Raw genomic sequence first — 71,668 nt, 5'->3', positions numbered from 1 at the left:
CACTTTCCTAAAACCTTGCTCCCAAATTAATATCAAATGATCAAAATGTGATTAATGTTATTGTACATTTACACTTAGATTTATTCATTTAGTCAACACTGATCGAAAGTGACTTCCAAGACAGGCTGAACACAAACCAAGCATGTAGCCACTACAGAGGTGTCTGTGACATTTATGCCACAGCTAATTTCAGTATTGGACCAGATGAAAGTGCAAGGAAAGCTGAAGGAGGTAAGAGAGTGAACTACAGACAAATACAGGTAGAGTTTTCGTATGCATCATAAAGTATGTTTTACCAAGGAAATGATCAAACCTCACCATTAAGCCCTACGTTAAATGAATGGACTTCAGTGTATAACACAGAGCTTTTCAAATTTGGATTTGTGTTTTGGATGTCAAATTGTATTTTTTCACTGGTCGAAGTTTCCAGAATGAAAGAATCTGGAAAGCTGAGGGTAATCCTCACAGAGTATGATGAGGCTGAGAGCCTGATGTTGCATTGGGAATTCCAGAGAGCATTACTGGCCTTAGATCAATAAATTCATAAAGCTTTTGGAATTCTAAATCATTTTCATTTGCTGTAGGACACAAATATAAAATGGCAAACTATACGATGAAGATTTTTCTTTGTGTTTGTATATGGTGAGTGTCATTTGGTTTGGTTTCTCCGGTGGAAAAACCTAGACTATTCAACACTGGAATTCCATTCTGTGCCGCTAAATCTCCTGGTTGTCATAAAAATTGACATTTACTTTTCTGTTAGTTGGGTGTTTTCTGTCATTTAGGTACATATGTACCTACCTGAATTATTTTTTAGGATACAAATGATGGAAATATTGTACAATTTGACACTTCTGAGATGTGACAAAGTTGGCTCAGCTTTCTGTGTTGATAGTGGAGACACTGTGAATATTGTTGTAAAAACGTGAGATTATTTAAAAAAAATAGACGTTGGTTGAAGACCTAATGTTAATAAAGATATTAAAGATATATATTTAGAGAGACTGAATAATTAGGTGATTTCAATAAAGATTAAGTTCTGCAACCAAGACGACCAGTGTTATACCACACTGGCATCAGTAACAAAATGGTTTAGAGACCGGTTGCAACTTCCATTGCCAACGAAATCTTTCCATGTTATATGAGGATAATTCAGTTGAGCATTGGAAAATCTGATTAGAGTGTGTGTGATATGATCCAAAATAATGACCTAATTACAATTTCAGTCCCTGGAGTAATTTTTATAGATGTTTAGTTTTGAAATGGCACTTAATAATGCTGATGATTTGGTGTTTCAGTAATTTAAAGTTAAAATACGGTCTTATCCACTACTATTGCAAAATAAAGTCAGTGGTGTAACTAGGTATTAAATAATTAATATTTCTGCATTGTTTAAAGATTTTTTTCATACAATGTGCAAATAAAATAACTAGTCAGTTTTTAGATTTATCTCTCTTTTGTCGCACGACTGCTACTGCCAGGCGCAACAGAACATTTTACCGTACGTTATACCGTCATTACGGGAGAGTGTGTCATAAGAACGAAATATTACATGTTAATAACAAAATAGATTACTTTCAGAAAGTATATCGTTCCTATGACATGACAAAATGATTCACTTACAGATATGTTAGTATGTTTCCTTTGCGATATAATAGAACATGTCCATGAAAGTTACCACATCGTTTTGTTCTTTCTACAACATAGTGTAGTGGAGAGCATGATAACAAAACAGGTGCAATATATATTAACATTTTATCTACTTTTGCGAACGCAGTGATAAAGTTTAGGTAATGATATAATATTCACTGTGACGCCATCTGTTCATAGAACACACTATGCAGAAGATATTTTTTCTACTTATTGGCGGGAAACATGTTTTAACACAGTAAATTTCTTTACATGAGATGGTTTTCGATTACATTTGTATTGGTGTGTTTCTGTGTAAATACAATCATGCATAATTTTTTTTTACTTTTCTAGTGACGGTCGGGTAGCAGCATCATTGTTTTCAGTTCTTGCAGTACTTCACACTGACTACGAACCAGTAAGTCATGTGTCAACAGTGGCGAAATTATTTACTGAAAAACAGCACCTTATTCCGACTTGATATTCGCAGAATTAGAAACAGGAAGGGAGCAGAAAAGGGAGTGGTCAGGAACCTACATGACACTGAAGTCAGGTGTGTGAGGTGGAGTGTTACCGGAGCAATGACTGTTGTACAGCCATCCTCTGCTTGCACTGGAACTGAATTCGTTCATGTCGGAAAACTGGATCTGAGTCTCGTTCGTAGCATATGCAAATTAACAACAATGCTGTCTAAAGTACTCTTCCTGGTGAACTGTGTGTGTGTGTGTGTGTGTGTTTGTGTGCGCGCGCGATACAAGGGAGGGAGTCAATGGGAGTTGAGGAGAGTGTATCAGTTTATTTTTGTGCAGAGTCATTGAAACGGATATTTGGACGCTCTGACAGGAATTAAATCTGGTTTAGAGTTGGGAAGGCGAAGTCTAGTCTATGACTGATTTCTCAGTTGGCCAAATTACTTGGGCCAAAAATGATCCAATGAGAGAACAGCTATGAACACTCCTGTCTGTAAGACTTTCCCCAGATATCATTCTTCTTGGAAACCCCCCAAGGCATATACGAAATGATACTTTGCCCCACTCTCTCTACATCACACATCAGTGCCTGTTCTTACGTTTTTACATTTTACGGATGTATGTTCTGCGCAGAAGATGCTATATATGATGGATAATTTGTGATGGAAGAGTATAGCCTACTGCTTGAACATGTAAACATAAAACATCATTAACAAATTAATATTTCAATAGGTTATGAACGCTGAGTCCAAACACGTTAGTGCTTTTCTCACAGTTTATGTGGTAGATAGTTATGTACTGTGAAAAATATCATTTTCGCTTTTTTGCGTTTGTTGATCGCGTATGTCGCCCTCCGATATCCCATGATTCTTTCGAATTAATTTAAGACACCAGAAGAACCCGCACACATCGTCATTTCCGCTCGTTTTCAAAATGGATCCCAGCGGCTTCAAACTCGGTTTCTGGGAGAATGGACCAAAACCTGGTCAGTTTTATTCGTTTCCAGGGAACAGCAGTAGTACAAATCCTGGATGTGGACCCATCAAACACACACTGTAAGTTATGCCTAGTGTTTTTTTTATTGTTTGATTTGTGGATAGATTTTTTCAAGCCACAACCTACAGTTTCGATTTCCTTTGGCTATGCTGTATCATCATGGTGGAACAGTTAGCAGTTAGCAATTTAGCCAACTACCAGGCAAACAAAATATGCTGGCTAACATATAAATGACATCTATAGCGGTTTAAGCTGTTATATACGATTAAAGAGTGTTTGTAGACCTTAAGACGTGGTGTTAACATGATATATTTATGACACTTTAACATCCAGTATTGTTAATTTGTGTTGGGGGAATGATGAAACACTATTGTGGGCCACCTTTAAGCTTTAAACTGCACACTCAGTAAACAACTTCACAAGCAGTCCATCAATCTTTAGCACGATTTGTTTCGAAAAGAAAAATAAACTGAAAAAAAGGTAAACACGTAAAATTGTACTTCAGGGGTTTCCACGCAGTTAAATAATGCTTATAAATATGCAAGTCATCTGTCCAAGCGAGATACCTAGCCAAGTTACCGTTGTCAACCAACCTGTTTTCAGTACGTATAGCTATCATCCGTTTGTGATCAAAGAAATTTGCTCTTTGCATTGATTTTTTTTTAATGGTTGATGAACACTCGGTTTATCAGATTTACGTATTGTTGACTGGCAATCTACTGTTATTAATTGTAGTGCCCTCTGTCCAGAACTTTGACACATAACAACGGATCTTACTGTCAGCGCTTTGATTGCCACTGTGATCGTATTATGACGATAGTTAACACTGTCGACCTATTGTAAATAGTAATGTGTTATTTAAAAATAATTTAACCCAAGTAAATTACCATTTGTTTGGCGCCAGTCTATCACCCACTCCTCCATTGCTAACTCCATGGTTTGCATTGATAAATACTTATTCCTTTTACTGTCTGATCAGATTTAACCGTTCTCTACTCCATCGTTTCCTCTGTCAGTAACCCTATGGTGACGGGTACGTCAGTGTTGGGTGTAAAATTCACCGGTGGCGTGATCATCGCTGCCGACATGCTCGGTTCTTACGGCTCCCTGGCACGCTTCCGAAACATCTCCCGTCTCATGAAAGTCAACAACAACACGATTCTGGGCGCCTCTGGAGACTACGCAGACTACCAGTACCTCAAACAGATCATAGAACAGATGGTGTAAGTGAAGTTTACATTTTAATCATCTGGCGATATGTTATCATTAACTCTCGTGAGCCGCTTCAGTTGACCAGGCAGCTACTGCTTTATACCAAACACCAGTATGACAGTCCTTTAATATGACCCTTAGACCAGCTTCAGTTTTATCAGCCCAGAACCTGGCAGATTGTCAGGTGTTTTAGAAGGTGTACCACTGATGATGGCTGTTCACCGTCTATGATGGATCTTTATTGTTTGCTATGTTGATGATGGAGGGTGTTGATTGTTGTTGATGTCTGTGGCATTTGTGCAGGATCGATGAGGAGCTTCTGGGGGACGGCCACAGTTACAGCCCTAAAGCCATCCACTCCTGGCTCACCCGAGTCATGTACAACCGCAGGAGCAAGATGAACCCTCTGTGGAACACCGTGGTCATTGGCGGATTCTACAAGGGCGAAAGGTTTGTATTAAGACTGTTCAGACTGAAAGACTGTATTAAGAATGTAGGAATTACTTTTTGAACATTGTGCAGTTTCTCATAGGAGCTTGTTGTTAATATTTCCTTCCTGTATTTCAGTTAAGCTCATAATTCCCTGGAGACACTGCATTGTTATTTTTTTTTTTTCCTCTTGGAAGTCCTCCTGTTCTCATATTCACTAGTTTGTTTGACTTGTCCTGCTTCCAGTTTCCTCGGCTATGTCGATAAGTTAGGAGTGGCATATGAGGCCCCTACAGTGGCCACAGGATTTGGTGCCTACTTGGCTCAGGTGAGTTGACCTCATGTCAGCCTACACTTCTTCAAACCCAGACGTACTGAGGACGTTTAAATGAAAACTCCTAGCCCAGGGTGTTTTGCCTTAGACAGTGTCATTCTATAGTAAACTATGTAGCACATTTGTCTAAAGATTACCAAGGTTGGTCAAAACTCACGCTTTAGCAAGTGTTATCTTCCTGTTGAGATTAGATACCAGTTTACTTTTTCTGATCGTTATTAAGGCTAAAATTCAGCAGTTGTTAAATTCAAAGTGAGCAGTCTTCTGACGGTAATTGTCGTTGATCTGTGTGTTTGGTATGTTGCGTTAACGCTTGTGTTTGTGTGTGTGTATGCACCTGTAGCCTCTGATGAGGGAGGTGATAGAGAACAAAGTAGAGATCACGAAGGCCGAGGCACGAGAACTGATTGAGCGCTGCCTCAAAGTGCTGTACTACCGTGACGCTCGCTCCTACAACAGGGTAAGCAAAGGTTCCAGCTGTCTGATTCAGCTGAAAGCATGCCTGTTATTACATAGACAGTACAGGACTTAATGCATGCCTGTTATTACACAGACAGTACAGGGCTTAACCTGTAGTCTATTTAGTGTCTTATTGTGATTTAAAAACTTTTTATCTTCAGCATGAGATCGCCATAGTGACAGAAGAAGGTGTAGAGATTATCGGACCCCTGTCATCTGAGACTAACTGGGAAATTGCCCACCTGGTCAGGTAGGTTATTATCGCATAATGTGGTGTGTACCTCTGAGGCAGGAAGTTTCTGGAATTTTTTTTTAATTCTCTCATGTTCAGAACTTAAGGAACTGTATGTATCATAACTGGTGCTTAGGTTTTGACCGTAAAGATTAATTTACTGGTGCTGTCTTTTATGTTGTATGTTAAAAATGCACTTTTATTTTTTTTTGTTGCAGTGGTTTTGAATGAAGCCTTTGTCGTGTGACAGCTGGACGTTCAGCTACCCGTGTTATTAGCCTCTAAAATATTACCCCTTTGTCAAGATTTCTCTGCAACTGATTTCCTTTTTTCAGCCTCTTTTGTAAAACAAGTAATAAAATCAGCTTGTAAAATGTACTGGTGTGAACATTTGTATTCCACTGCGGAATGTCTGTGCAAATCTTGCATAACATCTAATATAAAATACTAATTTCAATGCCATTGATTGCTTTATAGTAACCAAAAAAATACTGACCTATATATACACCATGTCATATGTGACATAAGGCAGTGGGTCTTTACAAGACCATAAGGAAACTTCATTTTTAAAAATTGGGACAGTAAAAATTGTCATGAAGCTATAGCCAAGTTGTGTAGCTATAAAAGTGCATATCAATAACTGCCCGTGACTTTTATATACAAGTAGAAAAGACCAGTGGGGAGATACTGCCCTGCTGTATCATGAGGGAACACACACCTTTGAATGAAAGGAATTTAAAAAAGAAAAACACAAAACTTTTATATTTATTAAGTGATCAAGCCCTTTAGACAGCAATGCTAAATACATTCCAGTGACTTTACATTGTTCATAAACGTTCATGCGATAAACAGAATGCAGCCAGGACAAACCCAGCGATAATCCCACAACTCTTTAAACACAATCATGATGCTGCGGTAAACCTCTTCATGACACTGCAACTGCAGAAAGGAAACAGGATGGACAAAAACTTCTTAAGGTTTCATACTTCAATCCAGCTGTCTGAGAGAAGCCCTGTGTACTTTTAAGGCAGAAGAAAAAACACACACAGACATACAAACAATTAAAATGACAAACAGACGGAAGACAGAACAGTACTTGACTACCAAGTGGGTGCACACTCTATGTGAGTCTACATTAGCATTGGGACAAGCTACAAACTAAACTGTGCTCCAAACTGTACTCAGACCAGTAGCTCTACTTCCCCTCAGAAAAACCAAAGGCCACGTAAAGGATGTGCTTTAGCATGACGTAACATGCTGGTTGCACTTAACATTCGCTGAGTCACCTACACAAGCCTTCGTCCGTAATACTGAAGCCGTCGGGAAAGCCCCAACAGCAGTAGTTTTTCCACCTATCTTAGCAGTCCATTATTTCAGACTCCTCAAATCCATGGAATGATTCCAGATCACTTTCCCGCTCAAAGATCTTCCTCAGTTCCTGATTGCTGGCAGAGGCAGAAGGTAAGGAATGCGTCGAGCCAATGTCTGAGGGCGTCCCTCTCCCCTCTGCCTCTGATTGGTCCAGTTCTTGTTCCTGCAGCTTGGTCACGATGAGAGCTTCTGTCAGGCTCCTGACCAGGTCTGTGGAGCTCAACAATGACCCGCGAGACGAGGGGTTCACAGCCTGGAAGGAGTGATGGAGCAACTCCGGCCGGGTCACCAGCACGTCCAGGACCTCGGCCAGCCAGCCGGCCAGCAGGAGGGCCAGTTTGGCAGGCTGCGCTCCGGCTAGGTTCTCGGGAGCCCCGGCGACGTGCTGGCTCCAACGTGCCTGCAGGAACTCCCGTAGCACGGGTCCGACGCAGGCCTCCAGGGGCTGCAGGCGGGAGGAGCAGCTGCGGGGTATCACCGCCGGCAACGTGTTAGCGCTGTTGAGCGCCGCCAGGAAGTCGTCGTCCATGTGACCTCTGTAAGTGTCCATGAGCAGCATCCCCTTCCCGCCGGAGCCGGGGTCGACCTGCAGGCGCCAGACCTTGGCCAGCCAAAGCTGGAGCCGCTCCTCGTCCGAAAAGCCGTCCTGGCGCCCCTCCAGGATAATCGAGCCTGGCAGCTGGAAAACGTCCCTGGAGGGCAGCTCCCCCTTGAGGAAAATCATAGCGGGTAACACGGTGCCGTCAGCCAGGACTGAGATCATCACGTCCATCAGCGGGGCCTCGGTGCCCGTCAGCCTGAATGCCGACATCATGGAGTAGGAGTCGGCCGTGTCTTCGTTCAGCTGCTCCAGGTCCACGAAGATGGTCAGCTCGTCCATGGCGCCAATGGCCGAGAGGCCGAATCCCTGATGGGCGACTTGCTTTTGCAGGAAGCGGGTGAAGGAGCGGATGTTCTCCTGGGCGTTGCGAGGCAGCGGGCGGACGGTGGAGGCGACGGCCTGCAAGCCAAGGTCGTGGCTGAGCATGAAGTCCACGGCCCAGCTGTGAGAGATGCTCTGCCTGTCGTTTTTGCCCGTGAACTCGGAGGCCTTGCGGAACAGGCTGGCCTCGTCGATGGGCAGCTGCTGCTCTCGCTGGCTCAGCACCCATTCCACCAGCCGCTCGGCTAGCGTGCCGCCGGTACCGCCAGGCCGGCGTTTGACCTGTCTCTCCAGCAGCCACGACTGGACCTGCTCGGGGGCGGTGTCGAAATGATTGGCGGCCTGAGGGACGCCGAAGCACAGGGCGTAAAGCACCACCTTCAGCTGCGTCACGGTGAGAGCGTCCTCCTCACCGTCGCTTTGTCCTGGTTTAGCCCCGCCCCCGTTCTGCTGTTCTGGCCCCGCCCCTTCGCTCTCGTCAGGTAGGGCACTCTGATCAGCGGGCTGAGCTGGAACAGGGAGCGACGGGCCGTGGGCGGAGCCAGCAGGGAGAGACGTGTTTGTTTTAGGCTGCAGGAGAGGTAAAGTGGAGAAGGGGATCATGCCCTTGCCAACTTGCATCACTTGGAGTGGAACCATTCCGGTCCTGAGACCCCGGCCTTCCCGAATGAGGTCCGTTGGTATGAAGACAAACCTGAAAGTGAGATGATAAGAACGTATTCAAATCTAAAGCATTGTTATGTTTGTGTAAGTCATCATTCTGTGCAGTGTAGAGCACCTCAACATTGAAAACCAAATCAGTGTGAAGTGTCAACTGAAAACAGTGTTAAAGCTGACTAATGTTAATGGTCAAGGGAGGTGAGTGAATCTCTTTCTAGTGTCAATGAGCGTCTGTTTTGGGCAGCCAACTGGATTCCCTCACAAACAAGTAACTATACTGCACACTGCTAATGTTAATGAGACAAAAAAAAACCAGGAGTACCTTTTATATCCTTTAGAAAATCCATCTGTTAAAAAAACAAACAAAAACAGGGAAGAATTGTAATACTCGAAACGCCACTGTTGCCACAGAAAAAATCTCTCACACAAACACACACATAGACATATATATATTTTTGTGCTGAAGACACCAGTCGGTCAAGTTCAACAAGCAGGTTTTTCCCCCCATTCTTCCGTTATGCAGGTCTTCAGCTGTGCAGTTGTACGTGGTCTTTGTTGCCATGTTTTGCACCACAGGTTCTCAGTAGGAGACAGGTCAGGACTGTATGCAGGCCAATCGACCACCAGTACTCTCTGTTTACGCAGCCATAAACTTGTAATCCGGGCAAAAGGCGGTTTGGCGTCCTGTTGGAAAATGCAGGGACATCCCGGGAAAGGACGGAGTCTGGATGGCAGCATATGTTCCTCTAAAATGTGTTCATATCTTTCTGCATTAATGGTGCCCTCACAGATGTGCAAGTTAGCCATGCCATGGGTACTGACACAACCCCATACCATGAGAGACGCTGGCTTTTGGACTTGATGCTGATAACAGCTTGAATGATCCTTTTCCTCTTCAGCCCAGAGAACACGACGGCTGCTTTCTCCAAAAACTATTTGAAATGTTGACTCGTCAGACCACAAAACACGCTTCCACTGTGCTACTGTCCATCTCAGATGAGGCCGAGCCCAGAGAAGTCGGATTCAGGAGTGGTTTTCGGCCTTGCCCCTTACACACCAAGATTTGACTGCTGTCCTTGAATTTTTTAATTATATTATGCACTGTAGAGAGTGAAACACCCAAAATCCTACCGATTTGTCTTTGGGGAACGTTATTCTTAAAGTACTGGATTATTTGCCGATGCATCTGTTGGCAAATTGGACGAGCCTTGACCCATCCTTGCTCTAGAACAGGGGTGGGCAAATCCGGTCCTGGAGGGCCATGGTCCTGCTGTTTTTCTTGTCGACCAACTAAATACAGTCTCTGATTAGCTGAAGAGCATGCACACCTGTTTTCAAAGTGAAAATCAACAGGTAGCTAAGAGGTGAAAACAAAAACCGGCAGGACACCGGCCCTCCAGGACTGGATTTGCCCACCCCTGCTCTAGAAGGACTAGGCCGCTCTTGGGAGCTACTTATATTAGTATAACATGATTGTCTCACCTGTGACACATCACCTTGTAATTTCAACTTGTCACATCATTATTAGTCGTAAATTGAACCTGTCCCAACTTTTTTGAAACGTGTTGCAGGCCAGAATTTCAGAATACACGTATATCTTCAAAAAACAATGAGGATGATTAGGTAAAACATGAAATACACTGTCTTCATAGTGTTCCTCTTTGAACAGAAGTCAAAGTAAATTTACAATGTACTGCTGTCTGTTTTTATTTGCATTTCATTTACCCTCCTTACTTTTTTGGAATTGCAGTTATATATATATTAGAGAGAGAGAGAGAGAGAGAGAGCGATCTACATTTCTGCTCCTGACAGAAGAGGCAGAGTTGTGTTCCTCACCGTTGGCTTTGAGGCGGCTGGCGTAGTGGTCTGGGTGTTTGGCCAGGTGTTTGGCCATCAGGTCTCCCACCTCAGTACTGTAATCACAGGAGGCACAGCTCAGCTTGCTCGACCTGCAGAGACAACACAACCCGACAGCCAATGACTGACAGAACCAGACAAAACGAGAGGAAAAGTCAGAGACAGCGAGACTGACAGTGCATCATAACGGAGGAGGGAAAGAGGGCGTCTTACTTTGGACAGGGCTTGAACAAAGCCAGGTACCTGGAGGTGTTTTTGCGTGGAATGTGATTGCTGCCAAGAGAAAACACTGATTAGAAATACTGATAAACTGGCCATGCCACAGCACAATAAAACCAGTGTTGCATGATAAACCGGTACTGAAAAAGTATCACGATACTGATAAAAACGCACATACAACTGGATTAAGCGTATGGCCAGGATTACCACATACAAAGGATGACTGACCCAGGGTCAGCTTCTCAGTCTCTGAGAGGCTCCTCTTCATTACACTTAACCAGTTTCTGATTGTTATACTCAAGTTTGTATGAATTTCTGAATTTTCCCTGAAATCCTTGAATCTAACGAATGTCCACTCACGTGATCATGTGATTAGCGTAGGCGCGGGAGCAGCATGTGTTGTAGCGACACAGGGAGCAGTGGACCAAGGTGGGGAAGTGGTTGGAAAAATCCGGAATCTGATATTTGCATTCCAAGCAGTTCTGTTTGACCAGTTCACCACTACGGGTTTACAGCAGAGGAAAAAAAAAGAAATTTAGCTTTTTAATTAGACAATTCGAAAGACAAATCATGAGAAACAGGTGGTCTCATTAATTCTGAAACCACTGAATTGTTTATTACAAACAATGATGAAAAAAAAAAAACATACAATCAAACAAGAACTAATCTGTTTATAAATAATAAAATGTTACTCTATCAGCTGGTAGGCTGAGTTACAGGTAGGGGACGACCATAACACAAAGGCAAGCGCCAGAACTTCAGAACATTCTCTCCCAGGTGCAAAGACACGCACCGCTGTTTCTGAAACTTAGTAAGCAGCTCCACCATGCTCTCCACGGGCTTGTTTTTGGTAGGCGTGATTTTTCTCCCGGTGTTTTGGGGCACGGGAGCAGGTGGACTATCCACGGTGTTAGAAGGCACGGCATTCTTGCTGGTGGTAGTGGTGCTACCGTCACCGACAAGTTTATTCACAGAATAGGCCCTGATGGTTACCTGGTAAAACACAAACCCACCAATCATCTACGCAGGCAATGTTTTCAGCTTGTACTCAGAGCCAATACAGCTGGCAGAGAAATACACAACACACAGCAACATTCCGCTTAAGTTTCTAATACTGACCACGACACAATGGCTTTCAGGTCTAACACTTTTCCAAAAAAAAATAAGTGGACTAACTTTGGTGCCTGGTTTAAGGCCCTCCAGTTGCTTCGGCCTCAGATGGGTCTTATGGTGCGCCAGCCGGTGGTCCGAGCGGTCTTTGGTGAACAGGAACTGAAGACGACACTTGTCACAATGCACCACTGACTTTTTCTAGAAATACACACACACAGAGGGATTCAAATCTGTTGTCCTACTTATGGTTGTGGTCCTGGCAGTTTTTTGGCTAGGTTAACACTAGACACTTATGATTTCTAATAAAACTAAACTGTGTGTTCAGGTTGTCTGAATCTCTGCTTTGTTATCACCATCTTACTGGCCTAGTTATGCTCAGAACTGTGTTAGTTACAGGCTTTATCTTATTTTACACTGAACACTGAAGTCCTTGCATCTTGCATAGGAGATGTAACCCTGAGGCGACCAATGAAAATAGAAAGAGATCAGTAAGCAGCCTCTGGAATGTGCTAGAAAAAAAAACAGTAAAAATGAGAGCAGCTTACGTTAACGCTTTGCATTTACATGTTTACATTATAAGCATTTGGCTGACGCTTTTATCCAAAGCGACGCACACGTGGGAACAATTCAAGCGCCAGGATAGTCCCAGAGAGACTTGAGAGTAGGCACTAAGTGCAAGCAGTGAGTAGTAAGTGAGAGTTTCCTTCAAGACAGAGAGAGAAGAGTAGGTATAGAGGAGCTGTGTGTGGGGGGGGGGGGTTATGGGGGGGGTTCAGTGGCCTGTAATGTGTGCAGGACTGCCAGGCCCGCATGGTCAGATACTTTACCTGATGTTTGCTGTAATGCAGCTGGTAGCTGTTGCTGGCCTTGAACACTTTGAGACAGTAGGGACACAGCAGGTTGTTTGTGTCCTTGTGCATTTCTCTGAAGTGGGACACCACGTCCTGGTAGAAGGAGGAGCGGAAGTTACAAACCTGCAAAACGTCAAAAAAGAAAAGAAAAGAAAAGAAAAGAAACGTTCTCATGTCAGATGTGCACGGAGTACAACTGGAATTTAAAAAAATATATATATTTTTTTGGCTTATCGACATTTCGTTGTGATGAATCAGTCTACTCTCATTTTATTGTTTTATGTCAACAACAGCGTATCTGTCAGAAATAGCCAGTTATACATCATAGGCTTTACAGGAGAGGACAGAAACCGAGCTGCTCTCAGCTGGACCGGAGAGAGGAATGATGGAACGGTATTTCAGGACGTTCAGTTCGAGACATTGTTACCTGGCAGACGTATGGCATCTCGCCAGGTTTGTGGGTGTTTTTCATGTGTTGCAAAAAGAGGGGCTCATTTTCGTAGGCCCACTCACAAATCTTACACTTTGCTGTGAGATAGAAAATCGGAGAGAGAGAGAGAGAGAGAGGGAGAGAGAGAGAGAGAGAGAGAGAGAGAGAGAAAGAAATGACCTAAGATTAGTTTATAAGCAACTGAAGTCAGAAAAGTAAACCTGTCCTATAGACATTAGTAAAGTGCTATCTCTGTGTTATTGACTGATTACTAATAATAGAATATGTGAACACAGTAACATATTGTATTGGTGAAATGCATATGTGGTAGGAGGGTGAGGGTTTTCTTGGTGGCGGTGAGGAGGGACTCACTGCTGGACTCGACCTGGCTGTGGACAGACTCCAGATGGCACTGGAGGGAGAAGGGCGTGGGGAAGTGACGGAAACAGTGCTGGCACGAGGTGTGAGTGTCAACCTCGCCCCTCTGCTGCTCCATCTCCATATGGTGCCTCATGTGATTCATCATCCTACAGAGAGAGAGAGACACAGAGAGAGAGAGAGAGAGAGAGAGACAGACAGACAAAAAGGAGAGAGACACAGTGAGAGAGAGAGAGACAGACAGACAAAAAGGAGAGAGACACAGTGAGAGAGAGAGAGACAGAAAGAGAGAGAAATGAATGAAACGGGTGACTGAGTACAGCTATTCAAAGAAACCCTGGCTAGGACTGCCTTTGATATATTTGCTTCCTTACAGGGACTGCAGTGGTAATGAAAAAATCACACTGTTATAGTGATATGTCACACACCACTGGTTTCTAAATTTATGAACTCATTAACACAGTGCAGCGCTTCGTAGAGGCCTTGTTAGAGTGGAAAGAAAAAAGAAAAAAAAAAAAAACAGCTTTTCCCGAAAGCTCACTTGATGTTGTTCTTCAGTTTCTTAGCACAGAGGAAGCACTTAATCGTGATGGGGGCAGGGTGGATGCTGGTTTCCACGCTGTTGCTGGCTTCTCCTGGATCTTGCCCATAGTAGAAATCGTCCACCAGCATGATGAGCCTGCCTTGCATGTCCAGGTCTCCGGTGCCCGGGCTTGGGGCGCCCACTGGGATCTCTGTGGTTCTCAAGTGCGGGGAGCCCGCATGGTGTCTGGAGGAAGCGGCCGGTCTGAACGAAGAGGGCCTGGGGCGCAACGGGTCGCTGGTGCGCTTGGGCCGTGGTTTGGGTTTGGGGGACAAAGCCTGAATGCTCTGAGCCAGGTCTGGGTTACAGAGCTAGAGGAGGGAGCACAGAATGAGGACAGAGAGAATGAAACGTGTATGACAGCTTTGAGAACCAATCAGAATCCTGAAACGTGTCTGACAGCTTTTACAGCCAATCAGAAACCACTGGCCTGTCACTCCCATTCACCTCAGGATTCAAACTAAGCTGACTGTTTCATAATAAGATAAATTCCTCTGTTACGTTGTGATGAGACAGTAACTTAAGCATGCACAAAAATACAAAATTTATGTCTGTTTCATTACTGGATAGCCCACTGGGAGATGCTGCATTGATCTGAAACATTAAATGAAAGGCCAGGTCTGAGAAGAAACAGGCTGGGGTCACATGGTGTGTAGTACTTTTTTTTTGTTATCATCGTTGCCATATACATTTCCACGTTAAACAGATGGCTAAGGGCTGAGATATCAGAACAGCCGAGATTGATAAAGCCTGACTGCTAACGGAGAGGAACAGAACAGAGCAGCAGTCTGAGTCTAGCATTACATTACCCGAGTCTACAGTGTGTACACTAGTGTGTGCGGTGATGTCATTACAGTGGGACGAACAGAAAACTGGCAAAGGGAATTATTAGCCCTTTGCAGACATAAAACCCAGAATACCGCTGGATTAACGTTTCCAGGAACACTGGCATTTTCCCAGCTTAATTTAATTATGTTGAATTAAGACACAATCTGTTCGTTTTAAGGCTCTATACTTGCAACATCTATGATCAGGGACAGACTAAAATTTGACACTTTAACCTTTGTTTTATAGCATCTAATATCGCCACGGCAATATCCACGAAGTTTACCACACATGGCAATTTTTTTCCCCCCATATCTTGCAGCCCTGAAACAGGCCCAAGACAAAACAATACACAATTTCTGCCCATTTTACTGTAGCATGACTTCCTGTTTGACCTGGTTCATTTATTTTGGTCAAAATACAGTTCCCAGACCTTTTGCAGACGAGTAAAACAATTTCAAACCAGGACTTTGCCAGACAGAGTCAGTCTTGCTCTCGTACACTTACACACATATATCCGCGGAGGGACGGCACCGCTCTGTACTGGGATCCACAGCGTGGGCATGATTTTGGTGGGCTGGAAACACCCTGGAACACTGCAATACAAGAAGCCTCATTGAGTTCATGGCCATTTCACAGTTATAAACTAATTCTTATGCTGATTGTAAAGCAATATGCAACAACATTAACGGAGCCTGCTTTATTCTGTATATCTCATTGAAGCCCCAACTTCACCACTGACCAATAAGCAAAGACTTGGGAAAAAGGGAAGCTGGAAAAAAAAGTACAGGATCAGACAACCAATATGGTGGTATAACAAAGCTACCTGTTACATCCAAACAATAAAACATTGAAAGTAAAAGGAAAAGGAAATAAAAGGGAATAGAAACTTCCCAAAATAAGTACACATCTAAACTCATTATAATCATGTGAACTATCAGTGATGAGAGGGTGATTTGATTGGTTGCTCACCTTTGGTTTTTATGATGGGGGCGGGGACAGAACTCTGAGTGTTGCTAGGCACCATGGTGTTGCCCTGGGAGACCTTTGCATGTTCTGCTGGTAGACTCACTGCTGGATTCACAGCTTGGGCCCCTGTTGCAGTCAGCTGACCGGTAAACTTTGCTGAAGCACCAGGAAGAAGAAAAATAATTAAATGTTAAACAACTTAGAGAAATACAGTAATCTGATATGGGGTGCATAGACTTCAAAATCCAGATTTGGAGAAGCTACATTAAGACAAATATGACTGAGAAATGTTTTTCAATGGTATCTCTCTTGTCAAGTCAATGCCCAGCTTGTCAGGCCTTTGTATTTATGCCACAAAATGGGCACCCGGTTTCTCCTTCACCACACGCTCTTCATCACCACGGTAACAGTGTCTGCAAATGTCTCTGAACACTGGGTACCAGAGCTGACACTCTGAACATCACTCCACATAAAGACTCTGGTCATATAGCGTTTAAAGAGAGCAGGACACCGGCCAGAGGACCTCACCAGGGACCGAGGCGGTGATGCTGGGCTGGACTCTACAGGGAGACAGGCCTGTTTGGGCTGTCGATACCGAGGTCACCGCACTGATGGTCGGCATGCCAGCCGAACCACTGACGGTCAGTGAGACCGGGACCGGGACCGAGCCAAAGCTGCTGGGGATGACCAGAGACGGCTGGACCGGCGCCGGTAAAAGCTTAGGAGCGATGAGTTGGGTCCCAGGGGCTGCAGCACAGGGGTCATAATTTACAGTTTCCCGACATTTCAGTTTATGAAAGGTCATTTAGATTGATATTCACAACACAAAGCTTTACAATGCATGGGGGGGTGTTTAGTGGCTGGGATTCAGCCAATATACATGTCATATCAATTAGCGCTGCTGTATTGGGTTATTAATTCATTTATAAAGACATTTAAATGCGTGTGGACAGAAGATACACAACAGAAAGATCCTGTCGTCTGTCCCTTACCTGCAGACAGCAGAGTGACGGGCTGACCATTCAGGATGTAACCCACTGGGTTTAACAGGTTCTGTGTGGGAATGGCAGTCTGAATTGGAATGGTCTGCGGCAAAAACACAGACAGTGAGGGGGCGACTCTAACCTGACCCTGTGCATTCAACACGCTTTTCACTGACGAAACGACAAGTGTACGTGAACACTTTCAAGCTGCTGAACTCAACCGATGTCTAAAAAGTTTTAGCACGGATATTTTGGAGTCATAAAAACCCGAATGATCACAAGGCAAACGTGCAGAAAGGCCTGTATGTGCACAACCAGCGCACATATTTGTACTTTAAAATGGTACTTTTTAATTGCAATTACATCCGATACAAATTTGATTGGATCTAACCACTGGAAGATGCATGCTTAAGAGTTCACGTAGAGAAGTGGGTATGGGTCATATTACGGGCGGGTGTGATGCACCTGTGAAGTGATGAAGATGGGCTGACCAGAGGTGCTGGCAGGGGCCACCTGAAAAGACTGCAGCACTTGGGGCAACAGCGCCTTGGCAACGGGAGGAGCTGAAGAGGAGAACTGAATTCAGTTATATTGAAAGCTTAATCCGAAACACAGAAGAGCATATTCACTCTAGTAGTCTATGTTAATCTAAAGACTCGGTTATTTCTTACAGACAGACTAAAATGAGCATTTTCGTTCTTGCCATTGACTAGCCATATTTAATGCTTTTAAATTCCATTTTACAATCGTTCCACTGTCCTATTACTGCCATGTTTGATTAAACAACACCACTTCAATAAGGTACATTGATAAATCAGGAATAACGATATGTTGGTTTTTTTTTTTATCTCTGTAAACAGACATAAAATAAATTCTCTCACGTGTGACCACAGGCATAGCTGGGCTCCTCATGGCGCCTGTAGCTGGTACATGAACAGAGGGTGTTGCAGGAGGCTCCGTTGGGGTCCCATCTGGAGGGGTTGGTGAAGGGACCATATGGTTACGGTCATTCCTGGCTGCAGAGGATGTAAATATACTACATGAATTTCGATTCGGTTTCACCTGTTAACCCAAGGTTTGATCTAAAAGACCTGGGAGACAAAAGAACCCTGCAAGCTTCTGTCTCAATGACAAAACCATGCTTGTTGAATTTGACAACACAACCATCCTGAAGTTTTGTAAGGACAGACTAGAAACAACAGTGCCAATATACTGACATTATATCTGCTATTAAGAATTCTGATGGCTGGATAACAAGTTAATGCTAAACAAAAGAACATGAAATTAAAAGTAATTCATTCAAGTCGGTGCGGTGCTTTGTCTCATTCATTCATTTGCATTCTCTATCTGGTCCTTACTTTTACCATTTATATTTTCCTCTTGTATTATCACTGTCTCCACATTCTCAAGAGCATGTTGCCATGGCGCCAGGTCCTCTTCCTCACATTGCATAATAAGATCAGAGTCCGCCATATTAATCCAAATCTGTAAATAAAGTGAAAAACTATTGCATCAAACCAGAGACTGAATATTAATGAATACCATACAGGTGTTAATTTTTAAAATAATACTGGAAAATCTAAACAGGGAGACAATGGGCTGCTACTGCAGACTTGTATGACTGAATGAGAGAGAAGTCCAGATTAACAGAGAGACAGCCAATATTCCTGTCAGGAGCAGACTGCGCACAAGGCGGTGGGTGTGTCAGCAACAGACAACTGTCCATATCACTGGATGAAAAAAAAAAATGCCACGAAATGTAGATTTTCTACAGAGGCTGGTATAACGGTAAACTAGTCAGCAATGCAGGTAGCGAGCGTATTTGAATATCAATATTTACACATGACTAGTAGAAAAAAAATCACTGAGGATTTAAAATGGTAATGACAAATTTCTTAAAAACTTTTTTAAAATAAATTCTGCAGAAAAGGAGAGACATTTGTCATTCAAAAACATGAGTCTATGCTAGACTGAGAGTCAGTTTAAAACACCTGACATCCACTAACAACGACTGCACGTTAACACTGCCCAACCTGGGATCAACGTGTATAACTAACCTAGCTTAGCAACACTGACTGCATGCATCCAGGACCGCCTCACTGGAAAACCACGGGAGCTAGCTTTGCACACAGGCTAAATGAGTTCAACATTTACCACAGAAAAACTAACTCAATTGCAAACAACGAGACAAGCCATGAAAACTCACCTGGTTCAAACTAATACAACGGTGAAGTTGGACAAATTGTTGCAACACGTAAAATACTGAAATAGTTCGCGGGTTTTTCCATGAAGTGAAAAACAATGATCCCTGCACTGTGAGCGTTTTTCCCTCTTGGCTCGTGGTGGTAGGTTAAACACAGCCATGACGTAACTTCCCTATCTGTATCTGGTATGCTGATTGGATACGATCTTTCAAATGGGGCAGGGTTACCCCCCCCCCAAAAAACAATACAACAGATAGTAAGAAAAAAACCCCATTCCTAACTATATCAACTTAACTTTGTTTCCACAAGATCAGTTACACAAGAAACACAGTAAACGTCTTCTGTGTCAGTTTTCGTATTGATTTAAGCATTAATTTATAATACAGCGATTCAGCCATCAGGTGCACTTATGTAACATATTTCGATCCCATAGGATGATCAAGTTGTCCATTATTACAAGTTGAGCTATAATTTTGATTGTCTTGGTCTGTTTATTTGAAAATGCAGGTGCATTTGGTAATTTCTGAGATAAACCTTTATCATGAAAGTAAAGTGTCAACGCTATCTATCTTGTCCAAGCAGTTACTAAAGCTAAGTGGCTACCTACCATGAAGTTCAAGATAGCTAACAAGCTACCCTTTCATGCTAACTGGGGTTCTCATAGATGCAGTCTAATAAGGCACTATTCCGTTGTGATTGAATAGAAAATGGTAGTTTTAACATTTGTGTTTTAAACGAGTGCGTCGAGGGAGGGGGATTAGTGAACAATGTTATTCTGTTCTGCCTGCGAAACGGCAGTCTTTTTAGCAAATCAAATCTAATTTATTTTGCATTTCTAAAATGGCGACCACTGATTTGTCTCAACTTGTTTCGCTCGCCGCACACGAACTTAGCCAAATTAACTAGTATGTGTTAGCTTGTGACTCTGCTACTGGACGAAAATGTACTATTCTGGCGCTCTCGTGTCAGTATCAGCAAATTACGAAAACCGATACTGTGTCACGTTTGTAGTTATTATAAACGTAGCCTTTTAACAAAACCCATTAGAAGTTGCAATCAAGATCAGCACAGTCTTGATCGAGCACACAGAATAAAAGGAAGTTGGAGAATCCCTGTACAACAAGCTAGTTAGCATTAACCTGAGGCGGAATGCTATGTGGGTTGCCCTACCTCGCAAGACACAACCCTAGTTTAATGTTGACTCTTAGTAACTTAACAAACTTAAAGTTTACACATTTTGGTCCTATCATTATAATGTTGAATGATGCCATAGAAAGCTGAACGACAACTTTGTCACCGTTAGCAATGTCGCATTAAACACATCGTTAAATGGGGCTTTAACACGTTAGTTTAATTAGCTAACAAAATGCAAATTTTCGCCTAGACAATTGAGTGTCTACTTCAGTTAAATTGTTGAATTTCTGACATTTCTACGACTGAGTGAGTAGAGCATATATCTAAAGATGTACAGACACAGTTTATTATTTGTTTATGTAATTTCCCTAATCCAATCCACGCGGGTATCGCAGAAAATGCAGTTCTGAATGTTTCTACAATTTCGGACTATTAAAAGAGTCATCATACCAGTGCGTACATCTTTATATTTGGAGCGTGTTTCAGATCAGACCCTCGTGTTGCCATCGAACACAGACGAGACAAGACTGGAGTGTTTTTCATGTTCATTCGGAAATATCGTTGATATCGTCATCACATGATCGAATTGTACATTTGTGGCACCCTCCTCAAACTATTCTTCCAAACAAGTTGTGGTAATTTGAAGGTCCCCTCGCCCTCAGTGGCGACACTACTGTACATTTGCGAGACCATTTGTAGGTCATAATTACAAATCGGCACACGACCTATTTTTAAATTCAAGATTCTAGGTTTAGATTCAAATAACAACCATCATGTCTAAATTTCAGTATGTTTCAGCTTAGTAAAAACAAACAAACAATGACTTAAATACCAGAACACCAAAAATTGCAAGAATTACCTCAGTGATAGTTAAAGGATAATTTGACTGAATTACAGCTTGCGGAGAAACCATTGTGTTTTCATGTTTGTGAAAGTCATGAAAATTTGAAAACTCTCAGATTGTGGGAGCAGAAACAGTCACAATTAAAGTGACATAATCTGGAAGGTTTGCCACCACGGGGAAACCTGCTGAATTCTGATAAAATGTCTAAGATGGCTCAACCACACGACATGCACTGTGGCTAAAGAGATTTCAGAACAGTGTGGTGATGTTTTCCTACATGCAGGGAAGTAACTAGTGCATTACTTATTTCTTATGCTCAGTTACTGCTTGAGACCTGACAGATTGTAGTTCTAGAGATTCCGAATCCTTTCATTACATCATAAGAGATGACCTCACAGCAATTCTGAGATCTAAAGAACAAAATTATTTTTGTTAGCTTTTAGTTGGTATTCAATATAATTACTGCCATTATCTTTCTTTTGAGGCTGATCTGGGTTGAATATATAATTGTTTGTCAGAGCTAAATGTTTTTCATGGTACAGCATCGTTTTAGTGACAAACTGTCAAAACTCACCAGTGATATTGATAATTAATTGATAGTTGTATAGTAGAGGATAGTAGAGAATGTCAGTTTTGCTATTGTGAAATTCTGTAAAATCAGTAATCAACAATGAAAGATCAGCGTGTTAGGATTCCTGTGAATGCACTCACTGCAAACTTGAATAGCCATCTTTGGAGACAGCATATACTGAAACTGACCTCTAAGAAAACAAGAGACAGGGGCATATTGATAAAGTCAAAGCCCATCTCTGTAAAGAACACTGCCACGCAAACACAAAGAATTCCACCAGTAGCAGTTGTTTTACTGGTACATCACATAATACATATAGAGAAAAATGTGTTTTAAATGCATTACTTTTCTGATAAAAAAAAAAATGCACATATTAAACGTATTCAAACAAATTAAACATATGGGGTGAACGCATCCAAATTCAGTGAAGGAACAAACAAACAAACAAACAAACAAAATCTGTCCAGGCTAATTAAGGACTAAAGAAGCATTTGTTTCCCAGTTTTCCCAATATACTGTTAGTTTTACAGACCCTTGCATGGTAGTCACCTCAGTCAAGGTGAGTCAGCCTGGCACATGCCTCCTCCGTAATGGGTAAATCATTCTCACCCAGTCAAACCATTCATTTTTCCCATCGAAGGCACCGACCCTACGTGCACCACCTGCAGACCTCTTTATCTTCATCATCTATGACCTCTGGAGGGGCTCCTTTTCCTTAAATCTGTGAATTATTGATGCATAAACAAGATTTGACTTTTCGAGGATTTTCCCCTCTCGGAGTTTTTTTTAAATACGAATACGAAATACTTTATTCGAGAGTGTCTCAACAGCACCGTCCAGCACAAATCAAGCACGACAATAAAATAAAATAATAGAATAGAAAATAATATAATACAATAAAATACAATAGAATAGAATAGGTTGCATCTGTCATGAATAAAATGAATGAAATACACTGGTCATACAGAAAAGGAAAGGTATCTTACCTTAACAATGATCACAGTAACCGGGATCACAATGTACAGCCTTATACAAAAAAAGACACTTGCACTCATTTTTAGCATTCACCTCCCACAGAGAAAATAAAAACGCAAAACAGCAAATCAGAAGATTTAGAGGCCATGAACCTCTTTTCCTAACAGAAATATACAGTGCTATTTTTTTCCAGCTTATCAACAAAATACATTGTACATCGTGTCATATCAAAAGAAAGAGCCCAAAAACCCCTCAACAGTTTGAAAAGCCAAATTAGTGAATCACCTGTTTTCAAGTCATTCGTGATGATACATGCCCCATCTCTCTGTGAGGTCTACAAGTACGGTAGAAATTTTCCACAGAACAAACCAAAATGAAAACAAAAGAGCATTCAAAACAAGTCGGGAATATAACTGTAGAGAAGCACAGGGCTGGGGAAGGGTGAAGGACCATCTCAAAGGCCCTGAACACACCTCAGAGTTCAGTGCACCCCCCTATCATACAGAGGTGGAAAAATATGAAACTACAGCCAAATTGCCAAGGCGGCCAAACATGAATGACACTTGTTACTGTGTTACTAGCTACTGTGATGCCAACTGTCACTTTGACTGAGTTATAGAAGTAAGTGGCTGCAACTGAAGACGATGTTCATGGCTCAACAATCTCTAGCCATTGCATGAAAAGGGACGTCTTCGCTGAAAAACAAACATGTCCTTGCTAGTAAATAACTGACAAACGTTACGTTGGAGACTCTACAGAGATGTGACAGGAAGCCTTGTGTTCTGATAAGACTAAAGAGAAACTTTTGGGTTTGAACACCAAGCAGTATGTGTGGTTCGCATCAGTCACATAACAGCATCATCACTGTAAAATCTATCAGTGTTAGCGTGATGTTAAGGGGATGCTATTCAGCAGAAGGGACATGCAATCTGGTCAGGATCGATGAAAAGATGAACGGTGCACAATACAGAGATATCCTGGATAAAAACCTGGGACATCTGCAACATTCACATACGCTGTACTATCAGAGTACTCTGTGAAAATGATCCTTTCAGTCTAAAAGGAATAATTATAATGTAAGAGGACAGATCAAATCCAGTGCAGCGGTGTCATCAGGTTAAAAGTGATGAGATGTTTTGAGCACTGTATGTGACCTGACATGCTGGGTTTTGATAACACCGGCAACTGTATACTCTCAGCCCAACAAAATTCTATGTTATTTGTTCTGTTTACAGTGCTTAATTTTTGTCATGTTACATAATCTAGCTGATGTCTACAAGCAATAATAATTACATGTTAATTATCATAGTATTCTGTTTTCTGGTTCCCTTAGAAGAAAGTTTGGTCTTGGAAGGTGATCCAAAACTAACCTAAATTAAATGAAAGTAAAAGAAAAACACACTTGTTAAGACATGGTAAGCAGATACACTCCATTCTACTTTAATTTTTCAAAACTACATGTGCCTTTTTTGGGTGCCAACCATTCCACAGCAAAGCAAACATAGATCTGAATGTTACTGGTTATTTTTTTGTGTGTTGTTAGCATTAAGACATGCTCCATGGAACCCACAGGTTGAAAACCCCTGCTTTAGACCATCTCTGCTGGTCTTTAACACATTACAAAAAATGTTGATGGGAGATATGATAATTAAGTATTTAATTTCTTGTGTTCTCCACACAAAACGAGCATCACAAAGATCTGAGTGGAATGGTATAAATTCACACTCACTCCAATTTAACGAATGTCTTGAAAATCAACGAAACGTGTTGACGTATGGAGAGTCTGTGGTTGCAAAGTCAAAGTAAAACATCATCAGCATATAAAGTTATGGCAAATTCACAGACACTTATATTGATATTTCTGACCCATAAACTATTACACACAGCGCAAGCACTGGGCTCAAGCGCCAGCATGAAGAGAACTAAAGCGACAGGACAACCTTTTTCGACGAAACAGTTTAGTTAAAGACTGTTGATTAAAAAATGTTGTCTGTTTCTTTACTTGAACCTTACAGTAAGCCTTTGTTTGGCCTCTGTCACCTCCCTCCATGTTGTATGCTGTAGTCTGCTTTATAAAGTCAGAGCCAACAAAGGACACAACTAATCCTGAAATAATTTGTGTAGAGGATGTTGTCTACGGAATAATCCTGTACCAGCTTGTTGAAGGCCCTTTGCTCCTTCGGGGCTTTAGATTCACTGCAGCATATCTGTGTACATCTTTGTTCTCTGTGCAAGAGGAACAATGCCTCCTCTTTCCTGCACATTTCACTGTGATATTGTGCTCCTATTTATAACATACAGTTTAGAGACACAAACATGAATTCCAGCAAATAAAAGCATTTTAGCAACTTATTATTGCAAACACTCAAATGAGGACTGATGCTTTTAACCCAGTTAGATTTCTTCTGCCCTCAGGCCTATTCGAAACAGGGGGCCAGTCTCTCCCCAACAGTATCCCATCCAGGGGCGGACTGAAACAATAATTCAGGCCGAGAATTTGACTCCATCTCAGGCCACCCTGCTCACGAAAGCCACCAGAGCACTAATTTTGTAAGCTAACACTATTTGTTGATGTAATAGGTACCAGTCAAGTTATAAATTTGGCCACTATGTTCATCTGGGAGGAAAGTTATCCAGATTACAAAATACAAAAATTTGGGACTGACCAACAAGTAGCCTATCTGAATACTGAGTTTTCGAGGTCTGCTATGGCTATGGATGAAGCCTCAAAAATTCACTAGGAATACACCAGTCATAGCACATACAAATGTACAAGGCTAGACGCAAAACAATTAGTCTACACTTTTTCAAACAAAGAATGAGATACAGAATTGGCTCAAATGTTCAAATCTTAATATTCAAGTATCGAGCATATCAAAAGTATCAAAAAACCTCACACACACACACATGCGCGCACGCACACACACACACACACACACATTCACTGAAATTGAATATAAGCTACAACAATGTAAGTAAGTAAAAAGTTTTTGACTATAATGTTCACTCACTGGTGTCCATGAAGCAAACAGCACAAAAATAAACACATCTATACACTGAGTCAAAGAAATTGAACATTGGCTACATAACTGCAAGTATAATATGAAAGTCCAAAAAACATGCCTCCGCATAAAAGCTTTAACTCACAGCAAATTTTCTTTCATCCTTGCCAGCCAGTTAAGGAACAGTCATTGCATAGCTACTTCAGAGTAACCAGTAAATAATTACCACTAGTAAACCAGTAGGTGGCACAGTAACTCACTGCTCTCTGTCATCTTGTCAATGATGTCATCTTTGACAAGTCCCATAAGAATCTCCTTCTCTGTGTCCATCGAAAGGAACGCTTCAAGGTTCTCTTGAGTGAGGGAGGTTCTTAGGCGGTTCTTCATGAATTTCAGGGTGGAGAAGGTCCTCTCACAGGCCACCTGAGTGACGGATAGGGTGAGGAGGAACTTGTAGCCCAAACCAATGATATGATACGCATCTGTGAGCACATTGTGCTGAGACAGGAGAAGATAGCAGCTTATCGGGCAGTTTTTACATGTGGAACAACTTCTGCTCACCAACCCCACACTTTCATCAGATCGATCCTCAAAGCCCTCCCCCAATTTATCACTGGCAGTGGCCCTGGTGTTGTACTCCTCCAATGGTGACTGTTTCAGTCTTTCCCACTGTTGTGCAAGGCTGATCATTTCAGCCTGCAATGCCTCAACAGTGGCACATTCATCAAATTCCAATAAGCATTTGCTGAGCTCCTTCATGGATGTCTTTGGAAGGCCCTTTTCTCTGATGTCCGGAAAATGCTTCGGATCCATGTCGGAGACATCTGTGCACAGCAGATTTACTGCATAACAGCGGTGAATACTTTCAACAACGGTGTCCAGTATTGCTTTGTGGATCTTGATTTTGTAATCCATGTATGTACTGGCAATGGACTCATCTTTCTGCTAACTCACCTGACTTTCTCCTCTTTTTTTTTTTTCGTTCTCTGCTCTGGGAGAGGAGTCTGAGCTTCAGGCATCACAGTCCTGCTGCTCCTCCTCCAGAATGCCATCAGCCCACTCAACAAAGTCGTCTGCTGCCCTCTTTACATCCTCAAAGTCTTGGGCACACTTTCTCAGGTTATCCTCCATTCCCATCACCAAGTGCTGTGCCGTTACGATATCCATGGCACTTGTTTGCACGTACTTAGAAAGAGGGGACGTCTGCTCGAAAATCCTGAGGGGCTCAGGAGAGCATCCTCGTACCCTTGGGCCTTGCTTCGGATGGCTGGTTTTATGGTCACATCCTTTTCAGTTCTTTCCACAGTGACGACCACATCCGTGCAAAGCTTCCAAGTACTATCCTCAAGGCCTCGTCTTTGGTCCACCAGCGGGTTTCACCAGTTACACCAAGCAGTCGGTGTCTCCTCTTCTCACTGGTTTCCTCCCATAGCTTTATGCACTTGTAGGAATCTCGAATGAACTCTGCAGTGTCATTGAGTAGTTAGAAAAGGGATTCTCTTGCTGCAACAACCTCAGTGGTGTCAGTTAGCACAAAGCTGAGGACATGTGAGTAACACCATATGTGTACATGGTCAGGAGATGCTCCTGTGAGCAATGCAGAGAAGCCCCTGTACTGTCCCAGCATATTAGCTGCTCTGTCTGTTGCATTATCAACACACTGTTTGATGTCTATGTCTATCTTCTCAAGGGTCTGTTTCACAAGGTCCACCAAGTACTGTCCAGTTGATGACTCACAGTCAATGACCGCAATGGGTTTCTTGTGGACAACGTCTGTGACATATCGCAGAACGACTGCACGCTGGTCTTTGGATGTTAAATCCTGTGTTGTATCCATTTGTATTGAGAACATCCCTGCCTTTCTCACTTCAATAGCAATTGTCTGCTGAATCAGCATTCTGATGACTTCAGTTACTTTATTTGCTGTTGTTTTGGACATCATAGTTACATCAAAGACCCTCTTCCTTTACTTCCCGTCTGATTCTTGCTCTTCTCAATACAGTCACTAACATTCTCTTGTAGGCAGACATCATATTTGCTTAGCGACAATATAAGCAAGTTATAAGTAGCTTCATGTCCGTGTCCTCTGCAGCTAAGCCCACATACCAATAACTTTAACTACATCAGTTACATGCTCCATGACCTGCCTCCTCTTTCTGACCCGGTCTCGTTAAACTGACATTTACATATCACTCAGAAGGGTACGGATGTCAGCTTTGCTGGCTCTGGGGAAAAACGCTTCTGCACTTTCTCCATGGGTCTTTCTTCTCTCATGTTCCTGTACTCTCTTAGGGGCGTGTTTCCAGACCTGAATGCCTGGGAACTCAAACCATGCTAATCTATTTATACTCCAGTTTATCTTACATTTCTGAAGAAAATATATGAACTTTCAGCATCTGTTTCTCATCACGTGAGTTGGATACGAGAGTCTGACAAGGCATAACATTTGTCCTAATTGCAAAATCATTCCTCCTTTTTCTGAGTCCCCTCACATCCTGTCCAGAAGCTTGTGAGTCAACTGAGACCCTGACTGACACCTGTCAACCTTTTAGCCTATCAGTAAGCCAGATCAAACAATATACCTTTTTTTCTTTGAACAATTTAAATTTGCCTGGTGCAAGATTAGACAAGGAAGTCTTACCTTTATGCAGGCTTGTAATGTTTGTGTCTCATTGACTGAATACCTGAAGCACTGCAGATCACACAGACCTGTTAACAATGATTTTTTTTTTTTTTTTTGGTAGGTGGCCATAAAGATTGTGGAAGAAAGTTTCCTCATTCAACTGCTTTGCTGTTCATATATCACGAACAAACCCAGACACAAAAGGACCAGGCAAACTTGGAACTTGAGTGTTTCTGTCCAGTTAAAGTGTTGAATTTTTGCAGCAGAGGACATGCAGATGTTAAAGGGCTTGAGTCTCACTTGAGCAGACACATACAAGAGGGTCTGACTGTAACTTGTCCCTTTTATGGATGTTCCAAGACTTTTAATGTGAAGACACCCTTTTCCTCTCATATTTCCAGATATCATAGATGGTGGAGCGTCACCCAGACAGCACCTGTCCATCTATACGAAGTAGCAGAACAGTCTTTTCCAGATGAGGGAGCACATGTTGCAGATAATGTACCTGAAGGAATTGATGTGATTGATGCAGACCAGTAAGGATCATGTGCAAGATGCCAACACAGAAAATCTAGCTCTGTTTTACTCGGGTTTGCAGGCAAAGTATTTAGTCCCGGCCCCCACAATTACAGAGATCACAAATGAAATGAGAACTAGGATATTAAACAAGAATATACAATGGATGTGCTGTCTCGAGACCTTGAACGGTATGGTGTTCTAACACCATTAAGATGTCTTGGGAAGAGTACGTACGAGTAGAGCCCTATGCATGAGGCCTTACATGCAAATGGTCCCTTAAACTACACATCATCGAAGGCTGCAGTATTACAAGATGCACTATAACTATGTTCAGCCTGGTGAAGTCACACTTGGGTACAGCGATAGAGGGCAGAAGAGGCACTACCAGTACGTTCCAGTACTGGAAGGCCTCAGAGCAATGCTAAAAGAGGGAGGTGCAGCTCAGCAGAGTTTTAACCCTTTTCTTGTTGAAGATGGTACACTCCGTGATGTCACTGACGGGCATGTCATTAGATCTAATGCCATGTTTGCCTCAGACCCAGATTCTTTAAAGGTGATGCTTTTTCAAGACGCTTTATGAGGTGGCTAATCCTCTTGGATGTGCCAAGCAAAAGCATAAAGTTTTACCTGTCTACTTCACTCTGGGAAATTTCTATCTGCACCACCGATTAACTGTTGATCAAGTACAGTTGGTACTGGTCTGTCTAGAGAAAGACTGTAAATATTTTGGAGTGGATAAAGTTTTCAGTGAGTTTGTGTCTGACTTGCATGAGCTGGAGGAAAGGGCATATCTTTTGAGGGATTGGAGTAAACAGTGTCGATGACCTTAACTTTGTTAAGACTGAGGACATCGATGGAATTCTACCACCCATTCATTGTAGAAGACTAATTCAAACTTTCAATGCAGGTAAGTTTTTAGATTTCTAACCCTAATCCTTCTGCACTGCACTGTCTGCATATCATATAATCATATCATATAATGGGTTAACATGGTTATAGGCTTCTAATAGTTATTACCCTGCTCTAAATTTAACGCAATAAAGTCAATATTTAGTTACGGTGTAATTGATTTTAATTTCTTTAGTAACCTTTTTATTATTAAGAAAAAAATCAGCCCCATGTCTTGGTATATGTAAATTTTTTATCACAGCTAAATTGATTACGGCAGCAAGCTATGACATGCATTTACATATACCATGGCCTGGATTGTTATAGCTTATATCTTATATATATATTTAAAATTGGTCATGTTGTTAATTTTTGGTGATGTATGTTAACCGTAGAGTCACAGGCTGTACTTGGCCTCTGCTTCGACAGCTCCGCCACAGGACGTCCATCTGCCCCAAACACAACCTCCGACACCTGGTCCCACAGAGTGCTCCCCATCCCGTGAGGCATGTGCTCTACCGTGGCACAAAATGCCCCCAAACCTCATGCTTGCCTTGAGTGAAAGAAAAGACCAAAGCCTAAAAGAGAGAAGTCATCGATGATGCACTCAGTAAAGAGCATGGAAGGCCTGGAAGAGCAAAGCTGTGGGAGATTGCCAAGCAGACTGTAGATCCCTGAATAAAACAGACCTGGTCAATCCCTGAATAAAACAGACCTGGTCTATCCCTGAATAAAACAGACCTAGTCTATCCATGAATAAAACAGACCTGGTCTATCCCTGAATAAAACAGACCTAGTCTATCCCTGAATAAAACAGACCTAGTCTATCCCTGAATAAAACAGACCTGGTCTATCCATGAATAAAACAGACCTAGTCTATCCCTGAATAAAACAGACCTGGTCTATCCCTGAATAAAACAGGCCTGGTCTATCCCTGCTCTTTCCAAGACAGAGAGCTCAATGGAACTAAAGTAATCGGAACAGCATACGAGGCTCTCTTTACACAGCTAGAAAACTGAGTCGAACATGTTCGGAGGCCATTAACCATCAGCTCAGCAAAGAGACCAGCAGAGGATGAAGATGCAAGGAGGAAAAAGTCCACACATTCAAATCGTATTTTATCAGCATTGGCGATGACGGTCTGAGGCACGTGCAAGCATTGCTGAGGTTGAAAGGGGATGATGCTGGAGTTGAGGAGGAGGCTGATCTTGTGGAGGGGTACCTCCTCTTCTGTAATAATGTCCTGTCCCTCTTTGAAGAGGTGGTCAAGAAGCTGGAGAGGGATGACACAACATCAACTGACCTCTATGCCATTATGCACTCCTTTCTGAGAAGATTAACTCAGAGAAGAGATGATGGGTGCTCTGGCTTCCTGACAAAACAAAAGCTTCGGTGTCTCTCTCCACCTGATGCTGATGTTGCCAGACAGGAGTTTACATCCTTCATAAACACCGCCATCAGTTATGTCCAGAAGTGGCTCAACTTCTCAGGGGACAGCTGGCTCTTTCACTTGCGGCCCCCTCTCTCTGACATCTGGGAGGATCTCCTATGACGACATGGAGAAGATCACTGAGTGGCTTCACCTGGTTGACAGGCTAAACATCTCCATGGATGAGCTCTATGATGAGTTTGTTACTGCCAACAGCATTCTAGAGCACCTCACAGAGCAGGGTGTCCAGGGGAACAGCTGAGTGGGTGTCCAGGGGAACAGTTGAGAGGTGGATGGTAGTTCTCCAGGCAACTGACCTTCCAAACATCCTGGCTGTGGTGTCTTTTGTCCTCAGCATCCCATCCTCTACTGGGTATGTGAGAGAAGGTTTTCTCTTCAATGAAAAATGAATGGACAGATGTGCAGAACAAATGTCTTGTTGCACTAAAGAAGAGTGAGCTGATCGTCTCTCTCTGAATTTTGAAATGTCTTGCTCAGAGTTTTACGGTGTAGCTCTGGAGGATATATGACTACTTACTGCTGCAAGAGAACAAAAAAAAGGGGGGGAAAAAATTGGCCTGCACCAAACTAAGAGCTGTTTGTGACTCTGGAGTGGCTTGTGATGTCCACTAGTTCAGTTTTTTTGTGTGTGTGTGTGTGTGATGTCTTCCATAGTTCAGTGTTTGTAAAATACATACATTTCAATAATGAATTGTTCTTTTGTTAAGAGGATTTCATCTGCAACCTCAAAAATGTTTTTGCACTAATGATTGAAATTCCTTCATTATGCCAGGTCTGTTTCATTCAAATGATATGTAAAATTGCTGTTTTGCACTGTTAAAAGAAAATTCAGAAAATTCCATAGAAGTATAGCCTACTATAATTCGAAGAGGCCAAAATATAGGAACCAAAAACTTGATATCAGATTTTGAAAACGTGATAGCAAAACTGGAAAGTCTGATTTCAGTTTTGGACATCATGAAAAAATGATTAAATATTAAGAATAGATGTTGAAACGTCTTGCCATAATGTGAGCCCATCATAATGAATGCATGTATCGTACGTATACCTCGTTACAGCACACAAGTAGCATATTGGGATGTTTCTATTTGTACAGTGGCCATCCATTTTTCAGTTTTCACTTTAACAACACACCATGTTTTCGCCTTTTTTTAACAGCTGACAGAAGGGGTGCAGCAACACCACCACCCACTGCAGGCTACTGGATGCACGTCAGGTCTAAGTATCGCTGAGGAAGCACCGAACTGATACGGATAAGCCACGGATCGTCGGTAGATGCACCGGATAGTGTGGCTACACTGACTCGCCCAAGGTATGCAGTCAGAATTTGCTAGTACAACTGGCAAATCCCCAAGGTGTGTCGCGTCAGTGGTTAGCAGTCCGTACAGACCTCGACGTTGCAGGGGCGAAAATGGCAGCTGAGTGTAATAGGCCACAACTTTGAGTGCCAGTACTAACAATGAAGACCATCTGCGGACTGTAAAAGATTTTTGTTTTTACTTTTCTTGGTAGGCAAAACGACTAATAAAATAGAAAAGTGAATTAGCCGTCTCAATGGCACTTGCATTGTTTTTCTGATTGCATTTATGTGGTCGTACAGACATACACAGGCGTTTGAAGAATCAGCTTTATGTCTCAGGTGGTATGCAAACTGTTTTGCAACAGATATTTTTTTTTATTTACCTCTCCTTTCAGTGCTTGAGTACACTGAAATACTGATGCTTTAATAAGAGACTTGCACTTGTCCTTTTTGTTATTGTGTTTTTTACTTTTTAACTCAGATATGGTACTGTACTTCAATACTTTACCACCTTTTCGTAAATTCCTTAAATATAAACGCGTGGTTCTGCATTCTGAGAACGTTTGCTTTGGGATGTTTTTTTGCCCTATATTGTTTTGTTTTTGTATACACATTTTAATGTACGGTATATACATGACGTCACCTGTTGGTACCTTGGAAATATTTAGGACCTATTTATTTCCATTTCATTCATCAGCAAATCCACCGAACATAACTGAATGCTTCACTGACCAGTAAGCTACTCCAGACAAGTTCAGTCAGCCCTGAGTCTGATCCGATTTGTTCTCATGATTTCGCATTATGATTTTCACTCTGGTTTTGAGACCACTGGCAACTGAATCAAAAGAATGAGATCGCAGTCTAATCTGGTTATAAAACCTAAACCGACCCTTGACCAAGTTGCTCGGATGTATTCAGAGGCAACAGGTCCTATAGCCTAGTACATGGTAGAAAAACTATTGCGCGTTCGTTAAATAAGCATCGGAAATACATCGATAATTAACTCAAACGCAAGACAAAAAAGACAGACAGCTATCGACAGACAGCTCAGCGCATCTGATATGAATCTCTCCGGCAAAGCCGCTGTGTTTTGGGAAGAACTGAAGTCCGATCGTTTCGCCAAGTACGGCGCTGTGACAGCAGTCACGGCCATTAGTAAGTTATCTATGCAATGTTTTCCGCATTTACACAAACAACGCTGAGGTTTTGCTTGAACAAATGACCCCGGTCTAATGTAAAATGTGTCGAAGTTAAAAATGGTTTTAGTGCAATATTCGCAAAGCAAATCAACAAACTTCTTAGATGCAGGTTTTGATCACGACGTCTGTCGGTCTGCCGAGTGCTGACATTACCATTTCGTTCAGTATGATGCGGTTTATTCTAAATGAAATTATCACCGTACTGTTATGTAGTTTTTACTCATAAACTAATTCACCTTTACAATTCTTCATCGTTCCCGTTCATGTCATAAAAAAAAACAAAGAAAGAAAACACATCCCCACGTCATTAGTTCTGCCTAAATATTCTCATATAAAAGAAATGTGTGGCCAGTTTGCAGATTATAACGTGCTAATCCTTGAGCAAATCTTACATTTGAATGAGATTATGAGAGCTAATCTGGGCAAATGAGCATTTGTGGAATGGACCCATATGGAACCAAAGTCTCAGCCTTAGACCAGTTACTTTGAAGAACTCCAGGTTTCTCAAATCAGTTGTGCACTTCAAGTTTACTACTGCACGCTAGAAACTGTTCAAAAGACATATGTATGACAGCAGTTATTCTGATTTGAACAAGAGCCAAATTCTAAAATAAACTCCACAGAAAGAGGTGGAATATTGTACAAAGAACTAAAATTCCTTGACCCCTTGTATAAATCTTCCGACAGCAGGGAGAATGTGAGTTAATCTCAGTGTGACACGCACTGCCACAGTGCCTGTGAGACATTGCGTCACACACCGTGTTAATCATGGGGAAAATCCTCTGGAGGCAGCCATCCAGTTTTGCTAATCTGCGACTAGAAGGCCACTATGTGCTTTAGTCGAACGCAAAAGCAGAGGTGACTCTCAGATATCTTTTTTTTTTCCCCCACATCAAACCTGAATCCATCCAAACTCTGATGTAAACCAAATGAGGAAATCCTGCCTTTAAGTGAAAGACAACCATAGCTGTATTTGTTTGCATGTAATGTATATCACGGTTTACTTCAACCTTTAAAATGATTATTGCCCTGTCTTTCATTCAGTCCGGTTCTGCCAAACGTGTTAGACAGATTCCAGAGACACAGAGGCCTATAGTGTTTTGCAACGTCTGTTCCCCCCCAGACATCTAACTGGTCCGTTTGAAAATGCAGGTTTGGTTTTGCTGAGGAAATGGATCGCGGGTGGGGTGTGCCGCTGTCGGGTCCGTCTGGATGGGAAGACGGTTATGATCACGGGTGCCAACACTGGCATCGGCAAGGAGACGGCAAAGGACATGGCACTGAGAGGTATGGTACCACTTCCCAGCCTATTCAATGATAGCGACCTGAAAACTGCTTTGGATATAAGCATCTGCTAAATGAATAAATGGAAAATGTAAATATAAATTTACTACTTCTCTGTTTACTGAGAATATCTCTGAGTTCCTTTGAGAGAGTTTGAAGGACCTATTGAAGGTCAATGGCAGGGTTATATGGGGAGTTTGGTTGTGGGGTCTGATTGACAAGAGTGTTAGTTAAGAGAGGCCCAGTCCTTTGGCAATGTGTTGGTTGTGTTTAAGGGGCACGAGTCGTCATGGCCTGCCGGGATCTCACGCGAGGAGAGAAGGCTGCCATGGAGATCCGCAAGTCCACAGGAAATGGGAATGTGGTGGTTCGACACCTGGACCTGTCCTCTCTCCTCTCGGTGCGACAGTTTGTACACGAGTTTACTGCCACAGAGGACCGACTGGATGTACTCATTAACAATGCCGGTAAGACTAACTGATTAAAGTCATTACAGAAACTGCCAAGTGTGTAAGTAATGTTGAAATCAGTGTTAAACATTGATTGTCAAATTAATGCTATGCAAAAGAAATTAGGTGGCAATATGATACTAACACTAAACTCTTTATGTAATGCAATAATCGCAATGTACAGAGAGAGACATCTCTGTCAGATTCACTGATGAAGACATTTCTACTCACACTAACTGGCCGTGAATTAGTTTCAGTTCAGGCCTCTGACTCGCAGTGAACCAGTTTCCAGTGCTTTGGCAAAGGAATAACTTCTCCTCTCATGCCTACAGCCCAGATTTATAACTTGGTAATAGCTCTGCCTGTCCTTTTTTTTTTTTTTTTTGATTGGTGCAGGAGTGATGATGTGCCCCAAAATCCTGACTGAGGACGGTTATGAAACCCAGCTTGCTGTCAATCATCTCGGTCATTTCCTCCTCACGGTTCTTCTTCTGAACTTGCTGAAGGCCTCTGCTCCCAGTCGTGTGGTTAATGTGTCTAGTATTGCACACATAGGCGGTAGGTCTTGCCAGTGGACAGAGGTTTTCCTGGATTTTCCACCCAATGGATGATGGCTACTGTTGCTCAGTGAAGTTGCTTTTACTATACTAGTTTGAATGTAATGTTACAGCGTTCTGCACAGAAGTAATTTTACAGGGCATCTTAGAAAAGCTTCAACTGAAATTACTGTAATAATCTTCTAGAATAATCCTCTGCAGCACAGGTATAAAACGTGTCTGGTCAATTGAAGTACAGGATTCCTTGGACTTTCTTCCCGTCGTTTATATGTTATTTTCAGAGGCAGTTTAACATGCTAGTAGTAAAAATCTCATTATTCAAAGAATAACTACAGTAATAATGAAATATTTTCTCCTCATCCCACCCTACAGGAAAGATCCACTTTGATGACCTGAATTTCAATAGAACACCATATGACCCCTTGGTCAGCTACAGACAGAGTAAACTGGCCAATCTCCTCTTCACCAGAGAGCTGTCACGACGATTGAAAGGTCAGGGGCCTGTCCGTCACTGTCTGAAGGGCATTCCATCAATGTTGTAACCTTTAACAACAGCAGAGTCTAGTCTCTACCATGACTGAAATTAAACATATTTTGTTTTAAATACAGCATTAATGTGTGTAGATACAGTATTTGAAATTGTGTTAAGATGCAAGTTAGCCGGCAAGTACTGTTGACCAATGTTTCAATGAGTCCAATCAGGTCTTTTGAAATATTAATTTTAAAACACAGACATTCAGCCGGTGGTTTTACTTTCCTCATATCATGTCAGTGCAGATCTTCTTGATCAAAGGCTCTTACCATCATCTGCTTCATAGAGTACTACAGAACTCATGGAGTATCTCAGACCACTGTTCCCAGACTGTAACCATTACCCCCCCGGTCAGGTTCTGGAGTGACAGCGTACGCTCTCCACCCGGGGGTGATTCGTACGGAGCTGGGCCGTTATGTCCGGACCCGCCACCCTGTGCTCAGTAAAGCGTTGTCATTTCCTGCCCTCCTCCTGATGAAGACTCCATGGCAGGGTGCTCAGACCACCATCTACTGCGCTGTCACCGAGGGGCTGGAGAGTCAGAGCGGCTGCTATTTCAGGTAAAACGTCATGTTTTGAGACAGAACGATGCACAGGTGAAACGGATAAAAAAAAAAAAAAGGTTCATGGCAAAAGAAAAACCTTTAGACAGATATATTTCAATTTCTTGTCATGTATACCCCAGCTGAGACTGTGTTTTATCAGATCAGTTCAGTATTTGTGGCACTGAGTAAAGCAAACAGCGTATGTCCTTATCTCTCTGGGCAGTGATTGTCGACTGAAGGAGCCCGCCCCTGAGGGTAAGGATGACTTGGCTGCTATGAGACTGTGGGACATAAGTGCTAAGCTGGTGGGTTACCATGAGGACGACTGAGCCCCCCAGTATCCCACAATACCCTTGTACTGATGCCACTACAGGGCTCCTTACATAAATGTGGAACTGCTCCTGCTCCAGAGTATCAGAGTGGTTTCATGCTGTGCTGTTATTTGTTACACATAGCTTGTCTGTCACTGTCTGTGTCACATCAAAATATTAATAGAAAACAAAAATGACTTCATTGATGATTTTCCAGGAGCATTTTGGTGCAGGAGGTTTAGGCATGAGCAAAGGTTTGTGTAAAACTAGTAACACAGACTGTTACTAAACAAAGTAAGCTATACTGAAAGCACCAGAGATCATTACACATTTTTGAAGAACTAAAAACTTTAAGACTTTAAAAACTCCACCACAAAATCAACCAGTCTCTCAGATACTTGACAGATTGTTTTCTACTCCATTTAGTCTGTCTGTAAATATTTCTTACAAAATTAGTAAACATTTGAAGAACGTTGATTTGTTGCTGTTTTTATTTTATTTTATTTTATTTTATTTTATTATTTTATTTGTTGATCGTTTGAGGGAGACAGTTGACTGCTAAAAATTACTGTGCATAGGATAATTGTTCAACAAATTATTTGACGAGGGAAAAAAGATCAGTGTTTTGATGTGGAAGGACAGAAACACACGCTTAACACGCATCAGCTGACTGCGGTCTAATAATCAAACAATACCAGTTTCCCCATCACTGCCTTTATAGTTTCACGCCTGTCTGGAAATAAAAGCAGTCAGCTGACATTCGTTGTCCTGACGCAAAGCCTTAACTTTAAAAATGCATCTTTAGGAATTAATTTTGCTGCCTCTACCTTCTTGGCTTGGAGTACTTTGTAAATATGTAATCAACTATGATTTTATTTATTAAAATGTTACAGTACTTAAAATGTGACTTAATTGTGTGTAAACTGCATTCCGAGGATGCTGTTCCTTACACCAGTCCATGACCTGAGCAGTTATGTCTGTTTAATCTGAGAGTACATGTTGTAACTGATTTTAAAGCCTAACAGAAAATACATACCTATCAACCAAACTGAAGCTATCACATCATCTATGACGTTAACATACACAATCAATATGGCGTTGCTTTCGTTCCAACTGTGTCCAGAGTCCAGCTTTGCATTGTGGGATAGTTTTCTCAATGGTGCAATTCATAAGCTGATTCCGAATCAGTTCGAGTTGGGCTGTTTGTCATTTGAGGGAACGTACCGTGACAGATCCCAGACCAGTTATTACACCACTGTGAAATATGCTTGACACCGGAAGTTTTCCAAGGTTCCTGAGAAGGGTCTGGTGATTTATTTATTTACTGTGTATCGTCAGCAAAACCATTTTACCGGCAAAATATCCTGAATAACGAACGTATCCCCCTGCAGCGCGATCAGATATCGGGAAGAACTCATATCTGAAAACTTTCCGGGGACAACACTGCCAAAATGAACGTGACACTCGCTGTCAAGCAGTATGTCTCTAAAATGATAGAGAACAGCGGGCCAGGAATGAAGGTTCTCCTTATGGATAAAGAGACGGTAAGTGCAAATATAACATCAGCGTAAAATATTTTGTAAGTAAACGAAGTATATCCTCTGTCTTGGCCGCAGCTAACTGTCTAGCCCCTTATCAAGACCCGCTGTTGCGCTCATCGAGGTTACTGAGCTAAGTTTATGTTTTGTTGACGTGAATATCGGAAGTATTTTAGTAAGTTTCTGCTAAAAACTGGTGTCAGACAATCTCTTAAGAGATCTCAAACCAGTATACAGAGAACTCCAGTATGACTCTGCATTCTAATAAACCAGATGGTACCGCTAGCATCCCTTTTTCATCCAGTTCTTGATTACTATATTCAAGTGTCTTCGATGTGGAGTAGAAGAGTTGAGTAGCATGTCTTGTGGTTTGTTAGGATTGGTCAGGGTAACTTCACGGAGCAGAGGAACAAAACAGCTATATCCTTTCAATGATGGTGTGTAATGAGGGCGTCTGAAATATGCAAGTATGCAAGATTCTCTTGACACCATGCTCACGTGAGGTGCCTCTGTGTTTATCGTTAACAGACCAGCATTGTGAGCATGGTCTACACGCAGTCTGAGATCCTGCAGAAAGAAGTCTACCTGTTTGAGCGGATCGACTCGCAGAACCGAGAAAGCATGAAACATCTGAAGGCTATCTGTTTCCTCCGGCCCACAAAGGTGAGATGGCTTAGAGTTATAATGATCTAATAGTGTGGGTACAGAACTGTAAGGTGCGATCCCAAACCCCTTTCATGTTTCTACGAAAAGCCAGAAAGACTCTCACAATATGTTTATGACTCTCATCTGATTAGCAAATGATATGATCATAACTCTCATCTGTCCATCTGATTGGCTCATTGTATGTTCAGTGCTACCATCTGATTGGCTAGGAATATTGTCAGGATAATTTTACAAATTTAGACAGTCCTCATCTTTCAGGATTTTGCCCCCACTCTTTATCTAATATACCAGCACACCTTGATCAGCTGATCCAAAATCCTGCTTTCACTGTGCCTGTCTTTGAAGAAAGTTACGCTTTTCTTTGATCTGTTGGTTGGGGCTTGTGACCAGATATCTGTAGGACTTGGTATACTTTTAACTCCGCTGTGATTCTCATGATGGTGTCTGCCCGTAGGAGAATGTCGAGAACCTGATCCAAGAGCTTCGCAGACCCAAGTACAGTGTCTATTTTGTCTGTGAGTATTACATTACACTTTGACACACACACACACACACACACACACACACACACACACTCACACAAATCTCACTACTAAGACAAATTTCCTCCATACGTAAGAGTTCATTAGGTACGTATCATCTTATTCAAACGATGTTATATATATGTAGAGCGCTGCTTTCTGTGCCCACAGATTTCAGTAACGTGATCAGTAAGAGTGAGGTGAAGTCTCTGGCTGAGGCCGATGAGCAGGAGGTGGTTGCTGAAGTTCAGGTCAGTTCACTTGTTCCATTCACACACAGACTTCATTAATACCATACTGATGCTCCCACCTCTGTGTAAAGGTCGTTTTATGCCTCCTTTACGGAGTCTTGTGTGCGCTGTTCCATGACATCATGCCTTTTACTTTGGTATATCATGGTATATATACTCGTGGTATATGTCATTGTTTGATTATCGCATCGAGGTAGAGAAGCAAATGACAGACTGGAGAGAATAGTAATTCCTCTTGACCAGTGGAATGTTATGTATTATTGTAAAATCCCCAATAATGCCGTGTTGGTTCATGAATTATATATATATGGTCATGTAGACCATATACAGCTGCAGTTGCCTTGCTGTGCACTGTAAAATACTGTGAGACTAAGTCTAAGGGTTTCTCCTTTGTCACTGCAGGAGTTCTATGGAGACTTCATTGCTGTTAACCCTCATCTTTTTTCCCTTAACCTCCAAGGAGTGGCCAGGGTAAGATCCAAACTTGTTCACACTGAATCCACACATGACGAGTGATGGGAGGTCAAAAATGTTTAAAAGGGTTTCTAGTAATGGGTTCACCCTTTGTACTGTCCTTGATTGTCTTTAAAAGTTACAATTTTGCTCAACTTCAACAGTTTGACTTTAATGTGAGTTCAGTTCTAATAAAAAGATTTAAGTCATCTTAACTTAAGTTTCATCGTTTCTTTGACTTATTCTATGGTCGTTTTTTGGTGTCTAAAATATTGGAATAAGCCTTAGAGACAGTCTGTATAGACTGTGTGTAATATTGTAATATTCACAGCATACACAGAGTTGTATATTTGCTCAAAAAACAGGAGAAAGCTTTAATGCCAGCAGTGACTGTGTGTGTCCATGCGTGTGACTGTGTGTGTCCGTGTGTGTGAGTGTATGTGTCCATGTGTGTGACTGTGTGTGTCTGTGTGTGACTGTATATGTCCACATGTGTGACTGTATGTGTTCATGTGTGTGTGTGGTTTTTTTTGTCTGTGTCCATGTGTGACCGTGTGTGTCCGTATGTGTCCACATGTGTGACTGTATGTGTCCATGTGTGACTGCGTGTGTCCGTATGTGTCCACATGTGTGACTGTATGTGTTCATGTGTGTGTGTGTGTGTGTTTTTTGTCTGTAGGGTCGGAGCTGGGAGCCCAGTCATTTGGCTCGCACCACGCAGGGCTTGACGTCTGTCCTGCTGGCGCTGAAGAAATGCCCGATGATTCGGTACCAGCTCTCCTCTGACATGTCCAAAAGGCTTGCGGAGAGTGTGAAAGTAAGATCCTGAAAATTCTCGCTCCACAGAGACAAAGCCAAGGGCTGTTGTCTGTATGTGGAAAAGTGTCAAACACACCTGTGATTATATTTGATCTTTGTGTGTGTCATGGCCAAGTTATTGGTGATGTTTACATGGTGCTGTCTGACTGGGGAATCAGCACTTGTGTTTGGAAACATTTGCTCCTGGATGGATGTTTTAAGTATCTGACTTAAAATTTAAAATTCGTAGAGTCATGCAGATCTGTGCGTTTAAACTCTGAGCAGTCAGAAGTCCACATTAATAGGAAGATCTTTTGTTATCTCATTGTGTTTTTTTCCCCCGGGTTTTTCCATCTGCTTGTAAACAAACAAAGCTTATATGAAATTAATTTTCATTGGTTTGTCACTTCTTTCCCTATTAGCAAATAATCACTAAAGAGTATGAGCTGTTTGACTTCAGAAAGACAGAGGTACCTCCTCTCCTGCTTATTCTGGACAGAAGTGATGATGCCATTACACCCTTACTCAACCAGGTGAGAGCCAGTGCTAAAGAAAAATGCTGTTTATTCTTTAACTACATCTGTTAGAATGAACACAAAACGTTCCCTTCTGTCAAAATAAAATCAGGAATTATTATCTCACTGTACAAGATTCACTGAAGATTCTTAAGCAATAATTTCTGTTTTTATCCACTAGTGGGCAGAAGAGCTCTATATCGGTATTTAATAGCGCTGGTCTTATCTGATGATATTCTCATACAGTGAGAATGGAGCTTCGGCTGTAGCATACTTTTGAGGATGATACCAGAGTTACTGGTATTGTTAGTGTTCATACCATATCTTCCTTTAAAAGACCGGAGAACGAGGTCTTGTTTGGGTTTAGGGTGCCTGTGGGACGCGTAGTTAATGTTATCATGACCTAGTTGTTGGTAGTGATGCATTTTGACCCTGTTTGCTCTCTTGCTCCCTCTAGTGGACGTATCAGGCCATGGTTCACGAGTTGTTGGGTCTAAATAACAACCGCATTGATCTGTCCAGAGTGCCTGGAATCAGCAAGGACCTGCGTGAGGTGGTGCTGTCCGCAGAGAACGACGAGTTTTATGCAAACGTGGGTAATGCCACTGGCAGACACACTTACGCTTCAGAAGGCTCTCTAATCCAATTAGATACTCCCAATCCTGCACTCAAAGACCTGATTGGTCAGTGAGTTTGTGATATACCAATGATTATTTATTTTTTGCACATGGTGACAATTCTGAAGTGGATCACTGGTTGTTGGAAATCCGACCCTTTGCCCCACACTAATTCTAAACAATTTAAACAGCACATATTAAATTCTAACCATTTACATTCATCAGTCAATTATAAAACCAGTTAAATATATTTGGTCGACAAGCAATTATGTATAAAAAGTTGATTTGTCTGGGAGGGAATTGTGCACCCTTCAGTTTAAAATACATGCAGTCAGTGTGCTCTGCTACCTACACATGCTTTCATACTCTCATGTTACCTCACACACCCTACGCACCCACAAGATATGATGGTAGTGTTCAGTGAATGTAACCTGTGTATTTGCCTGTGTGTCTGTGCTGAACAGAATCTGTACCTTAACTTTGGGGAGATTGGTACCAACATTAAGAACCTGATGGAAGATTTTCAGAAGAAGAAACCTAAGGACCAGCAGAAGCTGGAGTCCATCGCAGACATGAAGGTGAGCGATGGTACCTGCAAGCGGTTCGGCGAGTAAAAGGACACGGCTTAGGAATCCTCTGCCACCTTACTGTTTGGCGGCACAGTTTGATCAGCCAGACAAACGTTGTTTGATATCCTGTGGTTGTCATTTTGGCGCGTGCGTTGTCACGTAGCTGTGTGACATAGCTAACGATGTTTTGGCTCAACCCGCGTCTTTTGAAGAGTTGCTCGCCTTTGCCCGTTGTTAATTTTAACACCCCCCCCCTCCTTTTGAGCATCTCTTCCACGCTTCCCTTTAAATCTGTGTCGTGGTTCGAAGTAGATTTACAGACAAAATAGATACAAATTCGATACCCAGAACAGCTAGTATGGCTCTCTTTCAAATGGAGTCTCTTTAATGAGAGGCCTGTCCTGTGTTCTCTCCTGTGCTGTGGGCAGGCGTTTGTGGATAACTACCCCCAGTTTAAGAAGATGTCGGGCACGGTGTCCAAACACGTGACGGTGGTGGGGGAGCTGTCCAGACTGGTGAGCGAGAGGCATCTCATGGAGGTGTCTGAAGTGGAGCAGGAGCTGGCCTGCCAAAACGACCACTCCAGCGCTCAGCAGGTCAGTCGCCACGGTAACACTGCCCGAGGGTGGGGTTCGGGAGGGTGTTGCGAAAAGACCACGATCCGCATACCAACAAAACAAGCAATGTTTTTTTTTGGGGTTCCAGATGGATAAGACCCAAAATCAAGAGTCTCTAGTTTATTTTTTTTTTTGCTTATATTTACTATATTGTTTATAAGCAAGGTCAGTGTGTTTCTGTCAGTATCCCTGTGGCTGGTCACTGTGTAAATCCTCGTCCAGAAGTCCGTTTAAATTTTTTTAGGGCTTTCTTTCAGAGCCACTTCACAGGGCTTCAGGCTTCTGAACATTACCACTCACATGACAAACATGTGCTTTTCATTCTCTGGAAAAGAAAACAAACTTTGTTTCATCATAACAGAAGAAACAAATATGCCATTTTTCAAGACCTTCTGGCTTCTCTGGCGTTCTCTAAATTCCTGGTCCTGTGAGATGTGACAGATAGTAACGTAATGTGATATGGAGGTTACATGTGTGGGTCAGTATGAGGGATATAGTGATGTGATGTGATATGGAGGGCCAGTATGAGGGATATAGTGATGTGATGTGATATGGAGGGTCAGTATGAGGGATATAGTGAGGGTCAGTATGAGGGATATAGTGAGGGTCAGTATGAGGGATATAGTGAGGGCCAGTATGAGGGATATAGTGATGTGATGTGATATGGAGGGTCAGTATGAGGGATATAGTGATGTGATGTGATATGGAGGGTCAGTATGAGGGATATAGTGAGGGTCAGTATGAGGGGTATAGTGAGGGTCAGTATGAGGGGTATAGTGAGGGTCAGTATGAGGGGTATAGTGATGTGATGTGATATGGAGGGCCAGTATGAGGGATATAGTGATGTGATATGGAGGGTCAGTATGAGGGATATAGTGAGGGTCAGTATGAGGGGTATAGTGAGGGTCAGTATGAGGGATTATAGTGATGTGATGTGATATGGAGGGTCAGTATGAGGGATATAGTGATGTGATATGGAGGGTCAGTATGAGGGATATAGTGATGTGATATGGAGGGTCAGTATGAGGGATATAGTGATGTGATATGGAGGGTCAGTATGAGGGATATAGTGATGTGATATGGAGGGCCAGTATGAGGGATATAGTGAGGGTCAGTATGAGGGATATAGTGAGGGTCAGTATGAGGGGTATAGTGAGGGTCAGTATGAGGGATATAGTGATGTGATGTGATATGGAGGGTCAGTATGAGGGATATAGTGAGGGTCAGTATGAGGGGTATAGTGATGTGATGTGATATGGAGGGCCAGTATGAGGGATATAGTGATGTGATATGGAGGGCCAGTATGAGGGATATAGTGAGGGTCAGTATGAGGGATATAGTGAGGGCCAGTATGAGGGATATAGTGAGGGTCAGTATGAGGGATATAGTGATGTGATGTGATATGGAGGGCCAGTATGAGGGATATAGTGATGTGATGTGATATGGAGGGTCAGTATGAGGGATATAGTGAGGGTCAGTATGAGGGGTATAGTGAGGGTCAGTATGAGGGATATAGTGAGGGCCAGTATGAGGGGTATAGTGATGTGATGTGATATGGAGGGTCAGTATGAGGGGTATAGTGATGTGATGTGGAGGGTCAGTATGAGGGATATAGTGAGGGTCAGTATGAGGGATATAGTGATGTGATGTGATATGGAGGGTCAGTATGAGGGGTACAGTGAGGGTCAGTATGAGGGATATAGTGATGTGATATGGAGGGTCAGTTTAAGGGATACAGTGAGGGTCAGTATGAGCGATATAGTGAGGGTCAGTATGAGGGATATAGTGATGTGATGTGATATGGAGGGCCAGTATGAGGGGTATAGTGAGGGTCAGTATGAGGGATATAGTGATGTGATATGGAGGGTCAGTTTAAGGGATACAGTGAGGGTCAGTATGAGCGATATAGTGAGGGTCAGTATGAGGGATATAGTGATGTGATGTGATATGGAGGGCCAGTATGAGGGGTATAGTGATGTGATGTGATATGGAGGGTCAGTATGAGGGATATAGTGAGGGTCAGTATGAGGGGTATAGTGAGGGTCAGTATGAGGGATATAGTGATGTGATGTGGAGGGTCAGTATGAGGGATATAGTGAGGGTCAGTATGAGGGATATAGTGATGTGATGTGATATGGAGGGTCAGTATGAGGGGTACAGTGAGGGTCAGTATGAGGGATATAGTGATGTGATATGGAGGGTCAGTTTAAGGGATACAGTGAGGGTCAGTATGAGCGATATAGTGATGTGATGTGATATGGAGGGCCAGTATGAGGGGTATAGTGAGGGTCAGTATGAGGGATATAGTGATGTGATGTGATATGGAGGGCCAGTATGAGGGGTATAGTGAGGGTCAGTATGAGGGATAGAGTGAGGGTCAGAATGAGGGATATAGTGATGTGATGTGATATGGAGGGTCAGTATGAGGGATATAGTGATGTGATATGGAGGGTCAGTATGAGGGATATAGTGAGGGTCAGTATGAGGGATATAGTGAGGGCCAGTATGAGGGGTATAGTGATGTGATGTGATATGGAGGGCCAGTATGAGGGCTGTGTCTGACCCTGTGTTTTGCGGCGGGCAGAATGTGCGGAGGCTGCTGCAGAACGGGAGGGTGACGGAGATGGACGCCGTCAGGCTGGTGATGCTGTACGCGTTACGCTACGAGAGACACAGCAGCAGTGTTTTACCCAGCCTTATAGAGGAGCTCAACCGCAAAGGCGTGTCTGAAAAATACCGCAGGGTGAGTTCCCCCTCACTCCACCCCCCCCCCCCCCCCCCCCCCTCCAAAACCTAACACAAACTCACAAACACTGCAGGATGACCCCCCCTAAAACCTGACACAAACTCACAAACACTGCAGGATGACCCCCCCCCCCCAAAACCTGACACAAACTCACAAACACTGCAGGGTGACCCCCCCCCAAAACCTGACACAAACTTACAATCACTGCAGGGTGACCCCCCCCAAAACCTGACACAAACTCACAAACACTGCAGGATGACCCCCCCCAAAACCTAACACAAACTCACAAACACTGCAGGATGACCCCCCCCCAAAACCTGACACAAACTCACAAACACTGCAGGATGACCCCCCCCCAAAACCTGACACAAACTCACAAACACTGCAGGATGACCCCCCCAAAAACCTGACACAAACTCACAAACACTGCAGGATGACCCCCCCCAAAACCTGACGCAAACTCACAAACACTGCAGGATGACCCCCCCCAAAACCTGACACACTCACAAACACTGCAGGATGACCCCCCCAAAAACCTGACACAAACTCACAAACACTGCAGGGTGACCCCCCCCCCCCCAAAACCTGACACAAACTCACAAACACTGCAGGATGACCCCCCCAAAAACCTGACACAAACTCACAAACACTGCAGGATGACCCCCCCCAAAACCTGACGCAAACTCACAAACACTGCAGGATGACCCCCCCCAAAACCTGACACACTCACAAACACTGTATGTATCCACAGAACTGATATTTTAACCACAGCATGAGTCTAACGCTGATACATTTCGGACTTGTGGTTCTGTGGTTTGGCTGATGCCCTGTAATATGAGTCCGTTCTCTAATGCATGCCCCCCCCCCCCTGTTGCTTCAGATGGTCCAGGCTGTGGTAGAGTACGGAGGAAAACGGGTCAGAGGAAGTGACCTCATCACTCCCACAGATGCTGTAGCCATCACCAAACAGTTTTTCAAAGGGCTAAAGGTATACTGTCTCCTAATGACTATAGATTAACGAATATATTCACTAATTACTACTATTCGGTGGGTGACTTATTTATTCAAATAATTTTCACTGTGTGTGTGTGTGTGTGTGGGCGTGTGCGTGTGTGTGTGTGTATGTGTGTTTTGTGCGTGTGTGTTTGTGTGTGTACTCTGTGTGCGTGCATGCATGCATGCATGCGTGTGTGTGTGTGTATTCTGTGTGCATGGGTGTGTATGTGTGTGTGTGTGTGTGTTTATGCGTGTGTACACTGTGTGTGTGTACTCTGTGTGTGTGCATGCATGTGTGTGTGTTTGTGTGTGTGTGTGTGTGTTTGTGTGTGTGTGTGTGTGTGTGTGTGTGTGTGTACACTGTGTGTGTGTACTCTGTGTGCGTGCATGCATGTGTGTGTGTGTTTAGGGAGTTGAGAATGTATACACCCAGCATCAGCCACTACTACATGAAACCCTGGACCAGCTGATCAAGGGCAGACTGAAGGACAGTCAGTTCCCTTACCTGGGGCCGAGTGCTCTCCGAGACAGGTGACCACAATCAATACACACACACACACACACTCACACTCTCTCGCACACACACACGCGCGCGCGCACGCACACACACACACACACACACACACACACACACACACACCATTCATGAACTCTGACAGAGGCTCCTCCATATTACACACGGACGCTACTGAGGAACGTTGGCCATCACTGAGGTCATTCATCAGAGTTCCAGTATAAGAACAAAAAAGAAAACAACACACTAACACATACCCTGTAAGTGGATGTGCATACAGTGTATGTGCACATATATATATATGTGTGTGTGTGTATATATATATATGTATGAAATACTGTCTTTTCTGTTTCTGTCTGTGCGGACCACTCGCTGATGTCATCTAGACCACAGGACATCATCGTCTTCATAATTGGGGGGGCGACCTATGAGGAGGCGCTTACCGTTTACAATCTGAACCGCACCATGCCGGGGGTCCGGATCGTCCTGGGAGGCACCACCATCCACAACACCAAAAGGTCAGCATCACTTTTATACCGCCCCCCTCTCCTCGTCTCATGGGTTCAGTAGCGTCCATACGTCTCTGTAATATACTATTTGCCTTGAGGCCGTGAGACCCTGGGTTTTGTCACAGATGGACTTGAATGAGCTTATGTAAAAAGCTGTGTTTGATGTGCTTGCGTGACCCCATTGAAGATGGTCTTGTCTTTGTGAAGTCGTTCCAGAAGCTGTTGTCTAAAAAGAGGAGCTTACTGGACATTGTGAAAGAGAGAGAAAGTCTCTCTCTCTTCTCCCTCATTCTCTCTCTCTCTCTCTCTCTCTCTCTCTCTCTTTCTTGGTCTCCATCTCTGTTCTGCTCTGAATGGAACATTTGTTTGATTACATAAGAGGGAAAACCCAGTGTGCCCTCTGCCTTGTTTCACAGCCTTTCTCATGGGCCATTGTGATGCAGACAGAGGTTTCTGAGTCTGAGTTAGATGAACTAGGTGCCAAATCAGTTGCCCAACTCAAATTGACTATCAATAGACATTTCTTCCCATTACATAAGTGATCTCTTTGTTCGATGCCAGCTTCCTGTTATGAAGGATGTTGGCTTCATTTACGTTGTTTACCTGTACTCATTACAGAGGAGTCAACACAGTAAACACTCACAAAAACAAAACAAAACAAAAGAACAACAAAGAAAAAACAATCTTCAAGAGTTTTTAAAGGCACTTTTCAGGAGCAAGTTCCAGACTTGTATGGGAACATGTTGGGTATTTTTTTTTTCTGTTCTGCACAGTTTGAATGCACCTCCAAGTCGCTCTGGATAGGCATCTGCTAGATGAATGAAATTTTAATTGTAAATTTCTGTCACTGTGTCTTTATAAACAAGTATAACAGTTCAAAGATGCTATACACTTAATATTTAACATTTAGACGCAGCATCCAGATGAAAAGGTATCATTGTGTTTTTGCTCGCCGATATTGGCTTCAGTCTTTTAATGTGTTTTGAGCCGACTGTGGCTGTTACCTGCTGTGGGTAAGAGGAGGAAAGAGCTAGCGGAGACTTCCTCTCCAGAGATGTGCTAATCCAATCTGAACACAGCAATTTAATGCCTTCATCATCTTTTTTTTTCTCTCTCTCTTTTTTTTTTTTTATCCTTTTAGCCCTCGACGTATTCCGACTATCCACCAGTGAGGAGAATGTAAATGCTCCAGTCACTGTGCCCCTGGGTTTTGTCCTTGGCGTCGTTATTATTTTATTATTTCAAATCGGGATAAAACCCAACAGAGATCCATAAACACGTTCGGGGTGTGTTTATTGTTGTCAGTCAACATTCTGGCTGGAGGGTGGCATGAGCGAAATTCATTTTTGTCTCAAATAAAACAGTTTTTTGGCTGCGAGGTTTAAGGTTGAGGAGAATATCGTTTCATCATTTAGGCACAACGGTAGTGTTAAAAAAAAATGTGACCTCAGTGAATTTTAGGATCTGCTTATTAAAATCATATTTAAAATCTAAGAGGAACGTTACATATCCTGGAAATTATTAGTCAGTCACAAGCGCAAGCCCCACTTGTTGTTTTAAATGTCTAAAAAGCTCGAAGCAGGCCTTCATGAAGAAGGTATTTTAGTACTGTAACCGGAGGTCAAACAGAACCTGTTTTTTTTCCTTGTACAGTGTACTACTGCAAAATGAATCCTTTGTCCCTAGAATGCACCTAGAAACATTATATATAGACAGAGGTTAATGTATAGCTGCAGTATTACTGTGGATGTTTGATGCAGTTTACTGACAATGCATTGAACCCACTCAACTTCTTTATGTTCGCATAATAATTGCGCATAATAATCTCCCTCTGTCTGTTACAGCTTCTTAGAGGAAGTGACGTTAGCCGTTGGAGCGGGTCACGGTGGCAGCCGGACTCAAGCAGCAGGCCGACAACCAAGCCGACACTGAACGTGAAAACTGTTATGAACACACACACACACACACACACACTCACACACACTGACACACACACACACACACACACACACACTCACACACACTGACACACACACACACACACACACACACTGACACACACACACACACACACACACACACACATACACACACTCACACACACTCACTCACACACACACACACACACTCACACACACACACACACACACACACACACACACACACTCACACACACACACACTCTCACACACACACACACACACACACACACACTCTTACTTTCAGAGCTGAGCTTGAACTCTATGATACATGGCTTGCCTCCTTCCTCACTACAAACAAACATTCCTTTTCACAACCAATCAATGATTAGAGTTGTTATGGTGTCATCAGTGGTTGAGGGTCCACTCTGTATGGTTTGTGACTTGCCAGATTATTCTGACAATGCAAAACTGAGACAGATCTTCAGCGTTGACATATGAAGTGTATGTTACATGAATTGTTGACATTGTTTGAGATTTTAGTTTTCAAAGAAGAAAAAAAAATCCAAAGCCAGTGGCAGATTTTTGTTTTTTATTTATTGCCTGTGATGTCATATTGTTCATTTTATGGTCATGCAAACCATATAAATACGTGTAACAAAATGTAATTACGAAACACTGAACATGTGACCTTACAGAGGCGTTATAATGCTATAAAACCTGTAACTTCCCCATAACAGTATGCAGAAGTTCCAGAGTGTACAACATTAGGGTCATGGAACACAAGTATTAATACACAGCTGAACATGTGTTGCTTTCTGCTGTATGGCCCTCAATGCTTTGTATTCCAATTTTAAAGGCAGTGCCCAGTAGGAAATACATTTTTTGTGTGTTTCTTTGTTTGTATCTGTGTTTTGTTTTTTGAGTTTGTTTGTTTGTTTAGGTTTTTCTTTGTCATCATTGTCTTTGTGAAGTGTCAGATAATGATGCTGGTAAAAATATTTTGATGCTGTGGTGACTGTGAATATTGTATGAGAACAATAAATGACATAGCGCTAATCAAATTAAGCATTAATCTCAGAAAAGGGTCATACCAGTACTTACTGCATTTGTCTTGTCCTTGGATACTCCCAGTCAAAGTCAAATTCTTTGATGAAAGCTATTACCACCAAAAAAAAAAAGAAAAAGAAAACCAATAGGCACTGTTTTATCACATTTCTTATCTTATTTCCCATCTGATCTCTGTGGAATACTCCTCATTGTACACAGAAATGAGAAGAAAGTAGAACCAGTTAAAGGAAGTAGAGCAGGACTTGCATCAGTCGGTGCTTTGTTCCTTATTTAACTATGATAAGCCGTTTTGGTCCTTTTGGAAAATCTGATTTGCTGTTGCGAAGCAAGTATGAATTATTTGTGGTACAATCAAATATTTCTATTCATATTTAATCTGTAATGAAACAGATGTGTTCACTGAGGAATAATGTGAACTGTTTTGCTTCTACAAATAAGCAGCTGAATTGGTGTGGATGCTGTGTGTGTGTGTGTGTGTGTGTGTGTTTGTGTGTGTGTGTGTGTGTGTGTGTGTGGTGTTCAGAGATAAAGTCCAGGTTTAAGCTTTACCATCATCGTCGTCATCATCATCACCATTCTAGTTTTACTTGACCTCTAACCCTGGGAGACACACCCAAAGCTGCCTGTGTCATTTATTCCCAATAAAAGCTCCCTGTTTCCCTTCCCCCCCTGAATCACATCCCCTAATCCTTGTCCTCAATGACAATATCACCTAACCTGAAAGCCATGTGTCATACCACTCCCTGAAACCACATCATGTCTGCTGATTTGTCGGATCAAAAATACTGTTGTCCTGTGTAACTTCAACTCAGGCTCGGTCCAGCCTGTCCAGTCCAATGATGACGCTAATTTGCTGGAATTGTACACAACGACAAGCGGGAAATGGACCTCAAATGGGGAGATTTAAATCTTTTTGTTTTTCTTTTAGACGATCTCTAAAGCTATTTTTGTTTTTTCTTTTAGACGATCTCTAAAGCTGCTCAGAGTTTCTTAGATTTCTTGAACTCTACTTGAACCCAATAGCTAAGCATTTTGTTGTGGAACAGCTGAATCACTTCGGTGCACATCTTACGGACTGAAGATACATGTGACATTGCCTGTCTTGTCTAGTAAGAGTTTATTTTCCTAAAGCACACAAACTGCTCTTCAGCAGACTGAAAAACAACAAAAGACAGCAACCACAGAGAGGATGTGTAAATGTGTTTGTCCTACTACAGATTAAATTTGACCATGTTTTAAATTCCCCCCCCCCCCCCCCCCCCCCCCATAACATATAAATTAGAGCCTACGCGAGTGAGCGAGTGAATGGTCGAGTGTTGTTATAGCCTATATCGGTAACTGGGTTGGGGACAAAGCCGTGTAAAGCCGTGATTTTTCAAATGGGGAAATTACCTGTGACAGTCTCCAAATTATATAGTGACCTATTTCAGCAGATGACGATCTTGAGAATTTTTTCAGTGTACAGATGTACAGGGAACTCACAGACACATTTGGGGAACAAACCTTTTGTCAATAAGACCCAGAATTGGAGATCTCTCCCGTCTCCGTGACATCACAGTGACAGCGGCACCTATTCAATAGATGGAGCAGTCGAGCTCTATAAAGACGAATACCCGGCGAATTTGCTTCAGTCAGTGGAACATAACGCATCCCTGAGGGACGAACCAAAGTCCGTGGAGTGACTATGCCCGCGTTTTGCAAACCGCCGTTATAGACACAGGCAAGTCAGCTCCGCGCGCGCGCTGCGCTTGTCAGCGAACACATAAAACGCAACCAGCGTAACGGACGCGAACAATAACGCATCCCACAACAAAGAAGAGGTTGAAAGCAGTTTTACCACACAGCACTTCATTGCTCTTGAAGAATATAAGGAAGAATAAATCATAAAGTGGATTACGTTCAACATGAAGAAAAGCCATTTGGTCAAACGGGTGAGATATTCTAGCAGTGCCATTCACTGTTAGGCTAATTTGGGAAATTTTGGGTTTCCGTGTTAATCAGGTGTATTGTCTTTGAACTCTCCGCACAGTACATTCCACAGCCTGTTTAACTCGTATTCTGACAAAGTATATTGGTTCAGTTCGTCATCATGTATTTTCAGTCAGTTTCAGTTGTTCCCATCTCGTTGAAGTTAGTCGTCTAAATCAGATAGTCGTCTACCTCTCTAAATCTACATAGTTTTACCAATCACTGCTTCCGTCATTATAGTCACTCGAGGTTTCAAGCTGAGTGTTTTTGCAGAAATGGGTCTTTATGTAGACCTGAATGTTTAATTAGCCACACCCTTATACTGACCGTTAATTACATATTGGTTTGTTCAATTAATTGTGTGTCGCCACTACAAAATAACAGCGCGTTCCAGTTGTGAAATTTCGTTGTTTTGGAGTAGCCTACTGTGCCCCTTTAATTCACCTATTATGTAACAGTCTCAATCTCTGACTACACAGGGTCTTCAAGACGCCAACCAGCTGTCATCGCAGCCAGACAAAGTGGGCTGGATTCGCAAGTTTTGTGGCAAAGGAATATTCAGGGAAATATGGAGAAACCGTTTTGTAATGCTGAAAGGGGACCATCTCTACATTTTCGAGAAGGAGGTGAGTTTTCGTAAATTCAAACATTCAGGGCGTTTGTGGTGAGTCGTCGATTTCATTACTGAGAGATGACTTGTAACAGTTTGAACGCCCTCACCGACTTTCTCGTTTCACAGCCAGTGATGAGAGTTGTGTCATCATTAAAATCTACGACATGGACACATTGATGCTGTCATCTGGTATGAGCGTAAAGAAGTCCACATGTTGATGACGCGTCATCATTCAACAGCACCACATTCAGGTTGTTGTGTATTGCGTGTCTAGTTCAGATAAAACCTACTGATAGTTCAAGAATAGACTATTATTTAGAGATACTCCGATCCTAGTGTACGGTCATGTTGTCAGATAACGTCATCTAATTCTCAAACGCGTCAGAGGAGCCTCAGGCGCACAGTTCACAGAGCTTCCTTTAGTTCAGTAGAGAGGGCAGGAAGTGACTTTAGGCAAACAAAAACAAATTGTATGGCTTTATTCAATTACGTTTCCTTTTCACCTAATTAGAAAATGATGTAAGAAGTCATGTTAATTTCGAGGGGATTGACTAAAATATATTTACTATTTAGAGGGTCTAGTCATGCTTACAGCCTACTGTATCGTAATTAAAACTTTGGCATGGAGATATTTATGGCATTTTGGCAAATTTTGGCCCTTCAGGTGATGTTGTGCGTCTGTCCATCTATTTGATTGTACATAATAATGAAAGCTAGAGTGTGAAGAACTCAACTCTTAACTTAATTCACAACAATGAGTTTCAAATTCACTTGATGGAATTTATGTGTGACATGAACATATTATAGTTTACCCTGAAATAGCATGTTTAACTGAGCAATACAATTCATACAACATGTCTCTTGCTCAGATTCACTTCAATGTTTTTGAATAAGACATGGATGTTTTTTTTAAAGATGCTGTAAATTTCTGGTCTGGCACATTTGTATAGTTAAATCCATTGTTTGAGTGAAACAAGAACAAGATTTACGTGATACTCGAACAAAATTCCTTTGTTTTCCGTGTGAAGATTTGCAAAAAGAAATGTATACCCCTGTGTACATCTTAGCCAGTTTACACTTGCTATGTCTGCTACAGTTATTCAGTCACTCATTCGTCACTGTACATTTACTCTTAGGCTTATGTCATTTAGAATACCACTGTCACCGAATCAAAGACTCTAGAACTTTTTACACTGTTGAGAAGTGGCTCTACCAAGAGAGCACTCTACAAACATAATAACTGGAGCTAGGACCCCTACTCTATGGTTCATCCAAAAATGACTGGTCTGCCCTCTCACAGAGTCATCTCCCTCTGTGATCTGCCACTCACTCGCTCAGCTGCAGCTTGTCGGTTGAGCAACAATCTCCATTACACAGATTTAACACAGTTCAAAGACACAGGTGTACCTATGCGTGTGTCTCAAACTCCCCAAGGCTCCAAAGGTTCAAAGCTAGTCCCATAACTGCCCCTCTGGTCTTCATTCTAACACAGTGAGTAAGTCTTAATGTTACAACAAACTACACCAGGCTCAGCTGTGGAATATTGAGCCTCTGTACAAAACTGAAGCTTGTATTGGGTATTCATTCTCCTGTAGTGATTTTTTTGCTCAGCTCTAGACGTAACACTGTACTTAGACAGTACACTAAATGACTAGCTCATCTATGACTCTGAGCCTGTAATTCATATGATCAGTGTACTCAGAAGACAATGGTTCTCGTCTGCCCAGAGAAATCAGCCAGCACCTGTGTGGATGATTACATTCTGTGTCATGAAAGTAATTTTGTTGTTGTTGTTGTTGTTCTCCTTCACTGAAAATCTACTTCATATTCCAATCACAGCTGTGTTATTTCATTTGCTGCCTAATTTTCAACACATTTTCATTCTCCCTGGTCTGTTCCCTTTCCCTTTATTAAGCATATTCAGCATACTGTTTACAGAGAAAGACTGGTTTTAAAACTGACTGAGTCTCCTTGGTTTCCTGTGGTATATGCTGGTTTTTATCAGGCTATCTTCTTATAGTAGGGATTGCTACACAATCTAAAACCCTAATAATCTGGAGTAAATGAGTAGGCATGGGGTAACAGTACAAAATGATAAGGTTTCACAAATCTGTCAAGTCAATTTGAGAGGAAGCAAACAGAGGCTGAGCTTTAGGATATTAAACTGTGCATGTAGCCATAGAGAACAAAACCGCTTTGAGAGACTGAACAAAGCTTGGCTGTAATGCAGGGGAACTATTTGAGCATTAGACAAATGACAGAGCATCAAATCTGATGATTTGCAACAACAAAATGAAACAAAACAAAAAAAACAAAAACAAAGCCAAACAACAAACAAACAAACAAAAAAGGGGGTGCCCATGATTTGGGATGGAGACTAAAAGTGTATGCACGGTCTTGTATGCATTCTTCAGATTTTTTCAGCAGCTTTGCTTAGTTTCACCATGTTTACATGACTCTGTCTTATGTAACATGAGTCATATGACTCCATGGCAATGACTGACATTCCATTCCATTTTTACAGCTCATTAGTGTATAGTTTTTTTTGTTGTTGTTTGTTTCACTTAGGTCTACTTGTGCTTTTAAGGCAGAAAAACTGAATGCAGCCTCTGATGAAGCAGGATATTTGATTAAATCTGAAATTCTTTCAATGATGGCTAGAAACTCAAAAAAAAACCATTGTCCAAAATTCACTGAAACTGCTATACTTTTAGTCCATCTGTAGAAAAGCCCACTGGCTTTGGTTTCACCTTTTTGAGCTTGGTGTTTTTAAGAAACCCAGATAGTGCCCGCAAAGGTGCCTTAACTCCCTAATATTCATTTTGAATTCATCTTGAATGGATCCCTCTCATATCTCTTGTCTGGAAAGCCCAAATGCTGCCTTGCTGCTACCATGGTAATGACATTTCCGTGGAACTGAACACAGCCCCAAACATAATCATGAATCTTTGATATCCTCCCCGTTGCTTTAAGGAGATGCCGCGCTCACGCACACCTAAAGTTACTTTATCATGCCCGAGACTGTTTCGGCGTGTTTCATCATCCTTGGAGACGCTGGCTATAGGCTTGGCTTGTGGTATGCACTGCATGAAAAATGATTTGTGTTTGCTTTTCTTTTTCTTTATGACATCTGTGCATTGTAAAAGCACAAATCTGCTGTGTGTTCTGTATTGTCTGACTATATGATATAAACCGTATTCCTGCCAAGGTGATGTCAGAAGACATAACTTTCTGACACAATATTTTTCGCACAACAAGAACAACAACAACAACAACAACAACAACGACCACAACAAAAAAGGCCGTAGTAAGACAACCCCCTCATGCAACTTTGATTAAAGGACTCTCTGTTCTCTCTTCATGGTGCGTTCTATGAGGTTTATACGGAGAGGCAGTTTAGTATCTACAGATATCCTTGCGAGAGCTTTCTGCTCAAGCGTTCGGTATATGTCCTCGTGTGAATAATTAATGCACTGGTGCTCTCTGTATGTGGGGTGATGGCTATGGATTGTGCCGCACTGCATGTGAGAGTGGATCACATGTAGGACCCTCTTATTCATGCTGAGATGTGCAGTGGTGTTGCTTCATGTCTTGTGTCTATCGGTATCATTCTACAGTACACATGTCTCATGCCAAGCGTTCAAAATGGGATAAAGAGATTGTGACATGTTTTCACAATCACTGATTTCATGGCAGTTAGATGGATAAAAAAGGCTTTTTTGTCATACTTGAATACATTCATTGATTTTTTAAAAACTAAGAGCGCCAAAGATGATACTTTCGTGTTTTTGTCTCCAAGCACAAGAATGTATATATATCATAACCCCTCTAGCGACGTGGCAACAATTAATGGGACTTTGGGTCTTCAGAGCAACGCTCTCAGCAAAGTTATAAGGTTTGTGCACAGTGCTCTTGTCTATGATTGGCTGACTTGGGTTTACAATCAAATTAGTCAGCCTGATTGGGAACTGATATAATGATGTTTACACTGATGTTCAAGCACTGTTTTGATATTGCATAGACTGGATTTGAGTCAGGGAGAGGAACTCTGTTCACAATGAGAGGCGAGAGTCATTGTTCTTTTACAGTAGGTTTACAGAATGTATGCAGCGTAACAGCATGAATGGGGCACACGCACCACAAGGGTTCTGCCGAGGTGGATGTAACCTACTGATGAATCAGAACTCTATGATGGAAGCAGCTTAGTGCTTTGACTGATGTCACCGAGCCACATGATTGGTGCATCCCTGCATCCACAGCATCTTTGGATCATCGGTTTCCACAAGGTCGACATTTATTTTAACAAGGCGAAAAGCATAGCGTGCGCTCATTACATTAACGACGGAGGTATCTATTTTAAGAAAGTCGGTCGTCCTGATCCTGAAAATCACCGCAGCTGTGCAGATTTGAATGGAACAACTAATCCTGTTTTTTTTTTCTCTCTCTCTCTCTCTCTCTCTCTCTCTCTCTCTTTAATACCAACCTAGTTTATATAAAAATAAAGCATCTGGTCATGTAATTGTAGGGTACTTCCTTCATGCCGACTTTATTCCAGAGTAGGATTTGATACAAGACTATATGGCTTTTCTTTTCCTTACTGTATCCTCGACGGCCCTCACATACGTTCTCCGCGTATACACTGTCATGTTGATCGCTTTATTCTCTCCATACCTTTATCTAAACTCAGAGGTGTTTCTCAGAATTGCCGTCTGTCTGATTTCTTTGTTTTTGCTCACAGTTCCTCTGGTCGTTTCCAGAACATTCCAGATTCCATTAGTCAAAGACAGGGTCTTCTTAGAGAAAAAAAAGTTATCCATAATCCCTTGATGAAAACATCCCAGATAGCTTTCAGATCTTTTTTTTTTTTTTTTTTTTGGTGGTGCTTTGATTTTTCTCACAGCCTTAAAGTCACATTCAGTGAGCATCAAGAGCAGAGTGGTTTAGGATGCTGCTGTTGTGTTCTCACACAGGTTCTCCATTCCCTGTATTCTTTTCTCTGCAAAACTGCTGGTTTTGTGTGTTATTTTTGGAGGTGGTTAATCCTCAAATCAGGATGGCCCCCTGCCTGGAATGGGCTGTACAGCAGTAGGAGAGTGAAATATTGATGTGATGGAGGAAAGCCAGGCGTGTTCCTCCAGGGGTCTTTTGCCCCATATTAGCGTAGTGAGTGCCTCTCCATGCTGTGCACTCACACATTTTAAATACGTCACCCCAGGAGGACAGTTAACTAGCAGGAATGAGTTTATTCACAACACACTGTTGGATTTACTGTATGTACTTGTGTTCAGTTAATTCTCACTTCCACTTTACCAGTTCTGCTATTAGCGTAAATGTATATTTCGGGGAGCATGAAACATTGATCTCTTATGTAAGCCGTGCTGTTCAGTCAGCTTCTTATGTCTGATGATAATTACACCATGCGATGCATTTTAATATTGGAGCTCTGAATATATTTGCTATTGAAACTTGTGGTTAGTGGTATATGGTTTAATATTTTACACACTTCATCACTTTGATCTTTTGACTTGCTCTGACTCACTGTTCTTGCTGTGGATTCCTCTGTTGCCGTGTTCCGTTGCCATGGAAAATGCCTAGCAACAACGCAGAACTGTGGCCCAATATGTCCACCAGTACCTTTCCTTTCGTGTCTCTGTTACATCACTCTTAAGCAGACTGGTACGAACAGAAAGCTCCTGGAACTGAATATTATCAGCTTACTCTACCCCCATGCCTCTGAATGAACCCATTTGACCTTCGCTGTTGCCCTCTGGGAAATGTAGGCATTCTGCAGGGGCTTTTTTCTTAACCCATCCCTCAGGCTTGATGAAATCCTCATTTTCTGGATACAGTGGTTGTTAATGAGAATTGACTTGTCTTTAAATGAGGTGTTTTCACAGATGGGTCACTGGATTGGGTTTTCACTGATTGGTTATAGAAGGCAGGGAAGAACCCAGAGAGAAGAGCTGTCTTAAGCAGCTGGCACAATTATTATTATACATAGCTGGATAGAAAAGTACCTCTGCATGCTGTCGTTTTATCACAGACAAGTAAAAAACAACTTTACAAATAATAAAGGTTAAAAAAATGTATTAGTATGTATTAGGTTAATAAAACCCTTGGATAATTATCACAATTTAAATATCACACAAATGTATTAAGATAACACACGATTATGATTAAATTTACACTGATTGAGTTTATTTGTTTAACTGAAAGCCCCCTCCATGTTTCCACTGTGTTTCTCTGTGTTTCTGAGGTTAGTGCTAAAAGAACACAGTAATTACTCTTGTCCCTTGGGCTAAAGTCAATATGTCCCACAGTGACCCGCACTCTGCAGCGCAGTCTGTACATATGTGAGGGCCACAGATGACTGTCAGTTGACTCACACATGAGAAATAAACCGTGTCTCTTCATTACTTTTATTATTATTATTTCTGTAGCAGCTGCAGCAGCAGTGACGGCATGGTCCAGTTTACTAAGCGGATAATGATGATGCCTCTTGTTTTTTTTCTTCCTCTTCTTCTTCTTCTTTCTTCTCGTTGCCGCAGATGAAGGGCGACGGGAAGACGCACGAGGTGTTTGATCTGGCGGAGTACGAGCGCTCTGAGGAGCTGCGCAAGGCGAAGAGCCATAGCAAGAGGAACCACAGCAAGTTCACCCTACTGCGCTGCCGCCAACCCGGCAACCGGGTACGTCCCGCGGGGGCTGAGACGATGAAGAGTGTTTAGGAGAGAATAGGGATTAGAGTCCTAGATTAAACGTCCTAGTCCGAAATTCGACAAAATCCACCACCTCTGCCATTGTCGGGATTATTCCCTACCGTCAACCTAGTTAACCAAGTGAGACAGCAGTGGAACCCAACAAAAAAAACTAGGTTGAATTTATGTATACGCAAGAGATATTTAACACGGCTCAGTCAATAATGAGCGTGCGCATGCCACTCACAACACAAGGATAGAATTCCTCTGAAAAGCCTGCCCCCTCTTTCAAAGCTTTTAACGATAATCCTCATTAGAGGGAGTTTTTTTTTTCTTTTTTTCTTGACACTGCTGCCTAAAGCTTACCCACGGGGTCCGAGCCTTCTTTTCTGACTATACCACAGATGAACTGTAGAGGTAAAACCGAATTTAATCAAAGTAGTTTCAGCGCCGTTTTATGTTCGTAACAGAACACAGGACATGATCTGTATCGCTGAGAGCTTTCGTATGGTACCATACCAGGATTTAAATTTTGTGTCCATTGTTTCATTGGGCTCTATCCAAGATTTATGTAATGGCATACATAGCTACATTTCCACAGGACCAGTCGGACCTCTTAAGAGAGAGTGAAGCAACATTTTTCAGTAGATTTTGAAGGAAAAATGTGTGAGAATTGTAAAATTCAGTGTTCACTCTGCTCGCCTATACATTAGACGTGTCTTTACACTAATATGGAGTGGCAGAATTCACAGGGCGGCTTGTGGGACTTGTGATATGAGCAATGCCAAAGCAGAGATGGTGCCAGAAAACTCACTCTCTCTCTCTCTCTCTCTCTCTCTCTCTCTCTCTCTCGCTGGCTTGTGCTCAGTCACTGTGCCAGATGGCAGTCCTCATTACAGGTCTACAAACAAAAGCCACCCATAAAGAAAACTGTCATGTCAGTATTAGCATTTTATTAGCTAATAATCATTGAGTTGTCACTCAGAGCTTGTGGGGTGGAAAGTTGGTCAGACTCTATAAGACCCAGTGAAACTGCTTTAGCTTTGCAGGGGTAATCCAGAGAACATCGAATTTAAAATATACCCCTGTTGTATTTCTCTCAGAGCCCCAATCTTGTGTTTCTGGCTGTGAGTCCAGAAGAGAAAGAGTCTTGGATCAATGTTCTAAACACTGCCATCACCAGAGCCAAGAACCGCATTCTAGATGAGGTGGGTCAGTTTTTACCCCTACACAGTCTACCAAACGCCTCTGGTGCTCTCTTTCTCCCCCTCTGTCTCTCTCTTTCTCTCTCTCTCTCTCTCTCATGCATTTACATACACACACTGAATGTTTTTCACAATCTCCATCTCTCCTTCCATCTGTCTGTCTCCCCCTGTTCCTGTCCCTCACAGTTTTTGTCTCCCCTTTTTTTGTGCCATTGGATAAAAGGCTTTGTCTGCATAATCCTTTTAACTCGAATTTCAAGCACTCACATTAACTAATGCTATAGAAACCATTACCTTAGGCATAGCGGTAGACGTCCTCCTGAAAGACATTTTCTTACTAAACACCCTTCAGCCCGCATTAAGCCTGACTGTCGTAACATTAATATAAGTAATGAGGTCAGTCTGAGGCCAGCTGGTGGGTTACTGGTATATGTCAATGTAAATCTACATCACCAAATCACCTCTGCTGATGAAGCACCCCATAAATCATAAATGTACCCAGCACTGGCCTTTACCAGAGGTTTTGTGTGCTCAAAAGAATTTGAAACTTACACTTGTGTGAAGAGGTGATAACCCGTCTCACTCCGATGCGGTGTGAATGTGATGTGATACCCAGCTGCGTGTCAGGGGATGTTATCCATCCATTTATAAAGCGAATGTGTAAAGAGTGAAGATGCAACAGAGGTGTGAAGCACAGCATATGAGAACTCTCACTAGAACCCTCTGATTTTTAGCAATGGTTCCTCAAACTGCTCATATTATTGAAAAGAGAGTAATCGTTTTTACGCCAACACGGCACACACACACGACGCACTCATTAAACCATGTACAGAATCTGACAATTTGAGGTAGGTGATGGAAAAAGACCCCTATATCTCTCCTTCAGAGAGGAATAAGTACTGACTCTCTCTCTCTCTCTACTTCATCTCTCTTCCAGAGTTGTGTTTTTCATTTTTTTCACTCTTTTCGCGCCTTGCAGGTTACGATCGAAGAGGAGAGTCTTCTGGCACACCCCACCCGTGACCGTGCCAAGATTCCTCTTGGGCGCCGTCTGCCCACACGCGGGCATCTCATGGCTGTGGTGGGTGGTATTTTATGTAATTTTTCAGCGAGAACTTAGACAAAGGCCAGTTCATATAAATCTGTCCACACTATTGAAAATAATGCTCATTGGTTTTAGAGTTTCAGTGATTTAGAGCAGTGAAAATGAAGCTCATAAATATCTGTGTAAAAAAAAAAAAAGTGCTATAGCGCTTTAGAAGTGTCTTTGGGTTTATAAAAGAAAAAATCTGAATATAATTCTGTAAAACTCAGATGAAACTATTTATTTCTGTGAAACTTATACCAAACGCACTGTAAGACTTTGTGTCAGTGATGACCATCCTTGTTTCATAACAGGCATCCACTTCCTCTGACGGTATGCTGACCCTTGACCTTGTCAATGAGGAGGATGAGCACGGCTTTAGGGTCGACCCAAAGAGAGTTGCCTCAGGTCGGCAGCGCTCGGGGACCGACGTCTCCGGGCTCAGAGCTGCTCCGACTGAGGCCAAGTTAAAGTCGGGCAGCCTGCCTCGTGGGAGTGAGCTATCCTGGAACAAAGAGAGCCAAAACCATTCTCCGAAGGAGGTGAAAAAGCCCATGGCCCAGGGGCGGAGTCGCTGCGCCTCGATGGACGATGCCCTTTCTCGCGGCGAACGGAGACCGAACAGGAGGGATGCCAACGGTCGCCAGGCAACCGTGGGCCATAGTCCCACAAGTCACCTGCAGGACCTTATTAACCAGAGACTGCACCGGACCCAAGAGTTGTTAGCAGAGATTCGGGAACAGGATCCTGCACCCAGGGGCAGGATGAGCTCCTATCCCCATCTGAGAGGCATAGACTCACCCCGTTTGCGCCATCTGAAGGGCTCCCCACAGTCGAAGGGATCCAGTTCGCCTCAGGGTAAAAACCTAGACTCACCCTCCTCCTCAAAGATGAAGGACTCTCCCGGCTCCAAGACAAAGGATTCACCTCGCACCAAATCAAAGGACTCTCCTCGTTCAAAGGCCTCAAAGTCGCCTCATTCCAAAAGTCTGAACGGGTGTCGGTCGAAGAGTATTGACTCACCAGACTCGAAGGGTTCAAACTCCCCCCATATGAAAAGTAGTGACTCGTGCCAAGTCAGAGGTTTGGACTCACCTCTTTCCAATGGTTCGAATTCTCCTTGCGTAAAAGACACAGACTCACCCAGTCTGAAGGTTTCTTTCTCTCCCCATTTGAGAGGTGTGGACATTATCCGAATGAAAAGCACAGAGTCACCTCTCGACGATTCCTTGGATTGGGACGGTCGGAGGGCAACGGCCGAGCGACTGTTACAGGAAGCTATTTTGTCTTGGCAGGAAGCAAGAGAAGTCCTGGCAGAGGTGAGGGAGCTCCAAGCCCGACAAAAACGCGCTGAGAAAATCACAGCTGATGCGCAATCTACACCTTCACACAACAGAAAACAGAAAACTCCCTGACACAGCCAAAACGAGTCAAATGCCTCATGGGACCTTTAAGCCAATCTTGTGGAGATTCAAAGAGGGAACATAATGTAAATGTGGAATTTGTCGTTGTCATGGTTATTTTGTTACCGTTCTCTTAATATTTCTCTATTTGTTTTTCTTTGGCTGTTGGTTTATCCTTGTATGGCACTATAGCCCTTTTCTGTGCACTTAAAATGACTGACACTGTACAGAGATGTGTACTCACTGATATAAAAAGTGCACTGCCTTTTGCCATTGGTTGGATGGCTCTTTTTTGCCATAAACTGTAGCATATAGGATAAATGGTGGAACACTTTGTCCAAGACTGTCCAGCACAATATGAATGGGGGACAATGCATGTTTCAAGGTTTATAGATGATCATCACTCAGATGGATGCAAGACTTGGGTGACAATGCTGTTGTCCATCTGGCTGGGGCAACGATTGTGTGTGTGTGTGTGTGTGTGTGTGTGTACGCTGGCATTTCATGTTTTGCAAGATTTTTTCCACACAGTTTTGGACATTGAGAATGAAGAGACAGGGTGGCTGAAAATAAAATCGACGTTTTTATGGGTCCAAGAGTGTTTGATTGACAAATACCTTAAAAGTGCATGTGGAACAGGGTCATCAGTCTCTTCATGACTCAGCCAGCCTAAAATGAAGTAACTCAAGAAAAAGTAGCTAATTACATCCTGTCAATAGTGTAGGTGTTTCATGATTCCTTATCATCACGATTTGATGCTTTACCGCACAATGAAGTGAACCCAAAGGGAACTAGTTGGCGGATCAGACCTGAGAGGGAGTGATGAGAATACGTGACATGTGTGACACTATAACTTATATCTCAGGTTGGCAGAGACTGATCTCAGTGTAACTTTCACTACAGTTCTGTTGCACTAACAGAGCAGACTGAGGTTAGAGGCCCCAGTCTGGCTCTTGTTTCTGAGTGGCCATGTCGTGTTTTGAATAATTACAGTGCTGAGGTCAATAAAAAGACTGCATGTGAGTTGTTCATTGTGAGTGGGAGAAACTACTTATTAACTCCTCTAAGCCTAAGCAATTATGAAATCATAATTACAGGCATTAGCATAGGAGTTGTTGTTTTTTTTCTTTTTTTTCCCTTTATTTTTTTTTGGGGTGGGGAGGCGGTGTCAACAAAACTCACACGAGGGAGGTGGATGTTCTCAAGGTTGTCTCCACAATCTAAACAATAGCCTGCAAACCATCCTCAGAAAACTTTATTAAAGTCTGAACGGGTTGTGCTACTGAGAGCAGTACAGAGTCTTATTTTAACATAAGGTCTGGTTGATCACACTGGTGGTTGGTCTATACGTCTCCTTTATTTTAGTAAGCACACGTAGTTATTAAATTAGGAGGTGAATTTTCTTTTCTTTTCTTTCTTTCTTTCTTTCTTTCTTTCTGTCTTTCTTTTTTTGGTCATCTGTATTTTCCATCATATAGTGATTGGAGACACGCACATGCATGTGAATCACAGCCCTGTAAATTAATAATAACCCAGCATGTAGGACACATGGCTATTCAATCCAGTCTCAGCTCCAGTGCACCAGGCTTGGCTTTGCATAGCTAAAGGGGCGACTAATTGATTTAAGTGTGGTTAAGGTCAAGTGTGTGTTCCCATCTGAAGAGGAGCTGTCTTAAACGCAAGCGGTAAGCCCTCTTATTGAACCGCTTGTATTGTTGCTAGCTTTTGGACATAGAGTTTACACGAGGATTCGGGTTCAGTTATTGATCCTTGTGTGATATAATTACTATGAAATGGACACCTAGCTGTGCCCCCTCCCCTCCCGAACCTGTCAGGTCATGGTGATGAAATTAAAGGCCCTGAATCGAGTTTACATTGATCACAGATTGCAGGGGAGCACAGAGGTGCCAAAGAGCCAGAAATCTGTCCTATTGCAACCTTCATGAACCCTATTGCAACCTTCATGAACCCGGTTATCCTCACGAGAATACTTTAAGAATCGTTTATGCCGTATCCAACCTCTCTGATGTTTCACATGCTGCTTTACAACCTGTCATCTGTGTGTGGTTGCACAGAGCTTGTAGCTGGAGTGACTCCAATCATACTGTCTCTGTCACTGTGAGGTGCACTCAAACGACGGCATACTGACACACTTTTACATGCAAAAACTGGACAGAGTCGCCTTCCCTCTGCGCTCGCTACACCTGCTCAGCAGGGAAGATAACATGCGTTCTGCATGCTGTCTGTAACTCCAGAGATATACGCACCACGGTAAAGACGCGTTCCCCGCGAGGAAAGGAACGAGCATGAGCTCCGAAGTTTACAGAGAGAACATACAGGTCACTTACTTCATAGGGTGTAATTATGAATTAAATTGAGTCTGCCCCCCCCCCCCCCCCCCCCCCCCCCCCCCCCCCCCTCTCCAAACATAACCAAGAAACAGCTGGTCTTCTTTAATCATTACTGCTGAACTTTTACCCTCTGCCTTTATTAAAATGTTTTTTATAGCCTGCCTCACTTCATGACATAAAAGAGACTCTTTTTCTCATCTTTACACGGCATGAGAAACCAGTTAGCTCTAAAGCTGATTCCTACTTTGTGAAACAGAATTCTGGATTGTAGCGGTTGGGTACTTGAGCGGGTCTCTGACATTCATGTCCTCCTCTTTGTCCCGCAAACCTACACATCCTTACTAACATAACTGTCATCCACTCCATTGTCAACACATACAGAGAACGGCTAAAGCACGCTTTCGGCAACATCACTGACTCTAAACACTGCTGGGTCATTGTCACTGGCACCGTTATGAAGGGCGCTGAAACACTGGCATTTTGACAGCTCCATCGCTCCCCCAGGGAAAGAGCTGATTGGTTACTATTAAAGGGCACAATCATTAGGTCTAATACGAGGTTATGGATTTATGAGAGATCAAGTGTGAAAGTGCTTTTTTCATTATTTGAGACTTACATCTCTACTAAGGAGTTATTACAAGGTATTGTGAAATGTCATGAAGATTTGCGCTGTTCAAGGGGAAAAAAAAAAAATCATGGTTTCATTGTGGTTTGATATCGGCTGTAGCCCAAAAAAAAAAGTTTGAAATTTTGACATGTTTTATCAGGCTGTTGAGAATGATGTGTTGCCGTGTGGACATTTAAATTGGGAGAGGGACCCAAGTTTCGTGAGCAGAGCAATAACGGACAAGCCAGTTCAGAAGAGGAACGAGAGGCCCCAAAGAAATTCACAGTACATGACAATTTGTTGATGTTGTTTAGCTATCTTTTCTATGATATTCTTTCTCCTTTCACTTCCCTGTACAGATCTTTTCACTAAGCGGCCACGCTGAACCTGCTAAAATCCATTCTATGAGACATAATTCCTTCTTATCCAAACCCTGTCAGTGAGGTGGCAAGAAAAAAAAAAAAAAAAAAGGGGGAGAGAATGCGTGAATATAAAGCCCTGTTAGCACAAGTCAGAGCACGGACGTTAGGTTTAAACAATCTGCAAAGACGCAGTCACTTACCACAGCTGGGTAATGCGCAAAACATTGTCTCTTTTACGTGTATGCCAAATTAAAATAAATTATTTACACCCAAATTTCTTTTGTCTCCTCTCTTGTCTTCTGGCAGAGGTCCCCAGTGGAATAGAATTACATATTTCATCTCTTTATCCATTAGGATGATGTCTTCAGATGTAATTATGTGTGTGGTCCCCGCGCACCAGTGTGAAAGAGGTCTACGCTTACACGCCTTGTGTTTGCTGCCTTGGCTTCTGTGCATTTGTTTCACATCAGATTCACTTTGGAAGACTTTCACTTAAGATGAGAAATGTGCAATTGCCGTCTTGAGGAAGAAGCTACAGTGAAAAGGAGCTTGTATGACTCTCATTTTAAAAAGGGGAGAGACAGCTCAGTTCCAATTACTGAAATTCTGAACTGAATTTGCTAGAAAGTATCCGTTCGATACCTCGTATTTTCACATATTGGATGGATACTTGGGGTATTAGTTATTTTCAGACATGTGTAATCTCCAATATGCCAGAGATCCATTTGTGTTGAGGCTTTGCTTGCACCTGATTGGTACTGGGGCACCTGACTCATCTGCTCGTGGAGGGTGTAGCGTGTTCGCGCTGGGTCGCGTGCAGTGGGGGGTTGGGGGTATGGACTGAACCATTGTGAGTCACTAGCCTTGCAGCGTCTGGCTTTAGCTCGGTCACATTCACTGAATCAAATGGATTAATAGGGACACTCCACTGATTGCATTAGTGCTGCCAAGAGCCCCAAGCTAAATGTGAAAGTTGGGCTCCGATTGTATTTTTTCCATAGGATGCCAAATCACTAGAGTAGTCACCAATTCTGACCTAAATGCACAAATAAAGGAGACACACGTTTCAGTTTCAAATGAAGCCCGTGTGTTGCTTTAACTGGGTGGATAGATCTCCTGGTAGCCTTGAGACCAAGTTATGTCTGTTTCTGACTTTCAGACTCGATCATGAAGCCTTTTGGTTTACGTCAGAGATGAAGCAACACAAGACAAAAACCTTTGTTGGATTAGCTTTGACCAGCATTTGACCTTATGCTGAATACCTGATGTGTTGTAAGAATGTTGTCCCCTGCAGCTGGACACCACACAACGACTGAAATACTTGTTTCTCACTTCTAATCGTACTTTCTATACATCTAAGACTCATTCATGTTGTCACTCCAATGATCTTTAATCAAAGAGAATTTATCATGGTACAGCAAATAGTGATGTAGAACTGTGCTAACAGTGTCTTCATGATAAGCGATGTGGATGGATATATTTTAACCACTGTGGTCACATGGTTTTTTTTTTCTTCCCTCCAAAACGGTGGAAAACATGTCCTGCTGCGTGCTGCTGTTCAGTTGCCCATTTTTGAGCGAAGAGAAGCATTTCCCCGGAGTAAAGCATGGTGTGGATGCTAGCAACTGTGCTAAAAATACCTCTGTATTAATACCACAACATGAAACAGCACAGACATGTCAGGGCGTTTCAGAGAGAAGTGGGGGGGGGGGGGGGGGGGGGGGGGTGCTAATGCGCAGCTTTTTTCTTTTTTCGGACCAACGCACAGTGCACATGGCCTCTTATAAAAATAACATGAAAAATATAGGCCTTTCAGAAAAACCCAGGCTTGGTATATTTCAGGGAATGAGCAGTAATTGAGAATGCACACATGGCTAGCGCAGTCTCTGCCTCCAAGTCAATCTGGTTATGTATTTGAAGCTCAGTTTCACTTTGTCTCCATGTTTCTTTTGTCTTTGACTGTTTCTTATCCATAACACTGAACGATTGGTGGCGGACATGTCTTGCCATTGAAAATACAAACCAGGGACTGGAGACTTGGTCTGAGAAACGTGTTTCAGCAACAGCTTAACAACCGGAACTGTCCACATGGTGATGAAACTGTTGCTGTTAAGGTTCACATGCATGAAAACAATGTGTTAATCACGTTTTAAAGTTATACTTGGGCGTACCGCTATCATTGTTCATCTGGTTTTGTTATATTCTCCGGTGAAGTACAGGAAACCACACTTAAACACAGACTGGCAGTCGTTACAAGACCAACTGACAAATCAATGTCCCTGTCACCCCTACCTCATTGTCTCTCCATTGGTTTACTCTGGTTTATTTAAGAGGAACAGGCACAGTTCCCCTCAGACAGACGAGTAGCTTCCGTTTATTCACTGCTTACTTAAACACCTGCTTCAAGCGGAGTTGTGGACAGAGTGAGGGGGGGGGGGGGGGGCGGGGCGGCGCCAGACCCCTCAGAGACTCTTGTGTCAGTGCGCTCCTCAGATCTACTCAAACAGGGAGCTTCGAGCCTCCAAAACAGCTGTGGGCTTCCATCCTCTCATGTTCTATTCATGAGACGCAGTTAATTGTACGGGTAATTACAGCTTTGTCAACTGAACGGAGACCCATAGCTGGAATGCATGAGTTACGGAATATATATATTTTTACCACAAAATCTCTCAAGTAAAAAGCAAACAGTATTTTTTTTTCCCTTTTTTTAGTGTCATACTGATCATGGGCGCATTTGGCCTTTGGTGGAGCTTTTGGTTTTTGTCTCTGAATGATTTAAGAAATAAAATCTGTTACATCTGGCAGCCTTGACAATAGCCGTCGGTGGATTTTTCTTCTAGTACAACACACTCCATTGTCTGTGTACTTAGAGGGTGAAATGGAGGGGTGGGTTTACTGACTGGGGGGCTGGAGACAAAGGCCATTTTAGCTTGGTATCCAAACTGGGAGAGCTGGGATAGGTTAAATGGAGGGGTTTTTGGGGTTTGTTACAGAAAGACAAGGCTTTGCCTCACCCTGTTGCTCTTCCTGTGTGTGAATCCCGGTAATGCTTTTGGAGAAAGTGTCTATGTGTGTGCCTTGATTTGTGAGCTCAAGAATCACCACGTCGTTTTTTGTTTTGTTTTTTTTTCGTTTTTTTTTTTCTTTTTTTCTTTTTTAAACCACAGTGTACTGTCGTTTTGAACAATCATGTACAGTAATTCATGCAGTTATTTCATGTTTTATATTTATTTTCCAGTCTGCGGTGCTGCTTGACTAAGTTACTAAATCCCTTTTTTAAGCGCCGTCAGATACTTCATATCCACTGCTGGGATCATTCAGAGCTCTAGTAAGTGTAAGCAGGTCTTAATCAGCTCAGGGTGGATACATAATTAAGAATGTATATGTCTTTGAGCTAGCTCCCTGTGTCAGCCTGGACTGAGTGGAAATGTGTGTCCGAGTGGTCACTGGTCCCAGGAAAGGGAATACGATGCCCATGTATACGCATTGTGTAAAATTATAATTTGTAACCTTCTGAAAATGTTCATCATTTTCATTTTGTTTTTATCTATGTTTATCTGTTTGAAAACGTTAGGCACTTCATACATTCATACACAATTATTCCGTATGATGAAATGACATTTTCATTTTCGTTTGTGTAGTGCTTGCTTAGATAAAAGTCAGCAAGAGATAAAACTGTTTTCTTGAGTCATGCCTGTAAATCCTCTCTAGAGTTTAAAGGTTAATGCTCTGCGTTGAGTGGTTATCAAGAGATTAATGTCCTTCTTT

At 42.5% G+C, this 71,668-nt stretch overlaps 4 protein-coding genes across 4 annotated transcripts; all 4 read left to right on the top strand.

Moving 5' to 3' along the window:
- Nucleotides 1–3,031: 3,031 nt before the first annotated feature.
- psmb4 (proteasome 20S subunit beta 4) lies at nucleotides 3,032–6,139 on the top strand. Its single transcript, XM_030789004.1, has 7 exons — nucleotides 3,032–3,154; nucleotides 4,112–4,318; nucleotides 4,611–4,757; nucleotides 4,983–5,064; nucleotides 5,414–5,530; nucleotides 5,691–5,779; nucleotides 5,980–6,139. The coding sequence occupies exons 1-7, from the start codon at nucleotides 3,033–3,035 to the stop codon at nucleotides 5,990–5,992; spliced, it is 777 nt and encodes a 258-aa protein (XP_030644864.1). The 5' UTR covers nucleotide 3,032; the 3' UTR covers nucleotides 5,993–6,139.
- A 27,253-nt stretch (nucleotides 6,140–33,392) lies between these two features.
- Nucleotides 33,393–37,655, top strand: LOC115825009 (retinol dehydrogenase 12). Its single transcript, XM_030788731.1, has 7 exons — nucleotides 33,393–33,587; nucleotides 34,784–34,918; nucleotides 35,191–35,382; nucleotides 35,761–35,922; nucleotides 36,294–36,413; nucleotides 36,809–37,013; nucleotides 37,222–37,655. Exons 1-7 carry the CDS (start codon nucleotides 33,494–33,496, stop codon nucleotides 37,325–37,327), a joined length of 1,014 nt encoding a protein of 337 aa, XP_030644591.1. The 5' UTR covers nucleotides 33,393–33,493; the 3' UTR covers nucleotides 37,328–37,655.
- A 1,105-nt stretch (nucleotides 37,656–38,760) lies between these two features.
- Nucleotides 38,761–50,597, top strand: vps45 (vacuolar protein sorting 45 homolog). The gene is made up of 15 exons (XM_030789096.1): nucleotides 38,761–38,853; nucleotides 39,376–39,510; nucleotides 39,968–40,028; nucleotides 40,206–40,285; nucleotides 40,688–40,756; nucleotides 41,418–41,555; nucleotides 41,959–42,069; nucleotides 42,509–42,643; nucleotides 43,133–43,246; nucleotides 43,666–43,833; nucleotides 46,439–46,597; nucleotides 47,481–47,588; nucleotides 48,006–48,127; nucleotides 48,497–48,628; nucleotides 50,464–50,597. Exons 1-15 carry the CDS (start codon nucleotides 38,761–38,763, stop codon nucleotides 50,549–50,551), a joined length of 1,713 nt encoding a protein of 570 aa, XP_030644956.1. The 3' UTR covers nucleotides 50,552–50,597.
- A 2,916-nt stretch (nucleotides 50,598–53,513) lies between these two features.
- Nucleotides 53,514–64,592, top strand: plekho1a (pleckstrin homology domain containing, family O member 1a). The gene is made up of 6 exons (XM_030788553.1): nucleotides 53,514–53,540; nucleotides 54,057–54,203; nucleotides 60,739–60,879; nucleotides 61,992–62,096; nucleotides 63,073–63,174; nucleotides 63,492–64,592. The coding sequence occupies exons 1-6, from the start codon at nucleotides 53,514–53,516 to the stop codon at nucleotides 64,590–64,592; spliced, it is 1,623 nt and encodes a 540-aa protein (XP_030644413.1).
- Nucleotides 64,593–71,668: the final 7,076 nt, after the last annotated feature.

Source organism: Chanos chanos, chromosome 12 (genome assembly GCF_902362185.1).
Source record: "Chanos chanos chromosome 12, fChaCha1.1, whole genome shotgun sequence".
NCBI classification, from domain to species: domain Eukaryota; kingdom Metazoa; phylum Chordata; class Actinopteri; order Gonorynchiformes; family Chanidae; genus Chanos; species Chanos chanos.
Note: the sequence above shows the minus strand (reverse complement) of the source record. Positions and strands in the feature narration are given on the sequence as shown.

Coding starts and splice junctions, on each gene's coding strand:
- psmb4 (XM_030789004.1), top strand. CDS start 3,033: ATGGATCCCAGCGGCTTCAAACTCGGTTTCTGGGAGAATGGACCAAAA. Junction 3,155..4,111: donor GGACCCATCAAACACACACT/GTAAGTTATGCC, acceptor TTCCTCTGTCAG/TAACCCTATGGTGACGGGTA. Junction 5,065..5,413: donor TTGGTGCCTACTTGGCTCAG/GTGAGTTGACCT, acceptor ATGCACCTGTAG/CCTCTGATGAGGGAGGTGAT.
- LOC115825009 (XM_030788731.1), top strand. CDS start 33,494: ATGAATCTCTCCGGCAAAGCCGCTGTGTTTTGGGAAGAACTGAAGTCC. Junction 34,919..35,190: donor AAAGGACATGGCACTGAGAG/GTATGGTACCAC, acceptor GTTGTGTTTAAG/GGGCACGAGTCGTCATGGCC. Junction 35,923..36,293: donor TAGTATTGCACACATAGGCG/GTAGGTCTTGCC, acceptor CCCACCCTACAG/GAAAGATCCACTTTGATGAC.
- vps45 (XM_030789096.1), top strand. CDS start 38,761: ATGAACGTGACACTCGCTGTCAAGCAGTATGTCTCTAAAATGATAGAG. Junction 40,286..40,687: donor AGGTGGTTGCTGAAGTTCAG/GTCAGTTCACTT, acceptor TTGTCACTGCAG/GAGTTCTATGGAGACTTCAT. Junction 43,247..43,665: donor AGTCCATCGCAGACATGAAG/GTGAGCGATGGT, acceptor TGCTGTGGGCAG/GCGTTTGTGGATAACTACCC.
- plekho1a (XM_030788553.1), top strand. CDS start 53,514: ATGAAGAAAAGCCATTTGGTCAAACGG. Junction 60,880..61,991: donor GCCGCCAACCCGGCAACCGG/GTACGTCCCGCG, acceptor TATTTCTCTCAG/AGCCCCAATCTTGTGTTTCT. Junction 63,175..63,491: donor GCGGGCATCTCATGGCTGTG/GTGGGTGGTATT, acceptor GTTTCATAACAG/GCATCCACTTCCTCTGACGG.